Raw genomic sequence first — 72089 nt, 5'->3', positions numbered from 1 at the left:
TGTCCAAGTCCCGCTCCTGTGAAAGCCACTCATGATTCCTAACAAAGGACCCAAGAACTTACTTCCAATTTGGTGGAATTGGAAATTGCCCCAATAACGTGTGCAAAGAAAGGAGAACCCGCGAGTCTAAAAGAGAATGTTTCCTCTACCAAGACAATGAAGTTTAACATTCTTGGAGAGAAATAGAACAATGCAACACATAACAATGTAGTACAGAGCACTATAGAGCCATAGAGAGCTACAGAGACAGTTGTAGAGATAGGACCAAAGATTGAGAGATAGAGGATGCTGAAGTACCTCCTTAGGGAGAAGCAGCACGAATGTTACCACTCTTAGAAGAAAAAGGAACAATAAAAGTGGGTGTTGCCCCATTCCCTAGCCGATTGGAGAATCTTGTGGATCCTATCAAAGAATATGATTTGGTCAAAGACCTAGACACTTTTGAACCTAACCTAACATTCCGACAATTTCTAATGTTGTCTCCTAGTTGTCGAAAGAAATTCAAAAGCATACTGACGAGAAGAAGAGGCTTAAGGATTACTCCCTCAATAGCAACCAAGTCCAACAAAGCCCTAGAGCCTGTAAAAGAAGTGGATGTGGCTAATGCCTTTCTAGATCTTGGAACCCGAGAGATTGGCATATGGATTGAAGAATGCTTTATAGCAGACGCATTGATTGATGGAGGCTCATCAATAAACATAATGACAAATGTGACAATGAAGGATTTAGGCTTACAAGGAATATAGCCTACACAGTGGCTTATCCGATTAGCAGACCAGAGCAAAATTAAGCCTTTGGGCATTCTCCTGTATGTGAAGTCAACCCTCGTAGGAAGATATTATTGGATGATATATTTAGTGGTCAAACCAAATTTCTACGGGACCTCATACCCTCTACTCGCTGGGAAGACCTTGGCTTTTTGAAGCAAGAGCAGGGAAGGATTAGTTCAAAACCTAACCCTAGGTGGAGGATCCAACAAAGTGGTGTTGAAGTTGTATGGATCACAAAAAGGCAATGGATCCACTTCCATCAAAGTCATAATGGACTCTTCCAATGAAATAACAGATGGTACATCAAGAGACGAAGAAGCCGTCAAACAAATCTTTCCCAAGAAAACAAAAGCACAATCCTTGACAATGGGCACTATAAGCCAACTCCTGAAGAAGCAAAGTCTTTGTCAATGGGTGAATACCTCTTACTTGAACCCGAATTAACTTCTAAAATTACCTCTCACAGCAAGATAGAAGCATGGATGTATTGTTTCCCCTATTATATAGCAATATTAGAGACAAAGCTAGAAGCAGAGACTGAAGCAGAAGTAGAGGACATAACACAAAGTCTATTCTTCTCTTACAGAGCCTCCATAGAGGTAGAAACAGAATCTAAAGAGGATGAAGATGATAATGCATAAGAAGACTATGAAAGCGGGTTAGAAAAATCTATCCTAATTGCAGAAGGTAGAAATGAGGAAGAAGTTCCTGAAGCCTCAGAAGCAAAAGATCCCTTGTTGTTCAATAGAATGACTATGGTACCCTTTGGATTGATTAATGAGTCACGTTATAAGAAAAACTTCTATAAGAAATGGATTAAGCAAAATAAGCCTTCCTTGAGCAGTGGCTCTTACCACCCTAATCCACCCCTCTCACAAGAAGATGATGACAATGCACCTTGCCAACAGAACCCAGAAGGTTTCTATTATGTGATGTTCTTGGATGCATCCTCGGAAGGCAAGTCTCCAAGCCAAGAAGTAACTCATCCCCAAACCAAACCTGAAATAGCCATGATACCCTTTCAGCTTCCCAAAGAGCAAGCTATGCCTCCACTGAAAGGGGAAGTTGGTTCTAGTGAATCATCAAAAGAGGAGACCACTCCCTCAAAGGAGTCGAATCTATACCTAGAAGCAGTTCGTGGGACATTCATCCATGAAGTGGAAGGTTAAAAGCAATTAACATTCGTGGATGTAGAAGGTACTGAACGTCACCTAAAGGTGGGTATCAATCTTCCAAAAGAAGAACTACTAGTCTTGTGAGACCTATTAAAGGAGAACTTGGACGTGTTTGCATGGTCATACAAAGATCTGATGGGGATTGATCCCATAGTATGTCAACACCACATTGACCTAGAGCCTGACGCCAAGCCTATGAGGCAAAGACAGAGGCACGTGAATCCAAATTACTCTACCCTAGTGAAAGCTAAATTACTGAAGCTCCTTGAAGCTGAGTTTATCTATCCGGTGGCCAATAGTGAATGGGTTTTGCCCATTATGGTAGTACCCAAGAAGAATGGAAAGTTGCGAATATGTGTAGACTTTCGAAAGTTGAACTCCATGACCAAGAAGGATCATTTCCCTATCCCTTTCACCCACATACTAATTGTTGGACACAGCGGCAAGCCATGAGCTCTATTCCCTCTTGGATGGATTCACCGGATATAATCAAGTCCAAATCGCAAAAGAAGATCAATCCAAAATAACCTTCACAACAGAATGGGGAACCTATGCTTATAGAGTGATGCCATTTGGGCTCTCTAACACTCCTACTACATTCCAACGAGTGATGATGGCCACATTTCAAAACCATTTGCATGACTTCATTGAGGTATACCTAGATAAAATTGGGAACACCTAGAGCAGTACTTTGACAGATGTTGAGAGTATGGAATCTCTCTCAACCCCGACAAATGTTCCTTTGGAGTCTTTTCAGGAGTTCTTTTAGACCACATTGTCTTTGCACAAGGGATAGCAATAGATCCTGTAAAGATTGAGAAGATTGCCACCTTAACAACACCAACAACCTCAAACAATTGAGGGGATTCCTTAGCCATGTGGGCTATTACAGAAGATTCATTGTGCACTTTGCGACAAAGGCATCCCCCCACATAAACTCCTCAGAAAAGATGCAGAGCTCACATGAACCACTGATTGTGATGAGGCATTCAACACACTGAAACAGTGCCTGATTGAAGCACCCATCCTGTGGCCTCCTGATTGAATGAAAGAGTTTCATGTGCACACTGATATATCAGTTGAAGGCCTAGGTGAAATCTTATGCCAAAAGGGCCCCTCAAAGTTAGATCAACCTATCTATTGTGCAAGCCAAAAAGTAACGGAACTACACAGTGATGGAGCTTGATTGCCTAACAATGGTGTTTGCCTTGGAAAAGTTCCAACACTATCTGCTATCGATGCACTTCAAATTCTACATGGACCATGAATCCCTATCCTTTTCCTGATGAATAAGACCAATGTGAAGGGAAGAATCATAACCTGATATTGTTTTCGAATTGATAAGGACTGCAGCCACCCATCACAAAAGTTACAACATGAATGAGAGTTATGAGCCATATTAGTCATTAGTGTCAATGTGTATAGTATGGATGGTCCAAAAATATTAGATTTTTGGACAAGACTAGCATATTTTAGATGATTTATATATTATTTATTGTAAATATCCTAAAAAGATATGGAAATTTCCAGAACATGATGTCATGTAAAAAAGACAATTGATTTTTTTCAGTTAGTTTTGGAGATTTAATACAAAAAAAGAATGATAGGTGAAATCGCGCACATCGCGATCGCAGTTTACAAGCAACAACAGCACTTCGAACAAGGAGAAGAAGAAGGAGTGATCTGAAAGATTTCTAATCAAGTAACTTAGGGTTTTACCCCCTTTCAAAGCCAATGGAACCATTAGATTTGTGATTTGAGTATCAAATTGCATCTTAGAAGTTTCAAATTGTTGATTTTGCCAAGATCCCCTCCACAAAGAGCTCTCTTCTCAGCCACAACCCTCTTCTCTAATTCAACTATAAATATGAGGCATGGGAAGCAGTTTAGAGAAGCATAAGGAGACCTTAAGAGGCTGCGAGAGAGAGGTAGAGAGAGGGAGGTAAAGGGATACCCCTCCAAGAGGCTGTGAGAAGGAGCTTAAGAGAGAGAGAAAGAAACTACCCCGAGAGGTTGCAAGGGAGAGAGTTAGCTCAATCCCCCATGTCTCAGTCTTCGACTAAGCCATCTTCTCTTACACTCTCCCATCTTGAATTTGTTCCACCTTCCCTATCTCTCGAACACGCTCACGGACGATGGCTCCAAAGCGACGAGGTGGAAGGACCATGGGAACCACTGCAACCGCTCAAGGAACAAGTATTGCCAGAGATACGAGAGTGCCCAAGGTTGCTGAAGTTCCCACTACCAACGGAACATCAGGTGTGGCTAATGTAGGTGCAACTAAAGAAGAAATTCCTAATGTCGTCGTACCAAACCAGGTTATTCACTATTAGGTTATTATTTCATCACTTAAAATAATAAGGTTTATGGAAAAATTTTGCATAAAATATTAGCTTCCATATTTTTCACTTACACGAATTGACTTCATTTAGAAAGCATACTAGTGCATGCATAAATGATTAATCACTATGAATTGCAGCTAGATTAATTGAGATTCTAAAATGTAGAAACATGTTGGAAATAGTTGCCAGAGGTTATTGCACATATGTCTTTATGCGCACTTGATATACTGTCAACGTGACAAGGTTAAGTGTTGACTAATGCTTAAAAAGTGAAACTCTATTTAAAGGGATCTGTAAATCATCTCGTTAAGTTATTGGCACAATATATTTCTTTAAGGAATTTTGCTTATGTTGGGTAAGATAGCCCAAACGGAAAATTCATGCCTTGCTTAATATGTTATAAGAGATGTACTCAACACTTGTTTATGGGGAGGAGAATCCTTATTAGAATGTAAAGTTACCTTAGGATAAGGTCTACCTTGGCTATGTGAAGTTGTGAGTTGCATGATGGTGTGATTGTCATTGCATCATTTGATATACATTTAAAATGACTATTTGTGTTTGCTAGAATTTAGATCTCTGATTGAAAATATTGACAAATAGAATAAAAGGAAGGATTGCACTAGGCTACCTCCAAAGCTAGCTGTGAGACCCTACTCCAAGGGGGTCATGGTTATCACTACGAGATGCTTAGACTGGCTCCATAGGAAAAAGGTATGTCCGTAGGGATAGTCTCGAGTAGTAGGAAATGTGGGTACCAAGGGGGCTCTACCGTAAATCCTGCATTGTTTGTAGAATCTGAGGAGCCCCTTCATGACCTAGGATGGGATCCTAGAACCCTAAATACTAGTTACAAGGGTGGAATCTTGGTGGTCAGAATATCCTTGTGGAATTCTATATTTCTTTCGCAGGGTCAAAACGATAGAAATTGCAATAAACTTTCAATATAATAAATAAAATTGTTTTACTCAAGGGTTATTTGAATTGTATGCATGTCCATGAGATAAATTACATGAAGAAACCTGTGCTTTTATGGACTAATTAAGGAAGATAGTCGTATATGTTCCAATAAATGTGATGCAGATAATTAAAAAACTAAAGATGATTTCATCATCAAAGGAAAGTGGATGGACGTAACCCCCAACGGGTTCGTCCAACCATAGGGTGGTCTCGATTAGCTAGGAGCTTTTCTAAATTGGCAATAGAAATAAGAAGACGATAAATTGATGGAACTAGTCATTAGGTAGAACTGACTTGCATTGTTTTAGGGGGTCGGAATGGGATTTTGCCTTATGGGCAAGAGAGTTGACATACCAACTCCGCTCCATCTCCCATTCTGTTTGAACCAAGTGTAATGGCAAGTCCACTTCAGATTAAGTAATCCTGTAGAAGTGGGAACTCAAAATTACTGACGCTAGCTGGCTATTAGGAGACTCTCTGATTTTAGGAACCTGAAAATTCAAGTCGATCCTAGTGGGTTCAGCCGGAACACTTCCATTGCGATGTAGACTCAATGGGGTCTAAGTGACAAACTTTGTGATGTTCCAAGGGAGCGCCAGGTGGCGTCATTTAGAGAACCTACTAATGGACTACAACAAGGTGGCCTGGCAGACACCCCACATTGATGGTGGATGCAAAGGAGCAATGGTAACTAGCTTTTGTACTACAATGCAAAAAGGTAAGCTAGATGAGTTTACTACACCTCAAAACTAGTCTTGTATTCTTACTTTCCTCATTGGAAGAGGAGGATACATAGTTATTTAGAGTGGAATGTTGAGAGATAAGGTGAGAGATTATTACCAAAGTGAGTTATAGCTTCTAAAATAACATAAGTCTATTCAATATCCTGATTGTTATATATTTAGCCCAACATTTTGGTTCCGTTGCTAGGGAAATTGATGGTGTAACAGTGGAGATTCTCACACTCCTACTATATGATAGAGGTAGAATAGGAGGCTTTTCTACTCGTGTCGATGGGATTGATGGGATATTGATCATCCACACTTACAACTTGCATCCTCTAAAGCACATGTGGTAGTTTAGGAAGGTTGAATTGAGAGAAACCGATTTATTTGATTGAGATTGGAAAGATTACATTTGTTAGACTAGACAAGAACACAAAACTCAAACTCAAAAACACAATAAAACTCAAGAAATAACATAAAAATGCAAAAACTCAAAATGAAAAACTCAAAACTCAAACTTTTCTTGCTTAAACAAATTGTGTGACATTATTGTGGATTGAACATACATCATCCTTATCATGCTTGTCACAATCTTCATTGATAAACCATGAAGCTTGAAAATACATTCCATGAATTATTGAGCCACTTGCTTTGCTGTAAATTGGGCCTTTGTAGGGACGAAATGGGCTGATTTAGTCAACCGATCAACTACTACATAAATGCTATTCCACCCATGCTTAGTTGTAGGCAATCCCACAATGAAATCCATAGAGATATCAGTCCACTTGCCTTGAAGAATAGGAAGTGGCTGAAGTAAGCTACCAGGTAGAAGAGATGAGTCTTTATTTTGTTGACCCGAAAGACATTGCATTACATAATCCTTTACATCCCGCCAAATGCCCTTCCAATAGAAGCTCTCATGGATGTTGTCAAATGTTTTGAACATCCCATGATGACTCGCTAAAGGTGAAGAATGCATCTCATGCAAAATACGATCTTTGAAAGAGGATTGTGGTGTCGAGTAGACTCTACCATGATACCATAAAAGACCATTGTGCCAATTAAAATTGGGATACTCTTCTCCTTTTCCTTGCTGAAATTTATTCATCATATTTGATGCTTGCTCATCAAGCAAATATTATTCTTGGATGTCATGAATCCAATGTATGATTGAAATTGAGGATAAAGAACATGCCCACATACGTGATAAAGCATACACCATAACATTATCTTTTCCAGCCATGTAAGATATTTCAAAATCATAGCTTTGAAAAGTAGCTAACCACCTCCTTTGTTCAGGGGATGAATTTGGTTGGGAAAGGAAGTATTTCAGCACACGATGATCACTTTTCACCTTGATATGGCTGCCATATATATAATGATGCCACTTTTTGATAACATGCAAAATTGCCAACATTTCTTGTTCATGGACATGTAGTTGACGTTCCTTGTCATCAAGCTTGTGACTTTCATAGGCTATAACTCCATGGTCTTGATACAAAATAGCCCCAACTCCTCGTCCACTAGCATCCGCATATATAATGAATTCCTTAGAGAAATCCAAGCATACAAGAATAGGTGTTGAAACTAATAGAGATTTCAGCTCATTGAAACTCTTGTCGGCCTACGGAGTCCCAAAAAAAAGCTTCTTTCTTCAGCCTATCGATCAAAGGAGCCGCCACATGAGCATAATTTTTTATAAACCTCCTATAGAAGGAAGATAATCCAAGGAAACCCCTTAAGATAGTAGAATTCGTAGGAGTAGGCCACTCTTTGACACATTTCACCTTGTTAGGATCCACACGAATGCCTTACTCTCCCACAATGTGACCCAAGTATTCCACTTCATCTTCCATGAAAGAACACTTTGACATTTTTGCAAAGAGTGTATGTCTTCTTAATGTGTCAAAGACCTCTCGAACATACATCAAATGCTCAACCTTAGATTTACTATAAATGAGAATATCATCAAAGAATACAAGGACTGTTTTGAACAAGAAAGGTTGCAATATCTTATTCACGAATGCTTGAAAAGTAGTGGGCACATTTGAAAGCCCAAATGGCATAACCAAGAAGTGATATACTCATTTTGCAATCCTAAAGGTTGTTTTATATTCATCCCCTTCCTTCATTTGAATTTGATGATAACCTGAACGAAGATCAATCTTAATGAAGACCTTTGCATCTTTGAGCTCATCCAAAAGGTCATCAATGCAAGGAATCGGGTATCTATTCTTCAGCGTGGACTTGTTAAGCTATAATCAATGCACATACGAAAAGATCTATCTTTCTTCTTTACCAAGAGCACAGGAGGGGCAAATGGAGATTGACTTGGCTGAATTAAACCCATTTGCAGCAACTCTTTAACTTATCTTTCCACTTCTTCCCTTTCAAACTTTGGCAGGTGATAGGGAGATTTGTTGATGGGTTTTGTGTTGGGTAGCAAGTCAATAGGGTGGTCTACCTTTTTCTTTGGAGGCAAAGATGATGGTTGTTGAAATAAATCTTTATATTCTTCCAATAGCTTTTCCATTATTGGATCCTTTTGCTTTGAAGAAGATGATGGCTTATTTGGTGACTGCTCTTCATCCACTTTCGCAAGCAAAAGAGTGAATGTGCATGACTGTGCATTGATTTCTTTATGCATCTTCTTCCTAGAGATGAGTTCCATTTGCTTTTGCCCAATGCCCTTCAGTATCATAGGTTGTCCATTCCATTGGAATTCCATCAACATGTTTTGCAAATCCAAAGAAAACTTTCCAATGGTTTTCAACCAATCGCAACCAATGACAATATCTATGGGGCCCATTTCCAAAAGTGATCAAATCCACTTCCATAACACATGAATGAGATAGAGTAATAGGAGTATGTAGGCATACTTCATTACTTGATTCATAAGCTCCATTAGCAACTTGAATCTTCAACGCCACTTGCATTTGTTGAGGAAGCAATCTCAACCCATGCAAAGATTTGGTATTAATGAAGCTATGGGTGCTGCCCCTATCAATCAAAAGATGAACTTTTCTGCCATTGATTAGCCCTTCAAGTCTAAGGGTGTTTTCTCCTTTACAACCAGTCCAAGCATCATGAGAAATTGTACATAAAGAACCACCCGGATCAAAAGGAAAACTGTCCACAATATCATAAAATTCACCATTATTTCCTTCCTCTTCATCATGCATTTCTTCAACCATAGGGTTTGCTCGTACCTGAAATACATTCCCCTCTTCACTTTCATCATCATTCGTCTCATCAATGATGACAAAGTTAAGCTTGCTATTTTTGGATTTGCATTTTAGCCTATGGTCTTGTGTCCATTTTCTCCACACTTGAAGCATTACCCTTTTGCCCTCATGTCTCTAATTTGTTCATTTGAAATAACTTTGTTGTAAGTGCCGTTTTGAAATCCCTTTTGTGCATTTTCAACCCTTGCAAAGCTTTATTTTGCTTCAGCCATTGGTCTATAAACATTTCCTCCACTTGGTTTTGATCCATAAACCATTAGATATGGCGAGGAAAAAGTGTATAGTACATCTCCAATTTGTTTGCCCATTCTTCCCACTCCATTAGGGATGCATTATCCCCCTTGAAGTTGGAAATGGTAATATTTTCCTTGTACTCCCTTTCATTATAAGTTGGCTGAAAATTGTTGGAATGCTGCCCAAAAGATGATTGTTTAAAAAAATCTCTATTCATTTAATCTCTTCCAAAGGAATTTGGTCTACTCAGGGTAGGATTCACTAACAATATGGCGGAGTATAAAGCCTTGATTATGGGACTGCATACAAGGTGGTATTCGGTGGTTGTTAGTAAAAGGGGATTCCCAGTTGATCCTGAATCAGCTAGATGGGACATACACAGTGCGGAATCCCATCCTTTGTATGTATCATCGAACTGTGATGACCCTACTTGAGGAGTTTGAGAGAGTATCTTTTTAGTTGATTCCACGTTACTGGAATCAGTTTGTGGATTCACTGGCAAATCTTGCTTATGAAGAAGACCTTTTCTTTAACTGTGGTCCTAGTTTGGATATTGTTATCAATGATGAAACAGGACCCGGTCGCTTGTGGGGAATGTTATCAAAGCATGCGATATATGGCATGCAATGGTTGATATGGGTGATGCAAAGAGTAGCTGAGACCAATCTACCGGGGGTGATCAACTGATGCTTAATACCCCTCTCATCACATAGTTGTTCAAAGGCACATGACACATATTCTCCCCCATAGTCAGTCCTAAGGCATTTCAGCCTATGCCCAGTCTGGTTCTCAACCAATGTAAGTCATCTCTGAAACACAACCAAGACATCTGACTTAAGTTTACTAACTTAAGCTTAAAGGGGTAAGCCCAGACTTTACGCAAAAAATCGTTAATGAATGTCACAAAATACTTTGCACCACCCATAAATTGGCAAGGTGTGGGTCCACAAACATCCAAATGTACCAATGCTAGGGGCTCACTCATGCGTGTCCTATCAGACTTCTTATGCATATTCCTAGTCTATCTACCATAAAGACAATGCTCACATGAATCAAAACATGCATAGTCAAGGGGTGGTAAGTACTGTAAAACCAGAAAGCATTTTCATTCCCTTCAAGGACATATGGCCCAAACAGGCATGCCAAAGAGAGACATGTGGGATGGAACTGACTAACAAAACATAGTCAATAGAGGACCCATTAACTACAAGAGGGTAGAGGCTACCAGCCTTGGCACCTCTAGCAAGCACAAGTTTGCCATGGGTGATCTTCCAAGCAGAATCCCCAAATGAAACATGAAATCTAGTATCATCAAGCTTCCTTGCAGACATAATACTACGTGTAAGCGCAGGTACATGACATACATCCTGTAACAGAAAAGTACTGCCACTAGAGAACTGCAGCCATACACCCCCAATGCCAACAATAGCAAGTGACATGTCATCGCTCAAGCGAATTGAACCAGAGACAGTGCGGTAGGAATGGAACCACTCACGGCATGGTGTAACATGAAATGAAGCACCATACTCCAAAAGCCAGCACTGCGCATACATAGAGTGAACCTCGGTCAATGGCGTAGCATCACAAGAACTAGCTGTAAGTATGTACTCCCCATCGGAGTCATCAGTCTGCATGGCATTTATCTCCTCGATTTTCACACTGGATTTCACAGGCATAATGCTGCAATCAGAGGACTTTTCATGTACTTTGTCTTTCCCCTTCTCTTTGCACTTCTCATTATGCAACTCATGACACCGTGGGCTTATGTGACCCTTCTTGCCGCAATGATGACATGTCACATTAGCATTTCTTCCACACGACTTGCTGCCGACTTAGACCTAGACTTCTGCAAGTCTTTGCCACATCCATACCCATGATCATTCTTTCCATTACCATCTCTGCCTCTAACAGTCAAAGCATGCGACATACGAGAGGCATCCAAGTTCTTACAGTTGATCTCTTCCTACAGAAGAGCACTCTCTATATCAGGCAAGTTCAAAATAGTAGCAGGAGCACATAAGGCAATTCGGAATACATCCCATGACTCACCTAGAGTCCCAAGCAAAAACAATGGAGTAACCTCATCAGTAAAGGTAATGCCCTGCGAAGTCAAGTTCTTGAGAATAGCATGGAACTAGCTCAAATGAGTAGACATTGTCATATTCTCCTTCATGTGTAGGTCCATAAGCTGCTTCAGTCAATACATTTGACTTGCTGGACTTTTCTTGTCATAGAGGTTCTTAATTTCATCCCAATGCTGCAAAGCACTCTGTGCTTCCTCAACCTCATTGTAATGCACCTGTTTAGTGAGAGACAAGATGAGGGTGGACTTGCATAACTCATCAAGCTCACCCCATTCATCATCAATCATAGTTTCAGGCTACTCGCCATGCATCCTTAGTGGCTTGATCTGAGATTTCTACACCAATGCTTTAAAACTTGGCTCTTCCAATAGGCATAATTCGTACCATCAAGCTTAGTGATGTTGAAGATAACACTGTCTATGGAAGAAGATGCCATACTATAGTCCAAAATGGTGCAAACAGTTCAAAATTGCTTGGTGTTTTCTACTGTAAATAGCCAAAATACCACCAAAACCAAGGCAAAATGATCATAAAATGATAGCTAATGATGTTGCCCACCAAGTATTATCAAAAGTACATAAAATCAGGATGATTCAACATGAAAATTCCACATTAGTCCATGCATAACTACTTACAGTTGATCTCTTCCTACAGAAGAGCACTCTTTATATCAGGCAAGTTCAAAATAGTAGCAGGAGCACATAAGGCAATCCGGAATACATCCCATGACTCACCTAGAGTCCCAAGCAAAAAAAATGGAGTAACCTCATCAGTAAAGGTAATGCCCTGCGAAGTCAAGTTCTTGAGAATAGCATGGAACTAGCTCAAATGAGTAGACATTGTCATATTCTCCTTCATGTGTAGGTCCATAAGCTGCTTCAGTCAATACATTTGACTTGCTGGACTTTTCTTGTCATAGAGGTTCTTAATTTCATCCCAATGCTGCAAAGCACTCTGTGCTTTCTCAACCTCATTGTAATGCACCTGTTTAGTGAGAGACAAGATGAGGGTGGACTTGCATAACTCATCAAGCTCACCCCATTCATCATCAATCATAGTTTCAGGCTACTCGCCATGCATCCTTAGTGGCTTGATCTGAGATTTCTACACCAATGCAAAACTTGGCTCTTCCAATAGGCATAATTCGTACCATCAAGCTTAGTGATGTTGAAGATAACACTGTCTATGGAAGAAGATGCCATACTATAGTCCAAAATGGTGCAAACAGTTCAAAATTGCTTGGTGTTTTCTACTGTAAATAGCCAAAATACCACCAAAACCAAGGCAAAATGATCATAAAATGATAGCTAATGATATTGCCCACCAAGTATTATCAAAAGTACATAAAATCAGGATGATTCAACATGAAAATTCCACATTAGTCCATGCATAACTACTTGCTATAATAAATTACATCCAGGTACAATGAGAGCAAATTGTAGGCAAAATGAATGCACCAAGTCAGCCACTGATTGTCAAAGCATAACCAACATCAAGCAGGCATAAATCAGCATGTGACAGTCATATGGACATTGAGCAAACACCCAAGCATGTCAAATGAATCCTTCAGTAAGCCGACACACCCACTATGTAATAGGGCAAAGTGCACACAACACTGGCAAGACCTAACACAAAGAGGTGTATGCTTAGGGAGTTCAAAGCCCAAATCAGCCCAAGTACATCTGTGAGGACCATCGCATATATCAATGATGCAATATCCAAGTGAAGATCCCAATCTCAAGTATCTGAATGCTCAAGTAGTATAAACCGCATGCTCAATGTCTATCGAGTGTATCAAGACGCTCCCACTGGCACAAAGGATGTAAATATCAAGCAAAGAAGCTCAACAAGGGCATATGACAGCACCGGTGCCAGAAGATCCAAGATCAATCATCAATAAGACCTCATGAGCATGTAGGCCGTGTAGCATCCGTACATAGCATCCATAGACAACAAGTACATCCAATTTGTAACTTCGGCAAGCTGAGAAATAGCCAAAGTAAGCTCCGGGCAATCAAATGTCAAGCCAAAGCAAGGCTCAATAGCATCCAAATCCAAACAATGTAACAACATGTAGTAGTGGCATATGCCAAGCATGTCAAGATCAATCAGACATAAGCAAAGTACATGCCATAAGTACATCAGAGAGATAAAGATTCCAAATGCTATGCGAAGTGAACTTGAGCTCAACCAATGATTTGAGAGCAAATTCAAGCTCTATGTCGATCCCCAAGAGTCATTATATCAATGTATACATCCAAGACATAGCCGAAATGTAATAGTCATATCCAAACATAAGTAAAAGAGCTTCAGCCTTGAATATTCCAACATCATATAAATATCCAAAACTAAGTAAATAATGTCTCAATCCAAGCTCAAAACCATAAACAAACCATAGGTATACTTTCCCATATGTATAGGCACCAACTAGGCATAATCGGACATCAAATGACTATGTAGCATGAGCATAAAGTTTAATGACAAAGGGCTGCACTGTTTTGTCCTGCATGTGGACTATGTAAAATAGTCAATGACTGAGTAAATTTAGTCCAAATAAACATCCCAAAATGAGCAAATAGTGGCTCAATCCAAGCTCAAAACCATAGACAAACCATAGGCATACTTTCCTATATGTATATGCACCAACTGGGCATAATCGGTCATCAAATGACTATGTAGCATGAGCATAAAGTGTAATGACAAAGGGCTGTCCTATTTTGTCCTGCCTATGGACTATGTAAAATAGTCAATGACTGAGTAAATTCAGCCCCAAAAACATCTCGCATCATAGGTATACATTCCCCTAGCATTCGGGGCGCATTCGGGACCAACCGAGCAACCAATGTTAATGCCAACCAAGCATAAATATAAAGTGTTGATGTAATACTATTTGTGGCTTCCTGTGGACTGTGAAAAACAATCCTGGACTGAGATAAATCAATCCACAAATCAATGCTAATGATAACCACCAATGTCGAGCATCAAGGGGGTGTTCCCAAGTGCCAAATGAAGTGTTTTCAAGCTGCCAATGAGTGCCAAGGGAGGGCTGAAGTAAAAAATAATTTTTTTGTAGGTCTTCAAGCTGGCCCAAACTGATCTAAGGCTTGTGAAAGGGATGGGCAAGGTCAAGGCAAGATTGGGGGAGTAGTCAAGGATCCCCAGGAGCTCCCTCTTATGGCAAAGTCACTGGTAGAGAGTAGGCATCACAAGAAGCAAGAGAATATGGCTACCCTATTTCACAAAAACTATGGATTGAAGTAAAATAACAAAAGAGAGCTCCAACACCTTTGAAGGAATGCCTTGAGGGTGTCCAAATGGGCCGCGTAGGTGCTCGAGAAGTCGAGGAGTGACGGGAGCTCAAGAGAGTCAGCTATTACTACCGAGAGAGACCTAATGAGTGTAGGTAATAAATAGGAAGTTGAAGGAGTCACGAACCAAGCTCGAGTAGTCATGAATCCATGCTCTGATACCAATTGAAAAGTGAGAAGGATCAAAGCTTGCTTGGAAGAGCTATGGCGGGAGAGCAAGAGCAAGAAAGAGAGAGAGAGAGAGAGAGAGAGAGACCAAATGGGAACTCCAACAGTCACAATGTGTGACTGGGCCTTCCTTTATTCAAACTGTCACTAAAAGAATAAAGAATAAAGTGACAGTGATGGGCGCTCGCCACCTACAGTGTGCAGTGGTGGGTATTGTCAATGTACTAATACACGGGCGACTAGGTAGAGGGGCCTTTACCCCCAACATGTCTTGGTTCACTTGGGGTTTACTGAAGGCTTAGGTGGATGGTTCTTCTTGGCTCTAATGATGCTATACGCCCTCACATTCTCCTAGTCAAAAGGGGCAAGTATTAGGGTGGAGAGAGGGCATGTTGGTGCTCTTTCGTTTTATTAGTGGATTTGATGTGTGTCATCAAGTTCACATCTTTTAATGATCCAACCGTTATATCCTATGCCAGGTTCATCTTGGAATCTGTGACATGATGTGTTCATGTGGTCTCCACAAGGGGACCCAAAGTGTAACATGCCCGCCTGTTGGCTATCTAAGCACATTTTGGCAATCCATCAAGAAACGAATCTAAGTGTCACCGCCCGGCACTCCCATGGAATGTTCCGGGGTTTGTCGCCTGGGGTTTCCCGAGTCCGCTGCCTCGCAACGGAACGTTCGTGGCCAAAACCACTAGGATCGACCTGAAATCTAAGTTCCTAGAGCATTCTAGCATCGGGTTTTGGACATCCTACTTTACGCAAAGATACCCAATCCGAAGCAAATCCATATCGCACTTGGTTCAAAGAGAATGGGAAAAGAGAGGGATGCGCCACTCAACCTCTCTGCCCGTAGGGCATAGTCCCATTCCGATCCCCTAAAATGGCATGAATCAGGTTCTAACTTAACAATACCTAAAGTCAACTTGGCAATAAATCCTTGTGAGAAGCCTCCCAGTTCTCTGGGACCACCTTGCCATAGGACGGACTCATCGAGGATTCTATCTACCCGCTTCCCTTGATAGCTTTACTTTTCTAATTAGGTCCTATCACATTTATGTGCGACATTTAAAATCAACTTCATTAATTAATCCTTTTAGGGAACAAGGTTCATTCGCGTAATTTATAGCACATACATGAAAACAAAACAAGTAGTCATTTTGACAAACAAGTTCCTTAACTTATCTTCAAGTTAATCTTTGTCTCTTGCCCATACAGGAGAATTATGTATCCCTTCTATCCAACAGAAGTACCTGGTCCAAATCACATGGCACCGAAATTTTCATCCTTTATTTAGAATAGGATCTTCCAACGTCCCGGACATTGGGCTCACATGAATCTCCAACTCCATTCTGGACAAGCAAGGGGTAGAGCTCCACCTGACCCACAAGTAGTCTAGGAGTGAGATGCCATTTTCGTGGTTGGTCTTTTCACCACTTGACCATTGGCCTGTGAATCGAGCAGTGCCCTCTCGAGGTAATCCGTGGTGCGATCTTGGAGATGATCCACACATACAAAATATCATTCTTTAATTAATCCAATTAAGAATCAAGCACAATCAAGGCAATCAGCCCTAATATCATTCATCTTCTAGGAAAACATTCATTTATTCCCATGGCAACTTGTCATTACAGACCCCTGCCATGCAGTGGCCATCAACACAAGCCTTGGAATACTTATCCAAATCACAATGCCACAATCAGTTGATTGAAAAAAACCATTTAGGGTTCTTTTCAATCAACCAACAAAACTAATTGTATTTTTCCCAAACAATACAAAAATAGACGCGATAATAATTCCATCGCATATTCCTCTCCCCCTTGGGATCAAAGAGCGCTTCTATGCAAAATTTACTTAATACTTGTATGCACAATTTCTAATGTTATTCTTTTTATGGTTATGCTATTCATAACCCTTGATTGATTGCTCTATCAACGAATAAGCCATATGCAACTAAGTGCAATTAACTTTCCTTAATACATACACTTTGCAAACTCCATCTTTCAAATATGTGAGAAGAGGCCTATCCCTTTCCATGACCTATTCTTGTCCATCATAGTATGGAGCATAATGTATCTCATGCGAGAATTTAAACAAGCATCTATCAATTTGGAAATACATTACTTACGACCGGTACCGCAATTAGATTGACAATGATGCCTTCGCCCGAAGCTTTGTTTTGCTGATTGTAGGATTGCCATCCACATGCGACATTCTTCGCGTCGTTCGCAAAGTAGACTCAAGAGATTAAGAAGGCATAATAGATTCGAGGAGATGGGAGAGTGTAAGAGAAGATGGTTAAGTCGAGGATTGAGATAGAGGGACTTGTACAGGCTCTCGGGGTAAGTCTTCTCTCTCTCTCTCTTTCTCTCTCTCTCTCTCTATGTCTTTCTCTCTTTCAAGCTCTTCCTCACAATCTCTTGGAGGGGTATCCTTCTCTCTACCTCTCTCTCGTAGCCTCTCGGGGTCTCCTTATGCTCCCTTGTGCCTCCCCATGCCTCATATCTATAATGAATTAGAGAGGAGGGAATAAGGCTGGGAACAAGAGTGGAGGGGCTCTTGGAAGACTCAGTGATCTGATGCTCATATCATAAATCTAATGGTTGCATTGGCTCCAAAAGGGGGGTAAAACATCAAGACACTTGGTTAGAAAGCTCTCAGCTCACTCCTCCTTCTTTTCTCTATTCAAAGTGTTGTCTATTGCATGTAGACTACGATCGCAGCGTGTACGATTTTGCCATTCACTTTTCTTTATTTTTCTTTTTATAAAATCTCCAAAACTAACTAAAACATCACTTGTCTTTTCTTTTAAATGACTTTCAGTTCTATCTTTTTAGGATAATATCTAAAATATCTTTATTTTTCTTTTTCTAAAATCTCCAAAACTAACTAAAACATTACTTGTCGTTTCTTTTAAATGACTTTCAGTTCTATCTTTTTAGGATAATATCTAAAATATACTAGTTTTTTTGCCCAAAAATCAAATATTTTTGGACCATCCAAACTATACATATTAATACTAGTGATTAATATGGCTCATAAGTCTCGATCACGTTGTAACTTTCGTGAAGGGTGGCTACAGTCCTTGTCAATCCGAGAAAAATATTGGATTTACAACTCTCAATTTTTTAATATATTTTAATTAAATAAAAATTATTAGCTATTAATGTTAGTTAGTTTTTACTTTAGTTAGTTTTTATTAGTAATCTTACTAACTTATTAACTGAATGACTAACTTTCGAACTAACCGACTAACTTTTATTGCATGGAAATATTACACAAATGGCATATATAAGCTCTATTGGATGAATCTTGGTGTCACACACGGCAATTTATCCATGGAGCTTGTGTGGCTACAGGAGGTGCAAGGTGGCTAGCTGCTTTCTAATAAGGGTTATGGCATTTGGACTTCTTCTTCGAGATGTTTTCTTACCAAGGAAGATCCAACAAAGTGCACGTTGCAGGAGTATCCACCCGTGGTGCATCCTAGGTATTCTTATTCATTATTTGTTTACCTATGCTTTGAGAGAGGGTGCTAGAAGTGGTCATATCAGATATTCACAAGCATCCACAACCTAGTTTATGGGTACTCTCTTTCTTCTTTATTTGGTATTTGGCCAACCTATTTTGGGGTAGGACAATTCCTTTATTGTTGTTTGTAAAAAGAGGGAGTGTGGCCATAATCTATGATCACATTTGTACTTGTAGATGCTCAATGTGGAGAGAGGGAGCTTTCAAGAGTGTGTAAGTTGGCATTCAAACATTATAATGTTGTCATAGTGAATTCTTGTTCATGTTTACATGTTATGCATTGTCTCTATCATTGATCTTGTGTCTTTCATTATTATGCTACATGTTTTGCTCTTCTAACAAAGGTATCCCACAATGTTCCATGATCCTTTGTGTCTCTTTCCCTCCTTTGTTAAGAAAATCCCATGTTCTGACATGGGTCTATTGGATTGAAAAATTTTGCATCGTGGAATTCCCACTGGAATTCACAAGCTCAAAGTACTCTCGCTTCAAGCATATGCCATCACAATAGGTAGTAACATGGTTGCGAATATTCTTGCTATGATGAATGGAGGTTTCTCAACTTTCCACTCACCCTTTTCAAATGGCACAAAACCTTTTAATACCCATATCCTCTTCTAAGTCCACTAATGTGCTAATATGGGTAGAATTGTTAGAGATATCAAAGCCTTTATATTAATATCTCAATGCCATAGCTTCTCCCCTGGGTAAGAAGTTGGGATAGAGATAGATTGAGATAATGATGCTAGTAACACCTCAAAAGAGCATGTAGTCATAAGGAATGCAAAAGGATTTCCAATTTGCAAATGGAAATCCATATAAAAACTTATCTAATTCATGTTTGAAGTGTCAAAATTAGGACATTTCATAAAATACTCTCTAGAGTGGGACACACTTTGAAAAACAAAAGCTTGGGCCTTAGAGACACTCAAGGCAAACTCTTAGGTCTTTAGAAGGTCCAACCCAAGAAGACCAAAGCCAATAGCAACAAACAAAGTGGTCTTAGAAGAAAGGGAGTTAGTCCAAGAACAAGGACATTAGGAAAGTAAGGAACAGCAACATATTTTTCTATGTGAATCTCATGATTTAGAGGAATTAGAGGATGATAATTTTGTTAATGGTAGTCTTAATTCCTCGAACCCTTCTACCTTAATTAAATCCACTTTGAAACTAAGCCATAAAGGATCTAAGGTTGGCTAGCTCATAATTCTTAATTTTGGATACTTGACTTGAATGAGGAGATTGTATCTCTGCTAGGCATCCCATAATTGTCCAATTAGGGGGGAAGATTCTCCTTTGAGAATACTATACTATTGTATGGATTAGGAGATTTGTCCTTTTGAGGAAGGTAGAGACTCTTGATCCCCCTATGGGTTTTGAATGCTCACCAAACCAATGGTGGCAATGGTCTCAAGCAAGATGGGACCTAAATGAGAAATATAGATTCATCTCCAATAGAGATTTGTGGCAATAATGATTGTCTTAAACCATATAATCATTCCATGATGCATGTATCTGCTTGCTTGTTAGCATCCACCTAAGTCAAGCTTGTTGCACTAGAACCCTTGTTAGAAATTTTCTAGTTTAAAAAAAAAGGGGGGGGGGGGGGGGTCCAACAAATATAAAGTACCCAAAGCAACTTGGAAGGTCTACATAGTCAATAAAAACATAGAACATGCCTACTATTGTTGATCTAAACAATTTAGCTAATAAACTTGCTAAAAAATGCATTTGTTAGATGTCTAGAGCATCCATTGGAGGGTTGAATGATCTTATATTTTAATATCTCTCTCTTTCTCTTTTTAAATTGAACATACAATATGATTATGGAAAGGAAAAAGGCAAGTCTTTGAAAAATTACACACACACACACACACACACACACACACACACACACACACACAATGTAAAATAATATGGTTTTTTTTTGTTGAACATGTGTATGCAATGTGTACATACTTTAAAAACATTCACAAATGCATGTACACCATTAAAAAAGAGTAGATTTTTTTATAAAGTGAACATACATAATGGGATGCTAATTTTATTTATTGAATATGTTCGTGCAATGTATACATGCTCTAAAACCACACATAAATGCACATGCACTATAAAAACACATGAACAATAGATACACATGTACACCTGCACACATATATGCAAACACATATGCACATGTATGCATATATGTGTACATGCTCACACATACGTAAACACATATGAGAGAGAGCAGTGGAGAGAGAATGGAGATACACATATAAAACACACACTTACATGCATGGACATATGAATATATATAGACACACACATCCACACACAAATACACACTTGAGGTGAAGAAAGATGAGAGACATGAGGAAGAAAAAGAAATGAGAGAAAATAAAAATGATGAGAAGGAAAGAGAGGATACACATTTATAAGACCACACAAATAGACACACACATACTAAATACATATATAGACATTTACTGAGACCACACAAATAGACACACATGTATTAAACACACATATACATACATGCACACATACCTCCACACTAGATGTCCACATGTGAGAATAGGGCAATCATAAGGATTTTTACTTATGGCAGGCCTGCAAGGAATTCCTAACATTGTGCCCATCTCTCTATTTCTCTTATTTATAAACAATTACTCCTTGTTGAGAAACATGGATCTAGAGCTATGCTAGCTATGGTGGATGGAGATGATAAACATAAAACATGATTGAGCTAAATAATTGTAACTCAAGTGAATTAGGTTCCAAGATAGATTAACTTGGACTCATAAACACAATCTTGAGTGGCACAGAATGATAGTACCATTACATTGAAATGAGTGTCAACAAGTACATGCCTTTGTAGCTTTTGGATAGTACCATTGTACTCACTATGCATATGGGGGTTTGGACATCTATTCCTATAGTTTCTAGAGCATACATCTTTGTCACATCTCCTAGACTCTTCAAGGCATTGATTCAACCTCTATGGGCATTCATCTAGCCTCTATGGCCAAGCATCATTTGCTATTCTCAACACTCTTGATGTACTAACATAATGAAAATCTTTTTTGAAAGGAGGAGGGAGATGTTTTGCCCTCTCCATGTTTGAAAATTGAATAGGATCCCCTAAGTCAATTATGATAATTATATTCTTGAAGACATGATATCGTTTATGATTATGCTTGGTGTGCCTAAACACAATTTTAATATATTGGGAATCTCTCAAGCACCATAAACAAATTCTTTTTATAAAGGGCACCTCTAATAGTCTAAAGCTATTAATATCATATAATGGGGTAAGGGGGTTGGAATGAATAGAACTGGCATATATGCCTCTAAGTATGAAGCAATACCTTAGGCTAACAACTTGCAACCTATGACTAAGATTTCAGTAACAATTAAAACAAAGTACCAGGCTAGCATACTTAGTTAAGCTAATCCTATATTATATGCACTATGAGTATGGTTTATGAAAGTTAGGGAGATCATATGATAATAAGAGGATATGGGATGATATTGCATGTGATAAAATATATATGATAGGTCATTATACGATAGGAAAAGTGAGGTATGCTCAAAAAAATTTTATAATTGAAACATTATATACTATTTTATACACTATAACCCCCCTTTCAAAAGAAGGGACGACTTGTATAGTTGTCATTATGGCTTATAAGTCTGATGAATTAGGACTAGCACAAATGAACATTGGAACTTGGCAGTGTTGGATTCCTCTACTCCCACATTCTCGCCTATTTATTAATCCACCCCTCGTAAACCTTCCCTCATTTCCTCCCTCACTACAACTAATGAAAGGCCATCGTGTCTTGATGGTTGTGGTTATGGTTTTTGATGGCAACTACTCAAGCCTACATATCCGACCTCCCTGCTACACGGGCTTGGATCAAGGGCAAAAGCAAATAGATCTGGCTTCTTCATGGTAACTCTCAATACCGCCACTCTATCTCTCCATAATCGCCCTACCTTATGGTGTTGAAATGAGATATGGCATGATTTGTGCACTACAGTATCACTGTCAAAAGTGCATTAACCTCTTATGATGCTTGGGAGGCAAGGTACCATAGTTGATTAACTTCAAAATAATCATATCTTCATCATTGGTGCCTCTGCACACAATTGTTATGCATTAATGGTAGCTCATAGTACTGGCAATATAACTCTACATCACAAGTCCATGATTTCGATTGGTTTGATTAAGTTGCATGGCATGATGCTGCACTAGTAGAAGACTAATATCTGCACAACCAGATTGTCATAATATTGATCAATGTGCTAGTTCAGTATGTGGGCACTAGTGACCCTTTGTGATCATCAAGCTTAAAGGATATTATGCTCCCACCAACATTGGCTTATAATCCATTATTGCATCTCTTTGGACAAAGATACCCACCTCTTCTTGACCCATGCTGTGTGTATTTAGATACTTATTTAGTTATCCTATAAGCACATCTATGTTTGCACTATGTGTTGTATCTGGTTCATGTATGTAATTGGCCTTACCTGAGCCTAGGAATTTGTAAGGCATGCTCGTAACAAGGGATAGATAGCTGCTGCATTGGACACATGTTGCATAAGCCTAAATGCTTGAATATTAATCCATGTGAATCTAAGTGTCAGAGAGAGAACTAGGGAGAGAAGAAGAGGAGAGAGAAATACTGCAGTGGAGAGAGAAAGACTGTAGGAAGAGAGAGAAATAGAGTGACGAGGAGAGAGAAAGACTAGAATTGGAGAGAGAAAGACAGGAAAGATGAAGAAGCCATGGAAGCTTGGAGCAAGAAGGGAGAGAAAGATTGTAATTGTATTGATATGTCAAAAAGATGTGTAAAATTACAACTTCTCTCCTTATATACGAGTGTCAATGTGACATGGTATATTAATAGCATTCTAAGTATTCCCAGCTTCTTACAATCCATCCCTTCCCAAAAGTTTTTGTCCTCAAAAACAAACCTAGAAAGAACTAAAGAAAAGATGGACAGAATAGAGTACTACTCTGTTTTACAGCTTTACAAATAGGAAATGAGTGAAGAATTATCATTACAAGGGCTGAATATGATGAACGGAAAGAGAACTCCACTATATACATGATTTGAAAAACCTTAGAAGCCATTGGAGCCATAGAATCTTCAACAAATAGTTCCAGAAGAAAGTAGACAGCTTGCTGAAATAACAGTCCCTGCTGGACCAAATCAGCCATAACTTTTGATAGAAGTGTCCAAATGAGGTGTACCACATATCAAAACGAAGCTCTTGAAGAGTACTTTAAGCTCATGTAGATAGCTCAATTCTGAAAATGAAGTATGACAAAAACTGTTCTAAAACAGCGTGCTGTCCTGAACCAGTCTGCACCAATACTAGCTCCATAAGCAATAGGCTTCAGCCACCAATGTATCCTTCAAGTATGGATACTCATCCAATATTGAATCAGGTCTCCAAGAAGCCTCTTCAGAGGGTAAACCTCTCCATTTAATCAAATATTCCACAATAGAACGTGATCGAAGCTTCTTTTCACGCTGACCTATAACAGCCTCTGGGATGTACTGAACGATACCATCTTCATCAATAGGTGGCAACTCATCAACTAAATCCACTGGATCACCATAATAGGGCTTGAGCTGACTAACATGGAAGACGTTATGAATCTTTGTAGAAGAGGGAAGCTCTAGTCTGTATGCCAAATCTCCAATCCGCTTAAGGATCCTGTAAGGGCCATAGAATCTGTGGGCAAGCTTATTACTGGATCCATCTTTCAATGTAGAATACTTGGATTTGGGCACCTTCAACAAAACCAGCTCTTCTTCCTGGAACTCTAAAGGCCTCCTCTTCTTATCAGCATACATCTTCATCTGATCTTGAGCCTTCCTTAGATTCACCTTGCATTGCTGAAGAAGGGTCTGCATTCTATCCAACTCTTCCTTCCCATGAGGGTTGATCTTTTCGTTAAAAATGACTGTGGGTAGGGGCACCTTGTAACCATACAAAGCCTCAAAGGGTGAAACTCCTATGCTTGCATGAGTGGAATTATTATAAGCAAACTCTGCCAGGTGTAACCAAGAATCCCATGAGGTTTGGACATCATAGCAAAAATGGCGAAGATAAGTTTCCAACCATTTATTAACTCTCCCTGTCTGTCCATCAGTTTGGGGATGATAAGCCGTAGATGGAGCCAACTTGGTACCCATAGATGTAAATACCGCTTGCCAAAAGTTACTCATAAACTTTGAGTCCCTATCATGGACAATCACCTGCGGTAATCCATGTAATCTGAAAATATGCTCCATAAACTGGTTGGCCACCTGAGAAGCAGTAAACTGAATTTTTGTTGGAATAAAATGAGCTGCTTTGGTGAGTCTGTCAACCACCACATAAATACTATTCCACCCCTTCTTGGTAGTAGGTAAGCCAGTGATAAAGTCCATAGTAATATGAGTCCATTTACCCGTAGGAATAGGCAATGGCTGCAATAAACCCCCTGGCTTATGGGTGCTATCCTTATTTTGCTGACAAGGCATACACTTCATAACGAAGTCCTTGACATCTTTCCACAGTTCTTTCCAATAAAAGCTCTTGCTGATCCTGTCATAAGTCTTGAAAACTCCCAAGTGTCCAGCTAAAGGCGAAGAATGCATCTCCTCCATAATTTTTCGCTTGAAAGAAGAAGTAGAGGGAATAACAATCTTGCCCTTCCAGCAAATAAGACCATTTTTAAGCTGGTAATGTGAGTTTTCTTCCATAAGACCTTGCTGTAATTTCTGAAAGATTTGGCTGAATTCCTCATCTAAGAGATATGCCTCTTGTAGCTCTTCAATCCAATCACTATGTAATTCCGTCATGGCTGATACTTTGCAGGCCCACATACGAGAGAGAGAATCGGCCACTATGTTATCTTTGCCCCTTGTATGAGTGATGTCAAAGTCATAATTTTGTAATGTTGCTACCCATCGTCGTTGCTTTGGAGTAAGATTTGACTGAGTAAGGAAATACTTGAGTACGCGATGATCACTATGCACTCTGAATCGGCTGCCATATAAGTAATGGTGCCATTTCTTGATTGCATGCAGAATAGCCAACATTTCCTGATCATAAACATTCATGGCCATCTCCTTATCAGTAAGCTTACGGCTTTCAAATGCAATTACTCCATGCTCCTGAAGCAAAACAACCCCAATGCCACGGCCACTAGCATCACATTGTATAGTAAACTCTTTAGAGAAATCCGGGCATACAAGAATAGGAGCGGAGGTAAGTAATTCCTTTAACTGGTTGAAGCTGCTATCTGCAAGAGAATCCCAAAAGAAAGTCTCTTTCTTCAACCTGTCAGTTAAAGGGGCTGCAATTGCCGCATAATGCTTTATAAATCTGCGATAGAATGAAGATAGACCAAGAAATCCTCTAAGAGAGGTAGTAGTAGTAGGTGTTGGCCAATCTTTTATGCATTGCACCTTCTTGGGATCAGCCTGTATTCCTTTTTCACTGACTATATGTCCCAAGTATTCCACTTCAGTCTGCATGAAAGAACACTTCTTCTCCTTAGCAAAAAGCCTATGATGTCTCAACACATCAAAAACCTTCCTCATATGCGACAAATGATCCTGAAAAGTCTTGCTGTAGATCAAAATGTCGTCGAAGAATACCAAGACAAACTGAAAGAGGAAAGGTTGTAGAATCTTATTCATCAGGCTTTGAAAGGTAGCTGGAGCGTTTGTAAGACCGAATGGCATCACCAAGAAATGGTAGAGCCCATGATCAGTCCTAAAAGCAGTCTTGACCTCATCACCCTCTCTCATGCAAATCTGATGATACCCTGATCTCAAATCAATCTTCGTGAATAATCGAGCCCCCTTAAGCTCATCAAGCAAATCATCTATCCTGGGTATAGGATACCTGTTCTTCACTGTTATCTTATTGAGATCCCTGTAGTCAATGCACATTCTGAAAGATCCAACTTTCTTTTTAACTAACAGGACTGGGGATGCATACGGTGAAGAACTTGGTTCAATGAATCCCATTTCAAGAAGCTCTTTGATTTGCTTGGCTACTTCCTCTCATTCACATTTTGATAATATGTAAGGTGGCTTATTGATCGTCTTTGAGTTGGGTTCCAAATCAATGGGGTGATCCACCGCTCTCTTAGGAGGCAATGAAGTAGGTACTTCAAATAATTCTCTGTACTCCTCAAGAAGAGCTGTCAAGGCTGGATGGTTTGCTGAATTATTGGACTGATCCTGTGTTTCTTTGTTCAAATGCAATACAAATATCTGTGAGCGCTTCTTGTACTCTTTCTTGAGTTGTTGAATGGTGATAAGCTGAAAATCAGATTTACTAGGGATCCCCTGTAAACGGATGAGCTGCCCATTGGAGAAAAACTCCATATATAACTGTGAGAAATCCATAGTAATCCTGCCTAAGGCCATCAACCAGTCACAACCAAGTACAATATCTATGGGCCCCATTTCCAAAGTGATCAGGTTTACTTTGACTTCAAAATTTTCAGCCATCTGCAAAGAAACCTGTGGACAAATCTGTGTGCTGATTTTCTCTTCACCATTAGCCATTTGTACTCTAATGGGCTGCTGTAAGTCGGTGGGAACACAATTCAACTTGTACAAAATGGATTTATTGACAAAACTGTGGGTACTGCCACTATCTATCAGGATGAACACTGGCTTTCCACATATGCTTCCCTTCATACGAAGTGTATTAGGGTTCTTAGATCCCGTCCAAGAATCCATAGAGATAGAACAATTAGTGGCAGTAGGCAACTCATTACAAAATCCACCAGGATCAAATGGGATATCACCGCCTGGATCAAAAGGAAAAGAGTCAGATGGATCATAGAAGTACTCCTGTCCACCATCATCCTCGAAATCTTCATTTTCAGCATTGATTGGGACTGCATTAACTTCATCTATGTCATTTTCAAGGTCCTCAAGAACTAGCATACTCTGAATTTTTGGCTTGGCATTTTTGTATACACACTTTGAAGCATGGTCAGGAGTATACTTTTCTCCACACTTGAAGCATAAGCCTTTGTCCTTTCTTTCCTTGTAAAGATCCATGGGAATATTTCTGGAATTTGTATTGGCTGAAGTAGACTTAGGCTTATTGTCACCTTGCTTAAATTCAACCTTTGAACTGTTTGTTGTCCTGAAATTGCTTTGAATCCTAGAAGCATTAAATGGAGGATAAGTTGGTATCCGTAAGCTCCCACTAGGCATATGATTGCTGCCATAATTGTTACCAACTTGCCCTTGCTTTAAAACAGTCCTTGGCTGTCCATAACTTGGCTGAAATGAAGACTCTTTCCTATACTTCCTTCCAAAGCGCTCTGCAAGCTCAATAGCCTTGAAAAGTGAAGTAGGATTTTGCGCCATAACATCAGCTGACAAGGATGGTTCTAAACCATACATGAACTTGTGTAACTTGGCCTCATCACTGATGTTTTCCACATACATGGTCAAGTTGAGGAATATGTTTGTATATTCTCTTACACTTAGGCCCCTTTGTTCCAAAGCATACCATCTTCGTTCTAACTTCTCTTTTTCAAGAGGTGAAACAAAGACTTCAGCCATAAGTGCCTTGAACGCTTCCCAATTCTCAATAAGTACATTCTCTTTCTTGATATACCTCCACCAAGTGTGGGCAAATCCTTCTAAGTGCAAGGAGGCAAAGTGTATCTTCATATCATCAGTTTTAGGGAATATGTCAAAATAAGACTCCATCTTAGATGTCCATTTCTCTAATTCTGATGGTGAAGATGACTGGCCGTTGAATTTGGATAAAACAATTTTATCCTTGAATTCTCTATCATGGAAAGGTTGCTGTCCCAAAACTGGCTGATCGGAATTTCTAAGTACAGAACCCCCAAAATGAGATTGAAATCTTCCAACAGGTGGCTGAGAATTACCCTGTAATCTTCCTGTTGGTAAAGCACCCCTAGAATGCTGAGTATGCAGTCCAAAAGCTTGAGTATTGGCACCGTTCAAACTGCCCAAATAGTCATCATGCCTTTGTGAAGCTTCTCCCACTTCATATTGACTATTGGGTATGCCTCTTCTTCCTATGATCCCATCTCCATAACCATTTTGGTTGGATGGCTGAAGTGGAACTGAGGGGTCACTATTTGAACAAGCCTTCTCATTTGCTTCTTTTGATCCCTTTTGTGACTGCATGAGTTGAGAAAATTGTGCCATAAGTTGGGCATTAGATTCTACCAACTTATCAATGGAAGCATTGGTTCGGTTAGTTGATTCCATCATCTTCTCAACAGTAGACTTCGTTTGATCAAATGATAAAATCATATGCTCCATTGCTGACAAAATAGTCTCATGACGTTCTTTATGTCTTAGTTCATGGGCACACAAAGCGTCATTGAGAATACTAATCTCTCCTTGTTGAGGCTCTTCAGGGTTCTCTTGAAGTGTGCTTTCCATCATAGAATCCCTGATTTGCTGTGCATAGTCCTCCTGGACCTTATTTTTGCCTTTATGCCCTGCCATACTAGTGCAGTCCTGCAGTACCCCCTGTCAGTAAAACGGCTATAACTTTGGCTAGAAAACTCCGATTGCAAAACTTTTTTGTGCGAATCGAAGCTTACAATGCCCTCTTCGAGATGAGCTATAGAACGCTATAACAGGTTTAGGACAGAAAATTCTGTAACTGAATTTCAGAGTCTGAACTGTCCAGTCCTGCACCCTGTTTAGACCTGTAAGTGCCCTGTTTTGACCTTGTAATGCAAGAAAGTAACCTCCAATGGCTACCAAACCCTGCAAAGGGGTATATAGGACATGTGGGTACCCTGTAGTACCTGCACCTGTACTTCAGTATCAAAGGGTGTACCTGTATCCACCTGTAAATACCCTGTGGGTAACCTGAAAATGCCCTGTTTTACCCTGTTTTACTCCAGTAGGTACTTGAGTCGTTGGAAAGTCTTCAATCTTCAATTCTCCACTCGCTGTACCTGTGTGAGGGATAAAACGGCAGGACGGGCTCCCTACACGGGCTCCGAATCACCGGGAGGTGGGCAAAGTTCCCCCCGGGTCGGTTGGTTGCACCCCTTCGGGATCTTCGATAGTGAGGGAGGGTCACCTCTCTTTTGTCCCACTATCTCCCCCGGCATCCACCTTTTTCCTTGGTGGGAATATCAACATGGCAAAGGCTAGTGTGCTAAGCAATCAGCATGATATGCAATTGAAAAATAACCATTCAGCCTTTCATGAGATGCAATTGATTGAGATAAAAGAACTTGAGATGGGAGAAGGGTTTTACCTATGCAATTCAGTGACTCACTGATTGCTAGTACTTACCCTTTACAATTTTTCAATTTAGGCAAAAGAGAATCAACCAATCAATTGGATTAGAGTAAGCAAAGGAATCGATCAATGTATTCACTTCATAGGATTCAAATGTTATGCTGAAATCTCAGATTAAGGCCCTTTATTCACTGATTGAAGCTAATATGCATTAGGGAAGCATTGCATTCATGAATAGATGAATTCAAGCAAAGGTTGGCTGAGAATTTGATGAAAATGTTCAATTCTTTAATCTCTCAGTCAAATGGCTTAAGCTCAGCAATTGGATTAATGAGAGAGATTAAAAATTGAAGAGAAATACCTTGACATGGCTGAAAATAACTTGCCAAATGCTTGATAGGGCTCCCGGTTGTCCAATGTTAGCAAAATAATCCATGAAGCTTGCTTATTTGATGGTAGAGACCAATCTTGAAGCTTCAAATGCTTGAAATTGAAGCATTAAACCCGTTTCCCCCAAATTTTTGCTCCATAGAAGCTCTTGATCTTCAATCTTAAGCCATCCCGTGCTTAATCCTTGCAATTTGTTGAAGAATCCTTGCTGAAATGATTCCACGAGCCAAAAGGATGAAGAATCTTCAAGAAATTGTCAAGAAATAGAAGCTTGGGCTGAAGCTTTCATGGCTGCCCATGGACTGTTCATGTAGGGTTCAAGAGATGCTGAAGAATCATGAATGGAGCTGAATCCTCCCTTGTTTGCTGAAGATTTCTCTTGCCAAGGACCAAGGAGAGTGTCAGGAGCTGGAGGTGAGGCAGGCTGAGCAAGGGCAGGGCTGGAATCAGCCCGAAAATTGCGCCGCAATTTTCGGGGCTGTTCCTGGCCTGAATGCTTGCTCAATCTTGAGCAAGTAAGTGCTCAACTTGAAGCTCATGCTGAAAGGCTTCTATTCCAGGTGATTGTTGGTCAGGAAGATCAGAGGTAAGAGAGATATGAACAGATCTTGGGGCTGAACCTCCATGGAACCTGCAGGAATTTCCAGGAAAGGGGAAAGAGAAACCCCTCTTTTCAAAGTAACCACAGTTTGTTCTCAAACTAAGCCCAGTTAACCATTCTTTACCCTAGTTACCTCCATTTTTGCATAAAATTTGATGACGTCCAGCCATTTAAGCCTTTACCCGCCATATCTGACCTTGAATATCTCCAGATGTAGTCATTGCTAACTGTAGTTGTCCTGCAGCACTCCACTAGTCACTGTCTTGTACCATTTTTGTCTGAAATTGGTTTTGAAATAGGAAAATGAGAGTGAAAATGGAAGAAAATAATGGATCAAAGACTGAAGCTCTGATACCACTTGTCAGAGAGAAAACTAGGGAGAGAAGAAGAGGAGAGAGAAAGACTGCAGTGGAGAGAGAAAGACTGCAGGAAGAGAGAGAGAAATAGAGTGACGAGGGGAGAGAAAGACTAGAATTGGAGAGACAAAGACAGGAAAGATGAAGAAGCCATGGAAGCTTGGAGCAAGAAGGGAGAGAAAGATTGTAATTGTATTGATATGTCAAAAAGATGTGTAAAATTACAACTTCTCTCCTTATATACCAGTGTCAATGTGACATGGCATATTAATAGCATTCTAAGTATTCCTAGCTTCTTACACTAAGAAAGGACCACAATAAAATTGATTGTTACTCCCATGGGCATACAAGATAGATTCTGCCATTCCTATGACAACTGGACACTAGTATAGAAATGGCATAAATATCCCCTTAACGAATGAAACTACTCAGTGTTCACTAATCACTGACCAGTTATCCAATTCATTGCAATCAAGCTACTTAAACCACTTGGCTGCAACTCTACGAGCTAGTAACAATCATGGATTCTAACAAGGTAATCCATAATATAAGTGGATCTGGATAATAATTGTGGTAGGTCATTGACACTTGCAATATGCATCTATGTAGCTTGTTCTTACAGGGGATTATTGTTGTATGGATGTGGGTGACAAATCTACGACCTACCCCTATTGTGGCATATTATTGTTGAAACCTTGGATTATAACTTGCTCATTGAAAATACTCTATAATACTTATTGTTTGTTTTGTACTATGATTCCAATATAAAGGCATCACCACTTTGCCAATTAATTATACATGGATTCAAATCCTTTGTATGTTGTATCTTGTATGCTTAATTTGATGTAAACATATATGTGCAAGTGTCTTGGGAATACATAGTTATTGACTTATTAGCAATTGTTTTGTAGCAATATACGAAAAGCTTTGTCTTAACACACACATAAAGCATAGGAAAAACAAGAAAATACAAAAAAGGAAAAAATGTATGTGTGTGTATGTAGATACACATATATGTATACATATATGAGAGAGAGAGAGAGGAGAGTACACATACTTATAAGACTACACAAATGGACACACATGTATAAAATACACACACTTGCACACATCTTAACATATATATAGTGATAAAATTTGGAGAGAGAAATAACAAAGGAGAGAGCATAAATATACACTTACAAACATGCACACATTTGCATATGCAAACACACACATCTACATACAAATATACGCACATACATGTACATACAATGCATATATATATGTGTGTGCAAAGCACGCACACATATGAGATGAAGAAAGACGAGAGAAATGATGAAGAAAAATAAAAATAATGGGAGCGAGAGAGAGGACATACATTTATGAGGGCACACAAATAGATACATGTATTAAACAAACACACACACACACACACACACACGCACGCACATATGAATATGTATACTGCCAGATTATATTTATTAATAATTATATCAACCTCCCATAAATTCTCTTGCTTGCTAGGAGATCTCACTGATAATTGGATCTCACCCTATCACAGGCTACAGCATTTCATATCACAATTACAAGTTACCACATGATCAATTCAGATCCCAACACAGCGCTCCCTGCACGTGTCTACGTAGTTATATATCACCACCATCATCGCTAGTCTATTGTACGCCTTGTTGTTGGCCAAGAAATCTGTAGGCTCCATGGCCACTGCCCCGGCGGTCTGTTATCAGCCTTCGAGTATCAGCGTGCACTTGGAAGCTCCTTCCATCCTCCGAGCGTTTTCTTCCAGCAAAGTAAGGTATCTCGACGGAGGTTTTACTCTTCCAGGATTAGACCATGGTGCATCACTGCCTTTCTTTCGGACCCTCTCGAGTTCACGATCTGGTAGGAGAGTATTCAGCGCTTCTGGAGCAACCCCATTCCCATCGACTACAGGTTCTGATACTCCCGCTCCCAAGCCGGCTGTACCATGTGAGTTCCGTCGCTTCGCAGTATTCAATTTTGTTCCACATGCAACTTGTCGCCAACTAGAGTCGATTTCTCTGCATCTTTGAATTGCAGTGAAGAAGGGCCAGATTGTCAGAGTTGATAAGGAGGAATATTTGAACAGTGTTGAGGTAGCTGGCCATCTGCAATTGCTTATGGAAGGAACTAGGTAGTGGGAAGAATATAATCAGAAGAGTGAAAAGAATACTAGTTTATATGAATGAATACGTATTGCCATTTTCAGAGCAAGATTGGAACTGGCAAATAATAAGTTTTACTCATGACTGAAACAGTGCTCTGTATTGTTGTGGTTATGAACGTTTAAAGGGTTGATAATTAGACATCTTCTGTGTTCTCTGTTCGTTATGCTCAGGCTTGTTTAGCATTTTGCAGTACTTAGCTGTAGGACATCCTCTCAACTACAAGGGAATCGACTACATTTATGAGGATCGAGGGGAGGTCAGCTTTAAACCTTAGTTGATTAGGATAATAATAGTCAAAGTAATAAACAGTGCCAGCTGAGACGTTCTTTTACAATGTGTAGATTCTGGAAATCCGGCAGTTCGAAACCGGTGAATATGCTTTGGTAAAGTTTTCTTGTTCTTTTCTTGGTTTTTTGGATTCTTATAATGACCACTTAAATGGCATAGCGATGCTTGCTTCATTACTTGATGTTTGAAAGTAGTAGGTGAACGAAAGGCCAAACACTTTTTCTGGAATGTAGAGATTTTGAGTATGGCAAATGTTTTAAATACAAACAGGTTCTAGGTTTGGTACCTGTAGGTCTCTCTGTTTTCTCTCTTGCAATTGTCATGAAAACTTTTTTCAAGCAGCATGTGCAAACTCCTCATCCATTTTAGGTAGCCAGCTCTGCGTTTCTTTGTCTTGTCCTTTCCTCTCTTTTATGAACAAATGCATGGATTTCTTTTTGTTTGGGGGGTACTAGTGCATACCAAAAAGCTTAGCCGTGCAGGATTATCTATGTTTTTCCATGTATCAGAATTTTCCACTTACTTTACAGGACTTGCATTGTTGTCCTTGCTCTTTTAAGCAGATAAGCTGGGTTGGTGTTCCATCTTCACCTGCTTGGCTTCCAACTTACATGCTTATCAAGGTATGCTTCTCATATACCTCCATTTACCATGAAGAAATGTTCTTTGCATGAATTGCAAGCATGCATGCAGGTTTGCTGTAGTGAGTTGGTGTAGAAGTAACATCGCAAGCATTCATCTATTTCAATGCTGAGTTGCTACGACTTTCAAAATTTTCATATTTGCTATGTGAAAGTATGCTGTACTAGACTGAGAAGATGTTTTTACTGGATGCGTAGGTGTCTGTTTTGTTTGTGGTGTAGTAGGAAGCATGAACTTAGTAAGGGAGAAGTTGGTCTTTAAAACAAAAATAAATAACACGTGTGGAACAACTGCACAGTTTTAATTTGTCTATTAAGGGAATGCTTTTACTAACCAACTTGTTCAAGTTTGTGTGATTTTCTACAGCAGTACAATTCAACAACATAGTTTTAATTTGTCTATCAAGGGAATGTTTTTACTAACCAACTCGTTCAAGTTTGCTGTGATTTTCTACCATAGTAGAATTCAAACCAAACTGCAGCCTACTAAGTCACCCTAGGTCTTGAGTATTATAAAAGTTCTTTAGGTTTCTTCTCAACATGTCACTAATTCGGGGGAAAAACGCTAGTTAGGTGATGATTATTCTAATAATTGTAATCATCTTTGAGATTCTGCATTATGCTGGGAATGGACACTTTTACAAGTGTGAAACCGGGTTGGCCAATGTCTTAGCACATTCTCTTGCATTGTTTGACTTAATAACCTTCATGGCCTAACAATTAATGGCATTTATGATTTGCTGCAGCCTTTATCCATTCAACTTTAGCCTATTGTAATTGATTAGTGGGTTTCATGAACTTGCCCCTTGACGCTATCTTGCACTATTTATCATCTTTTATAGGCACTTGTGTCTTGTATGAGATTGGGTGTAGAAACTTCACATTCAAGTTCAATGTCTATGTTGCTTCTTATAGAGCGGATGATTTTTGGGTCTTAGATTCTTGTAGTGGCTAGATTGCATATGGAGTGAAACTGTTATGCAACCTTCATGGGTTAATGTTTAGTGGCATTTATAATTTGCTGCAGCCTTTATCCCTTCAACTTTAGTGTGTTGTTGAGTAGTGGGTTTCATGAACTTGTCCCCTTGATGCCATCTCATACATGCACTATTTATAATCTTTTATAGTCACTAGTGTCTTGTGTGAGATTGGGTGTAGAAACTTCACATTCTAGATCAACATCTATGTTGCTCCTTACAGAGCGGATGATTTTTGGGTCTTAGATTCTTGGTAGTTTGCTACATTGCATATGGAGTGAAAGGGTTATGTTTGTCGGATGTGGTCTTGATGGTTAGCCTTTCTTTCATTGTCCTACCATGTGACAGAGCTAGCCATTGTGTTGCAAACAATGTATCTCCAATTGCTTCCATTACGATTTTGAGATCTTTGCCCATACTTTTATGTTCATGATTATAATGCACGTATCTATGAAACACAATTTATGTTAAATATGGCTGGTTACACTCCCTTGCTAAGCACATAGTTGCCCAATCACATCACCTTTTGGTAAATTGCAACAGGGATAAGAGTCTCCTTAGTGAACTAGCTCTTGTTAGGGCCTTTGGGCCTTGTGAATCCACTAGATTTCAACAAGTATGGAAGTTGTGGCTCATGCTTATACACTTGCTTCGGTATTAAGTTTGTCGTGATTGATCACCTTTGGCTCTTTTCTTTGGTGTGGGAGGAGAAATAGGACCAAGTGCTGACAAGGAATAATAAACGTGTAACTATGCATAATGATTGGTAATCGATTTATTTTCATCATGAAGAGCCCCTTGTGTCAAGTGCTACAAGTTTGGGTGCAATATCTCCTTCATTGTTGGTCTGAACTTCAAAATCCTAGCCAATACGATATGTCCTCCTCTTGCACAGGCCTTATATTATGGCAATAAACTTGTGGCCATAGGTGGCATAAAAGGCATAGGATGCCCATTTTATTCTATAAATTCTCTAGTGCCCTTTCGACATGTAATTATCGAAAATGGATCATTAAGGTAAGGGAGACTAAGAATTGGGCGATTAGAATAAATGAGTGTTAGCTTCTTGAAGGTACAACCTTGAGTTGTTCACGGGACATTTCCTAGGTATTCTCAAGTCACCTTTGTGAGTGGATAGGTAACGAGCATGTAATGCTCCACAACTTTCAAAGTCCACATGAATAAAATCCTTCATAAGAACGTCTCCCAAGTGAGATCTCAAACTTGAAAAATTTGTTTGTCTTTAGATCAAGGAGTTGGCTTTTAAAACAAAAAAATCAATACAAAGATGTAACATTTCTCAAGCTCTTAGATTTGTGAATGTCATTAAGAGCAAGATCATTGTTTACAATGAATCATATAGAAATCCCTAGCATCATCCTAGAGAAAGCAATAGCTTCTCATGAAGCCAAATGGCAATACTAGAAACTTGAGTAACCCAATTGAAGTAATAGAATATTGTTTAGTTAAGGAGAATATGTGAAAGACAAATGTTAAATATAGCAAATTGAATGTGCGACAGATTTTGAAGTAAATTATGGCAATATGACAAGCATAGACTTATGGTCTTTAAACAAAAGAGAATTGTATTATTACTTTGGGTGGGCCATAATGTATATTGATAATCTAGAGAACAACATGGCTGGCCCAAAGGGATAGAATGTGGTACATGATCTCTTGAATGTTAGTTTGGCCTTGCTCATTATATTTTGGTATGAAGTTGAGAGCTTATCATCGTTGAGGAATTAATAGACTATGCATTATTGATGTTTTTGTTTCAATGTCGTGCAAAGTGTACTGAGTTTGTTACATCCAATAACTTATGAATACCAAGTAGTTGGGATTGTGTGGGAAGGTTTTTGAATTGAATGAAGTTGTCTCCTTCAACATATACTACTTGGATGCTGCATTATTGAAGCTAAGCTATTCAATGACGGTTTTGTATTGTGTAAGCTTGCTTAAAGAAGGGGTGTGGTTTTTAGAGATGGTATAACTATGGAGAATTGAGCTCCTATTGTATGGTGTGTGTTTAGTGCAACAACTCAAGCAAATCCCTCCACCATGTGATTTTTGACATGGTATTACAGTAGCACTATTGAGAGAGAGTGGTTTTGAAGGCCGAAGTGAAGGAGAAGCAGCAAGGATTTGAGTAAGCAAGCAACAGGTAAGAAGCTCTCTTATTCTTCCACTCTTTCTCTTGGATAGTGCTTGTGGAGGCACTAGAAGCAAGGCAAAGCAAAGATCTCAGATTGCAGTGAGATTTGGTGTGTGAGCAGAGCACTGTATATTCTGTAGATGAGCCCTTTAGGGCAACTTTGTTACTTTTTTGGGCATTTGAGGCCATTTCAAGCCTCGTTTTTAATATGCAAAGTTGTGGATAACAATTTCAAGGCATACTACAATTTTGATTGCGTCGATTGAAAGTGGGTGCACAGGTTACAAATCTCAAGTCTGTAAGTTTTGAGGTGTTTGTATGAAGCAAACACAAGTTTTATTTGCAAATAGATTGTAGATTGCATGTACTATTGAGCAGTTAGTGAAAAAGGCTGCACACACACACACACACACACACACACACACACACACACACAGAGTGAATGAGTGAACGATAAGAGAGGAGAGAGTTGTTGGAAGGTTACATACACTAATGTGACTAAAGTACCATACCTATTGATGGGTGTTTACATGGGGAAAAACCCTCCTCCAACTAGAAAGTAAAAAGTGCTCATGGATAAGGAAACATTCATACCAGAGCTATGGAGGAACACGACAAGTGTAACAAACTCCCCTTGAGCAATGATGTGAACGCATTCCATGTAGCTTCTGTCTCCAGGCTGTTCTTCCACTTGACCAGAATTACTTCGGGTTTGAGTGGAATATAATGAGTAGTGTCCTCAAGTCATAGGATTTCTTGAATTAAAACTATTAATTCACATAGTCTCAATCGTTCTTTCAAACAATTCACATGAAACACTAAGTGAACTTGAATATCTAGAGGTAACTTTAACTCTTAAGGCACACTAATTTTCTTCTTGGTAATTTGGAAAGGACCACCATATCTTGAAGATAATTTATAGCACTTGTTGGTAGTCATTGAATCAGAGTCATTTGGGACTTAAAGATAAACCCACATGTCCTCTTGGAGCTCTCAAGGAGTATGATTTTGGTTAGCGTCAAACATAGCACAATCTTGGATTGTTTTAATGCTTTTCCTCACAATCATCAACATCTCCATGTTATGCCAAAAGGCAATCACATACTGTATTTTTACTCGCTTGAGCTCAATGGAAATTAGTGGTTTCGACTCATAATCATACATTAGCATAAACGAGCTATATCCAGCAGTCGAATATGTGGTGTTGTTATAAGCAAACTCAATTTGAGGAAGATAATGCTTCCGATTAGATTGTCTATAGGAGACATATGTATGAAACATATCCTCCATAGTCTAATTTTGTTTTCTTGGCCTATCCAACAATTTCAAGATGTTTCAAGGACAACATGGACAATTGGGTCTTCAACTTTTGGAAGATTGTTTGCTAGAAATGGCCAGTGAATTTAGGATCATGGTCATTGACTATTTCTATCACGGGGACATGAAATTTTGAGATGCTTTAATCTTGCTAGTAACATTTGATTTGGTTACTAATCAAATGTGCAAAGTTGTTAAGGACGTGTTGCACATGCAGTTATTTCATGATGATAGGCCAAGGACCTTGAGAATACAATGGGTGTCAAAGGCAAAAGTTGTGATAAACTATGCGAGCTAGGCTTTCTTTGGTAGTCAGTTGGTGCTAGTTTGGACTCTAGGATGGTTGTTTTGCCATTAATGTTAGTGGTGGTGACACTAGGAAATAGACATTACTTAATTAATTAATGCTAGTCTAAGGGTCAATAGAGGTTAGGGACCACTTCGAATTGCAAATGGCCTAGTCAATTTAATTATGAATGGGCGCATTTAATTTTGGGTAGGCCCAAAAGGGCTGAAATTAATTTTCAGAATTAAATATTTTTGAAAATTAATTTGATGGTTGGATAATGTTGAAAATTGGGTTTAGAAGGTTGTCACTTGGCACAAATACCCATGCAAATTGAGTAAACGTTTTTTGGGCTTGGTCTCAGCCTTTTAGTGAGTTTTCATCTTGGGGGAGAGAGAGGAGCTGCTGGTTCATTTTTCTAACCAGAGAGCAGTAAATTGCTGTGGGTGACAGCCATCTCGGGGCCCCAAGAGGCAGGTGACAGCAAGAGAATCACCACTTAGAGCTGGTGACAACATCAACAGGCTGGTGATTATATTTATGGGCCTTCAGGCAGCTGGTTATTGCATTTAATGTAGTCTGGTATAGGCAGCACGCATAATTTAGCCATTTACCGTGTGGAAATCAGAAATTTCTCTCTCCTCTAGCATTCTCTCACCCTCTCTGGTCGATTGTCGGAAGATCTCATCATTTCCCAGCCATTTGCAGTAGATCTCAGTCAGATTTGGTGGATAGCAAGAGAAACTCTGTTGTAAATCCTAATTTACAGTAGTAATTAGGGTTTAGCAGTCACCTTGGGACCCATGCCATTAGTAGAAGGCATCATATACTGAAATTAGCACCTGCAATTTGTGATATTGTCAGGGATTTCAGATGCCAGCCCATCCATTGTGAATTTGAGGCAGCATTTGGCTAGTTGGGGTTCCATTGGAGCAAGGCCTGGGTGAAAATCAGGGGGCCATTTGCCCAATTTGTTTGTTGATTGTTTGTACAGCAAGGGGTTTTTGGATCAGCAAAGGAGATTGTGAAATCTTAGCTTGTACGCAATCCATTGGAATTTGGCAATACAAGTTAAAGCAATACCGCAAGGGGCACCAATTTTGGGGCTATTAGGGTGTCTATTGTCCAAGATTGTTAAGGTAAAGTGTGCATTTCAATTTATGTTCATTTATTGATTGCTGTAATTAAGTGCGTAATCAGGTATTACCACCCTATCCAAGAAGGAAGGTTGGTTTCAATTTTCTCTAGCAAACCATAAAGTTTATACAAATGCTCGACAAAGAGACTTGCCAATGCTTGACTTTGAATGATCGTCTTTATTAAAATAAATTGAGCTGTTTCGTCAGTTGGTCGACCATGATTCAAATTGCATTGGAACCTCGATTTATACGGGTTAATCCCACTACAAAATCCAAAGAATGCTAGTCCGCTTCTTTTCAGAAATTTGCAAAGGATGTAACATCATCATTTATTTGTGTTGTTTAGCTTTATTAAGTTAACAGTTGGGCACTCATGTATATAAGACTTAACAAAAGTCTTCATGTGTAGCCTATAAAAATATTGAGTAACCAAGATCAAAGTCCAGTAAAGTCCAGTGCATGCCAAGGTGTCCCGTGCTTGGTGCATCATGATCATTATATAAAATCTTTTTGCAGATATTCTCATTCTCGGGCACACACACTTTGCCTTGTTTGAATGGAAATCCATTATGAATATTCCATTTTTCCACCATCTTCATCTTAGTAGCGAGCTTTTGAGAGTTGAGATTGCTAAAGCGTCTAGAGCTACTAGGTCCACCCTTGAGTAATTGCTAAATTCTATTGAAGCAAGGATCCGTTTGGTAATGCCCTTTCAAAGAAAAATAGAAACCTATAATGTAATTTTGTGAAAGATAGAGCATTGACTTCAAGGATCTGACTAAGGCAATTAGTAACCATAATAGTTGCACCTTTTAGTAATGGATTTTGAAGTCAAACTCTTGCATAAGCTTCGTCCATCTCACGTTATGGCCATAGAGATTGAGTTGATCGCAAAGATACTTTAATGAATGGTGGTTAGTCCAGGTAATGAACCGGACGCTATACAAATAATTGTATAAAATTTTAAGTGCATTGATGATTGCCAATAACACCTTCTCTAAAGTTGTGTAACGTGTTAGGACATTTGTGAGTTTACGGCTTGAAATGCAATAGGTCAACTATCCTGATAAAGGAAAACACCTATAATATAATTACTCATATCTGTAGGAATTGTGAAAGGTTTATTTATAAAGATAATTTGCAACATCAGTACAGTAGTAACTAGATGTTTCAATGCTTGAAAACATTGAATGAGCTCACTAGTCCAAACAATGGGCAAACTAACGTGCTTCTTCTTGCTTTGGATACCCTTAAGTAAACAGGCTAAGGGTTCAACAATGTGAGCATAATTCTTAATGAACTTTTGAACGAAACCAATAAAACTTGAAAAAAGATATAACTTGCCTTAGGGTTCTCAAAATAGGCAAATTGAGCATTACTCGAGTCTTGAACCTTGTCGGGATCAATTCGGATGCTATCGACCAAGATGAGTGTCCAAGATACAAAAACTCCACGCGAAAAAATTTGCACTTCGATAGTTTTGCAAACAATTGTTCTTGCATACAAGAGATGTAAGATGATATGCAAATGGTTTGCATGTTTTTCCAACACCTTACTATAAACAAGTATGTCCTTGAAAAAGACAACTATCCACTTTTCGAGATATAAACAAAATAAATCGTTCATCATTAGCTAAGAGTAAACCACAAAGTCGATCTACAAGGTCATCCATTTGAGATAATTGATATTTATTCTTGATGGTCACTTTATTGAGAGCTTTATAGTCCACGTAGAAGTGCATTATGCCATCCTTCTTTTGTGCAAGAAGGATAGGACTCGGGTGCTTTAATCCTAAAGTGCCATTTGTGCATTCGCATCGAGTTAGTTCATGACCACTATGACAAATGCTACTAGTGCCTTCTGGAGGTCCAAGGATGAAACACAACAGAATCCTGACAGCAAGAGTACTTGTTAGTCGAAAAAGGTATGACTAAGAATTGATAGTATCTATACCATGTGTGAAACATAGTCTTCGGGACATCCTCAAGAGCTATTTACATCTAATCGTATCTAGATCTAAGATTAATCTTGGTGAAGTAATGTGAACCAGAAAGTCGATCTACAAGATCATCCATTCGAGATAATTGATATTTATTCTCGATGGTCACTTTATTGAGACCTTTATAGTCCATGCAAAAGCGCATCATGTCATCCTTCTTTTTTGCAAGAAGGATAGGACTCTGTTGCCTTAACCCTAAAGTGCCCTTAGTGCATTTGCACCAAGTTAGTTCATGACCACTATGACAAATGTTACTAGCGTCTTTTGAAGGTCCAAGGATGGAACACTAACAGAATCCTCATGGCTGGTGGAGGAGATTGGTTGTTGTCCCAACTCCATTCAAGTTGTCAGCACAATCTCCATGGCTGAAAATCAGAAAATCTGTAGTCAAACTAAATGGACAGCAAAAACTGGGCATGGGCTGCCATGAGGGAAGAGAGACAGCTGCAAATTGCAATACATGGCTTTCTAAATGCATTTTTCCTCTAGAATCCTGCTAAATCATGAGGAGAATGCTTTAGCATGTATTGGGTGCTCAATGGGTAAAAAGGTCCCAAACTTTCGATTTAATGAAAGTTTCACATTTAACCTTGTTTCTTTTGCCTGTCCTTGTGTCACATAGCCCATACACTTGTCCACTGCATGCCCATGGTCAAATCCTTCATTGTTGGGTATAATTGTTGTCCATGCCTAGAGCTAGGGATATTAGAATTATATTTCCTTTTAATTAAAAATCTTAGGTGAAATTTAATTAAATTATTAGTCCTTTCACATTTCTCATTCTAATGACGTTCATAGAGATTTATACACTAGTTGCAAGCCCAATCTTAGAGGTGTCCTTATCACCAAAGCCAACATTAGCCAATGCTTGAGAAACTCCATGTGAGCCTTGACCTTGCTCTTTCTCCTTCTCTTTCAGCATCAATATGATGGGGGGAGAGAATGCTTGCTTCTCCTCTTACCTTCAGAATAAACTTGATGGTGCAAGGGGTGCTTTCCCTTATGTACCTTTTGGTGAGTCCTTTTTGGGCTTGTCATTTCCACTTGGGCTCCCTATTTGGGCATGAGGGGATACGCAACAAAAAGTTAGGTCAAGGTTAATCCTCCATTATGAGTCAGCTTTGATATAGTGCCAAAAGGGATATACAATTAAATTTAATGGTATACCCAAAACCAAGAGTTTTGGGTAGGACAATGGCTTCAAAAGGTCATATGAAAAAGGACCAAGGTATATGCCTTTTTCATTCCACTTTTGCCAAACTTCCATCACCAAATTCGCCCCTGGAATCGCCAGCCTTCAATGCCTACCTACTAGACAAGTTTACTTTGATGAGCCCTGCTGCTTGCTGCCAGTGCTGCCTTGCTACCGCCATGTATCAAATGCTGATGTTCAATGTGGCCTCTGAACAAGTGAACAAGCACAGCTGATTCAGCCTGCCTCACTGCTGTGTTTGCTGTCCCAAGAGGACTCTATTGCTGCTTGGTCAAATGCACCTGTTTCAGCCTGCCACAGCGTCATCGTCGTGCTAGACTAAATACAAATCACCCTCAAAATTTTGGCCCCAACAGGTAGCTGGTTGCTCTCTCCAGTGTCCATGATCTATTCAAGTACAAGAAACTCGTCCTACTGATTTGTGCCACCATTGATGACTTCTTCTGCATCCCACAGCTGTAGACCCTGAGTCACAAAAGCTTTTTCTTCCTCTGTTTTGAGCCTTCGCTTTCACTGCAGGTATATTGCTGTCAGCCCCTCTGCTTCTTGAGCATCCATTCATTGTACCTTGCTTGTTCATATATTTCATTATCATTTTATTCCATTCTTCTGAGCATTACATGTTTTAGTTGTGTTGTTCCTATATTCCTGGTACTATGCTAGCCTCTTGGGCACTGACCAGACCAAACTGATTGTCAGCTGACCAAAGGTGGGCCAATTACATCAAGACCAATGGCACAAAGACTCAAGTGCACAAGTGTGCTTCACTGTCCAACAAGCAAAACTCTAACTTTGGTTAGTTCCATCTCAATAAATAGAGTATGTGCTAGATCACTTGCGTCCCTTTTGCCAGAGTCTGCCCATCATTACCAGCTGCTGCCATGACCATCTGCTGCTGCCACCCTGACGTTTGGTTCCAATTTCTGTCACAGTCACTCTAGGTTTTGTCACCACTGCTCCAGCGCCTGTCTGTCTAATTCAGCTGCTGTGTGATAAGTGCATCCTGGAGGATTCTAGCATTTTCGGTTTTACTTCTGCAGCCCACTTTGCTGCTATCAAGCATTTGGTGGTTCATTTCACTCCTATGTTTTTGAGTTTTCAGCATTTGTCCTCCTCTGGAAACTAGACCACCCTTAGAGACCTGCTATGTTTTGTTTTCCAACCTGCTACCTTGCCGTTCTCCACCCTTTTCCACCCTTAGAGACCTGCTGTGTTTTGGTTTCCAGCCTACTATCTTGCCCTTCACAACCTTATACATCAGTCTATTGCATCGATGAGCCGACAGCTGCTGCATTTGACCACCCTCAACTCCAGTATACTGCAGCCACTTCATTTTCTACCTCAAGATGGTGGTTGCTGCACTCTGGATCTATCACTTGAGGATGATGCTCTCCCGCAGCCCCCTCTCATGGGAGTCATCTGCTGTTGGACTGCTCTGCTTTTGAGCATTGTGTGCATACATTAATTCATTACTCATTCAGTTTTATCTTCATTGTTCAAATTTTTCTTTTTGCGTTATTGTCTTTGTTCAATAAGCTCCAGTCTGTACACTGTGTCTACCCTAGTGTATATCCACACGACCTATATTTGATAAGGTTCAAGGACATGGTGTTCACACCTACCTACAACTCATAAGGTTCAAAGACACATGTGAGTACTTTAACCTATATAAGGCCTTAACTTGTACTTTCAACATCTAAGCCTGCCTGTCCCGTCTAATCATTGCTTTTTGTGGGACACCACTTGACCATTGCCTTGTCTTGACAGACTGCACGTTTGAAGAGAGAGCTTGGGCCATGTTGACTTAGCCTCAAGTCTTCAATAGTAAAATATTACTACTCTTTGAACCTTAGTCAACATTATTTCCACAAAATAAACCCCTGTTCCTGTGCAGCCTTTTCACAGGCACAAAGTTTGGGAATTTTCACAGCAGATACCAATTTTCGCTCAAAAATTTTCAGAAAATTGGGGCTTTTGTTGAGAACATCTACATTTGATTGAAATTTTTGAGATTTCCTATTTGAAGCTGAAGATTGTTCAATTTTATGTCAAAAAATTGGGGCTTTTCACAATTGAGCCTAAATTTCATCAAAATTTGTCAAAAAGTTTTGGTTCTTTTCTGAAATTTGTTCTAATTCATCAAATTTGAGGCAAATCTCATCATCTTCATCAACTTTCGGGGATGTTGAAACTTTTTCAGTTGCAAAATCTTCTTCAATATCATCAATTGTGTGCAAAATTCAAGCAATGGCAGCCCAAAATGCCTCACTAAATATGTTTGGAGACTCAGACAAATTGAATGGCACAAATTATCCAATGTGGGTATACATTATGTGGCATGTTTTGGTTGTCAAGCAACTGTGGGGACATTGAAGCCTTTTCGGTTGTAAATTGTTCTTCAACATCATCAATCATGTGCAAATTTCAAGCAATGGCACCCCAAATGACTTGCTAAAGGCACTAATTATCCAATGTGGGCATGCATGATGAGACATGTTTTGGTTGCTAAGTAACTTTGGGCTTATGTGTCTGGTTTTGAGATTAGGCCTACAGGCCTTGTTAAACAAAATGTTATAGGCTCATCCAATTCCTCCATTGCCACAAGTGGATCTTCTACTCCAGCTCTTGCTGCACCTCCTACTGTTGATCATTCAAGATGGGATGAAAGAGACATGCTTTGATTCCACTCTCGTGAAAGAGATTGGTTATTCTGCATATTTAGCCATGCACAACTTGCTTCTTTGTATCATGTGCACAATGAGGCTTGTGTAACCTATTTGCACAAGCAGCTTGAGATAGAGCACATGATAGGAAGTGATCCAGTGGATACCTACATTACATGCATAAAGGATCTCACAAAGTAGCTTGGTAACATTAATAATATTATTTCTCATGCTCCTCTTGTTTCTCTTGTCTTGACTTGCCTACCTGAGTCATATCAAAGTTTTGCCACTGCACCATGAGATAAATCAGGAAGTACTTGCACTCTTTTAATCTCATCATTCTAAAGGTTAGTTGCTTTAGAATTGTTTACGAGATTGTGCAAGATGTCTACCAAACAGAAAGCATAAGTTGTTTTCTGCCACAAGGTTAGGATAGACACAATCGCTTCACAAAAGAGTGTCTTCATACTTTGTAGGGGGTTGCAAAGGCTTTTTTGATAAACTCAATGAGTGATACTAAGTGTTGTGCAATACATGCATAGTGTGTTATTGTAATCTCCAAGGACTTTCAACTTGTAAGTAATCTTCAAGTAGTGAAGGATGCATTCCTTCTTATGAAATCACTATTATTTGTAATTTTATCTTATTTAGACAAGTGTCCCCCATGTGTGTAGGACGTGTTGTTCAATTGCAAAACTTCTGTACTAGCTTAAAAGTTTAAATGGAGTTTTTGATTTCAAACTTTACTCTCAACTGTAATGTAAGTTTTTTTGCTATATTTTACTACTTTATTACAATTATGATTACAATATTTATTACGATTGTTGACGTCAATATGAAAATATGTGAAAAGTTGCCATATAATGTTATGTGCTTTCCTCTTGATGCCTTGTAGAGTCTACATGGTGTTAAATTTCTAAGGATCAGTAATTGCAACGTTAATTCCTTGATTATTGATCCATATATACATTTGAATAGGATAATTTTATAAATATCTATTTGTATTGAATGCAATAAAATTTAACATATGCACCTGCTAGGTAGCCAAGAGCGCATCATATTTTTTATGAGCCAAAAAAATGTCAAGATAGTTTGAAGTCTAGCATTTGGGGCTATTTTGTGTGTTCTTGGTTGACACAAAGTGATAAAAGACTATGTTTTTATAATAAGATGATGAACCATGCACGTGAAACTGCATTTAGGTGGTTTAGGGTTTTAAACGGCTAAAAGTGCAATCTTCTTATCATTTTCACCTATTACTTTTATTCTTTCCTTCTTAGCTTTCTTATCTTCTTATCCTTCTCTCGTTGAGCTTACATGATGTGCACCAAGTAGATCATTCATCATTTCCTTACAAAGATTGTGTACTTGATATTAATTGGGATAGAAGGTGCAACCTTCTTTAGGATAACACATACTTATTATGAAGACCATCACAAAAGAACCGAAGATGGAGATTGGGTATCATTGCCCTATGTGATTTTAGGCAAATTCAATGTAGATTTGAGCTATTGATACCAAAGGCATCCTTCCAAAAGGTGGTTTAGAAAGTATTGTAAGGCTTGCAGTGTTGACCAACCTGGGGAGGTATTGGGTGTGAGTGGTGGATGGCCCAATGTTGTGGAAATGAATTGTTGTAGCCATGAAGGCTCTACAAATAATGGCAAAGTGTTATCTCATTGACCTCTTCAATACAAAATAGATATCTCATGTGCGAGTTTATGCATTACAAATGACATTTATGTATTTTATTGCTAGTATATAGAGTGGTCGCTCATTTTATAGTTTTGGCCAACGTGTATTGTTGGGTTAGCTAACTTGTGTCAGAAGCGGATGCAACAATGGAAGCAGTAACACTTCGTTGTTACTATTCGCACAGTACTTGCAGTGGCTGCTCATAAGAAGTGACCGGTTTACTAAATAGATGTTAAATTAACATTCTTGAATAAGTTTGTTTGTTTTTAGTCCTTGCATTAAGTGCTTGAGCATATTTTTTTCTTAAATCTCAACAGAAAGTCCAAGTGCTATCTTTTAAGCCATTCAAAGCCTTGAAGAGAAGAATCAACATATTTATGAGCAACTTCTTCAACTAGAAAGAGTTGAGAAGCCCAAGGGATCCAAGGAAAGAAACCCATTTGCATCTAAGAGAGAAAGCCATACCGATGAAAGTAGTTAATAAGAAAGCCCAACTACTTTTCCAAAGTGTAGTGAAACAAAAGAAAAGTCCAGTTTTACTTCAAGATAAAGAAAGAGATCTCGTTGAAGCCCGTCCTCTTCTTCAAAGTCATATGGAGCCTTTTTCAATGGACACTCATCAAGCGATGAAGAGTCACACTCTTCTTGTGGAAGATCTCATAATTGAAAAAGACGTCAGTATTCTTTACCCTTACCTCTATCTTTATTCCCATCGATCACTTCACCATCTTTTGTCTTAAGATCCGGTCATGGACAAAGGTATAAGAGTTATTATCTCAACTTGAAAAGAAGATCAAACTCACTACGTATGATGGTTTTTGAATATTCCCAATCTTCTTCTTAAGTTGATTTGTCAATTTTAAATCTTATATTATTGTAACAAGTATAAAGAAAAAGAAAAGCTCTACATTTGACTGACCTAGCCTACACATCGTGGATGTGGTTGGAATATGATCATGTTGTTCCAAAATCTTGGTGAACCTTTGTTCACATGATACAAGGCCATCCCTTTTTGTTCATTTCAAAAGAGATGTAGAAATGGAATGGGATCGACTCTAACAAGGGAAAAATGAATCACTTGATGACTACACAGAGAGGTTTTGGGAGGTACTCTTGAAGATTCATCATTTTAAGAAAATTATCAGCTTTGAAAATCTTAGAAAGTTCCAAGGAGGTTTGCATTTTAAACTTTATGATTCTCTTAATCATTATCATTGTTCTAGTCTTAGGGAACTCATTGGCCATGTTGAGATATGGAAAATAGAGCATAATGGCAACAAATCATTTCAAAAGAATGATAAGAAGAGATTGGTTGGCCATGAATATTCAGTCCCAAAAGAATGACCAAAATAGCAACAAAAGCATATATCAAATGAAAAGAAGATGAAGCCCTATATAGCTTCAAATGCTTCTCAGCTCCGCTCCAATCTATATCCACAAGCTAAGCAACTTTTTGAAGAAGAAAAACAACACTTCATGAAAGAAGGGAAGTATTTTAAATGTGGACAAACATGCCATATAGCAAAGCAATATCCAAATAAAGAACAAAGCAAACTTTCCAACAATAGGTGCTGTTAGTGATGTAGTTGCAAATACAAACCACACCCTAGAGATGCACAAACTATTAAAAACTTGGGGATAGTTGCAAGGTAAGCAAGCACTATTCTTGATAGAACTTGGAGTGAATGAAAACTTCATTTTCTTGGAGTTGCCTAAAGAGATTGGGTTAAAAAATAAAAAGATGGAGACTCTGGCAGAAGTTCTCTAAGCTTTAAATATTGATAAAAGTGATAAGAGTGAAGATCATAATGCACTACAATGGTAAGCTCAAATTTGAAATCCAAGGCTACAACGACAAAGATGGGTTCTGTATTGTAGATCTTGATGGCTATGATGTGATTCTTGGCATGCCTTGGAATCGTAGGGTAGGCTCGATCATCTTCTCTCAAAGGAACAAGGTAGAACTCACCAACTGAAACCGGTCTATGACTCACATAAAGTGGTAGTCCCTTGAATTAATACCTAGTCTTTTCACATACACACACAAATAGAGACCTCACTCCCTCACTCAACACTAGATTGGCCCCGAAGTCTGGCGCCCCCTTTTGGTATTTCTTTATCAATTAAAAGATGGAAAGTTATAAAAAAAAGAAACGTTTCAAAGTACAAAACCCGTGAATAGTTGGCTTTCATAATTTCTGAGTAAATTTCAGCTGCATAAGGACAGTACAGTATATTCAAAACAACATCCCAAGTAGGGAAACACTTTCTGTGACCATAACTCAATAATTCAAGTGTAGAATTGCAATTTGCAGAACTCTGTATTTATTGGTATTCACCTGTTCCTTGACCTGTTCTCAGCCTTATTCCATTCCAGATTTGTTCCATACCAGTTGGACTACAAACCCTTTGACCCTGGTACCATTCCAATAGTAAAACAGTCCCACAAACAACACTAAATGAGAGCTGAAAAACCCTGTTCCTGTGTGGCATGGTCATCACTTTCTTTAGTTTCTACATTGGAGAAGCAATCAACTACTCTTGAACTTGGACAATGAGGCTCTTGCCTTAGCAGAAGAGCAAAGAAAACACATAACTATACATTTGATGGAATCAGCCCATCATGCAGAGCATTTCCTCTAAGAATAGAGAGAGAGTTGACTAGAGGGAGCAAGCTTTATCTCCGTACATGAGTCAAAGACAAAGAAGTACTCTCCATAGCTGATATACTTAGCAATCTGCCCTCAGCCCTTGAAAACTTCATGCTTAGATTTGCCCCTTCTACTTATTACGTTTTTTTAAAAAAAAGCTATCTTTTGGAAATTTGTGCCAAATTGTGACACATGGCATACACGTAACAATTTTCTTGTTTAAACCTTCCGGTCTAAAATTCTCCATGATCGGTGCAAAATTTGACCTTGGCATAGACTCAAGAATTAATCATCGTATAAAAACGAAGATAATGACGTGAACAGATTCTGGGGTCCAAAAATAGTTATTCCCTAAATTTTAGGGATGGTAACCCTTGCATTTCTCAAGTTGTTATGAGCAACTTTTATCATTGCAACCACATCAAAAAGTGTAATGCGACTCAGTTACGACGAATTTTATTTCGTGGGCATTCTCACACGTGCATCTTCTGTCTTGGCCAGGCTCATTGTCCTACACCATCTCTAGTGGTTAAGCACATAGTCTCAAACCGCTGGCATTCTATTCTTCAGTGCCCGTTCAATCCGGTCCCAAGGCTTAGACAAACCATTAGTCCAATTTGTTCCCATGGTTGCCTCTTCTGGCCATGCAAAGACCCCGGCTTAATCCAAGAGACTTCGGGGGGTAAAAAGCAACAGCAACTAAAGAAAAGAAAAATAAAATATGTATATAAGTAAATAAGGAAAGCAACTACAAAAAGTATCACCACCTGGTGACACCAACAAAGGTAAGAATTACAAGATTCACGTTGCAGTCATTAGAGATAACATACCTATGGTAAGCCATATGCAAGTCTCTAGAGTGATTAAGGATTGTATTCAATGTTTTTTACTTTATGTTAATGATATAAAAGATGACATGAATGATGAAAACTAAGAGTAACTTAAGGTCTTAGAAAAGTGTAAAGATTGTGTTAGGTTAGGATTCAGTAGCGTGCGCGCACACACACAGTGAATAACTGAACATGAAGAGAAAAGAGAGTGTTGAAAGGTCACATCCACTACGTGAGAATAATATGAAAGTACAATTTCAAAGGTACTAAATGCCAAACCCATTGATGGGTATTCATACGAGAGAAAAATCCTTCTCTAGCTAGAAGGTAAAAAGTGTCTGTGGATAAGGGAGCGTGCTTACACCAGAACTTAGGAGAAACACAATAAGTGTAACAACCCCCCCTTGAGTGAATGATTTGAACGCATATATGGAATAGGCAGATCAATTTCCAAATGGTATCAAGCCTAGAGCCTTGTGAAAGGCTTCAAACTTCTTTTTAGAGAGAGCTTTGCTAAATATATATACTAAGTTGTCTCGTGTAGGGACATAAACCAATTCAATCTCCCTTGCATGGAGCCTCTCTTTGATGTCATGATAATGCATCTCAATGTGCTTAGTGCGAGTATGAAAAATTGAATTTTTCATAATTACCACGGCACTCTATATGTCAATATAGATAGTAGTGGGTGATTGCGAAGCTATACTAAGATCTACCAAAAGACGTCTGAGCCGTACACATTTCAATGTAGTTGTAAATGTTGCCTTCTATTCAGTCTCACAACAAGATGTGGTCACTGTAGATTGTTTCTCGCTCAGCTTAGAAATACATGAATCACCAAGTATGAAACAATTACCACTAATGGACACTTGTGTATCAAAACAACCAGTCCAATCATTGTGTGTGAATGCATGCAAGTAGGGAGAAGTGCCTTTAGGATAAAAAGGCTTGATGTATGAGTGTCTTTGAGATAAGAAAAGACATGTTTAAATTGCTTGCCAATGTGTAATACCATGGCTGTGTATAACGTGTGCCAATTGAGAAACTCCAAATTGAATATCCGGCCGTGTATTACACAAATACAGTAGATAGTCAATAGTATGTTGATAAAGAGAAGCATCGAATAGATCTCGTGTCCTCATGTGTAAACAAGTGGCTTGTTATCATAGGGACGTGAAATTTTAAGATGCTTTAATCTTGTTGATACATTTGATTAAGTTATTAATCAAATGTGCAAGGTTGTTTAGCACATGTGATGCACATGGCAATTATTTCATGATAACAAGCCAAGAACCTCGAGGATGTAGTTGTAATAAGTTATGCTTGACAGGTACTAGGTGGTACTTAGTGTTAGATTTTGGCCTAGACTAATTTATTTGCCACTAATGTCGATGGTAACATTAGAGATTGAGCATTAATTAATTAATTAATGTCGGTCTAAGGGCTAATAATTGCTCTGGGATACTCGAAAGACAAATTGGTCTAGTTAATTTAATTATTGACGGTGGAATTAATTTTTTAAACACTAGAATAATTATTAAATTAATTTTTAGAATAAATAAGTTGAATAATGTTTAAAAATGAGATTAGAAGGTTGCTACTTGGCAGAAATTGCCCATGCAAGTGGAAAAAAGGTTTTTAGGGATTGGTAAAAGTCTATTCTAGCCATTATGAGAGAGGAGGTTGTGAGAGAGCAAGGAGAGGTTGCTGATGTGATTTATAGCCACTAGGAATCAATCCTATAGCACGTGACAGTAGTTTGGAGCCCTCCAAGAGCAAATGAGAGTAGCTTAAGGTTCCTTTGGTGGAGATGACAACATACAAGAGGGGGTAGTAGTCTTTTTGGTGGTCCTGAGCTGTAAGTGATAGCTTTCATGGTTGTTTGAGCAGGGCAGCAATAGCTTTTCAGTGTTTCTCACGATGAAACTTTGAAATTTCTCTCTACAACATTTTCTCTCATCCCCTAGCCATCTCTCAAGTTATCTCAGTATTTTTCAGTAGTTTGAGCCATCAGAGGAAAAGATTTTAGTTAATCTTTATTGTAAACCCTAATTTATAGCAAAAATTAGGGTTTTGACAGTGCCTCGGGATTTGTGCTTAAAATTGAGGGCCTAGGACTTGAATTGGAGAATTTGAAATTGAGGAATTTTAGGGAGATTCAAGAGGTTGGTTAACCGATATTAGATTTGGGGTTAAATTTGTCTTTCAAGGAGTAGAGTGAAGACCAATTCCCAAGCAAACCAAGGGGTAAATTAGTTTAGAGGCTTGCTGGTCAATTTTAACAGCAAGAGGCACTTGGATTAGCAGAGGAGATTAGAGGATCTCACTTGTACTCCTTCCATTTGCAATATATCATAAAGAAATATCGCAAGGGGTACCAGCTTTGGGGTCAAGTGGGTGCCTACTGTCTAAGATTAAAGTGGTAAAGTGTGCATTTTCAGTTTGTGTGAATTTTATACTTTGTTGTAATTCGTGCTTAATCAAGTTATTTATCACCCTATCCGAGGAGGAAGGTTGGTTTCACGTGTCTAAAGAATCGATTTTCTATTTATAGAATTGGTGACATTTTGGATTGTTCAGGAGACACAAGGGTGTTTAGCTGCATTGATTTGAACAATCGTTATCACTAGATTAGTGAAATACTACAAGATGTAAACAAAATTGCTTTTTGTACTTCCTTTGGTTTAAATGAATTCTTGGTGGCTCCTTTTGGATTAACCAATACACCAACCTCCTTCAATTGAATGATAGAGCATACGTTTAGATATCACAGACAATATGCTGATACTTTCTTTGATGATATTCTTGTTTTTAGCCAGAATAAAGAGAACGACTATTAGCAATTGGAGATTGTTTTATGATTGCTTTGACAAAATGAACTCTTGATAAATGGTAAAAAGAGTGAAATTTTCATGTATAAAATAAGTTAGGCATGTTATCTCTTCTGAAGATTTAAATGTATAGTGAGAAAATCCAAGTATTTAACAACTTCCATATAGTTTCTAATATTGCCAAGAAGAGATCTCTTAAGCAAAATGAGATAAAGATCGCGAGGATACCACTACAAATGTAGACAGAGAGTTAGCATAATGTCGGGATGGATACCCAGAGTATTGTTATGCACTTAAGGATATTACTCAAAAAATTGATGGATTTGGTTACCCAAACCCATGTGTCACCACCTCTGTCAGCCAATGCCTAGATCTCACCTAATGCAAGGAAACATAAGAGAAGACCCAAACAAGGCTCTAGATCTAGGATAAAAACGACAAGAGAGATTGAACCAACTAATATAGAAACCAAGAAACCAGACTATACCTATTAGAAAAAGGAAACTCTGCTCAAGTTAACTCTAGCGCAGTCGCTTGATGCTGTTGCTAAATTTAAGAAAAGATTGATAATAGCTAACAAACCATCAACTTCAAAAGAGAAAGCAAGGTGCCATTTACATGCCACTCCAGTTGAGAAGGAATGCTTAAAGGAGAAATTAGAGCCATCTAAGGAAGACAAGCAACCACTATAAGCTATGGCTAGCCCGCTTAGGAGTCCAAAATCTCCTAAATCATCTTTACATGATTTTCGTGATGTATATGAGGTGCGATCTTTCTTGGCTTATTCTTCTATTACTATATCTTCATAAAGCATTTTGCACATATTGCTTTTTCTCTTTATGACCTTACAAAGAAGAAGAGCTACTTTCAATGGAGGAAGAAAGAGAATATCTTTACAAAGCTAAAAATTTTCCCTACTTCTGAACTTGTTTTTATCGTTTTAGATTTGATGAAATTATTTATGCTGTAAGTGGATGCTTGTAGTGATTGTATTGATACAATTTTAAATCAAGGTGGCCATGTCGTAGCTTTTGAAAGTTGTTTTTTAAATGGTATGGAGAAAATGTATGATATTTATGAAAAAAAGCTCGTAGTTGTGGTTCATGCTTCAAAGATATGGAAGCGTTATCTTTTAGACAATGAATTTTTTAAAAAAATTGATCATCAAAGCTTGAAGTATTTCAAGAATCAAAAGCATTTGTAAGAGAAATATATAATGTAGATTTTTTTTTTTGTTTATGTTTCATTTTCAAATTGCGTACACTCTAGGGAAACATAATGTAGTTGCTGATGCACTTTCTAGAGTGCCTTGCATTGCAACTATTATAGTGGTCCATCATGAAGATTTCCAAGTGATGAATAATACTTTTGACCAAGATGTTAAATTTTAATATTGTGATAGTTTGGAAAAATTTACAGTAAGGAGATTCTCATTCAGATTATTCCATTCAAGATGGTTACCTTTTCATGAATAATTGCTTTATATTATTGTTTTTTTTCAATAGAAAGTGCTTAAAGTAAGTCATGAATCTTCTTATGTAGGACATAAAGGAATGACAAGTACTTTACGTGCAATTGAATGTTTCTTTTATTGGCCAACAATACAAAGAGATATATATAATTTCATCAAGGCTTATTTAGCATGTCTAAAAGCCAAGTATAATAGGAAGGAGGCTCCAGGATTACTATACTTTCTTGTAGTGTTACTTGATGCTCTATAAAAATCTATTACAATGGATTTGATCTCAGCTATTCCAAGGACATCTCTTTTTGTGTGTCTTATTTGAAAACTTGAATACCACTTTAATTCTCCTCATCTTTTTATCCTCAAACTGACGGTTAAATAGAGGTAATCTTACTCTTTTGAATATGTTAAAAGATTATATTAGTGAAAAACAAGTCACAATGGAAAAAATATTTTCAATTGTTGAAGTTTACTTATAAGAATAGAGTACACCATCCATATGGAAAGCTTCAAATGGGATAATACATGGTAAAATGATTCTTTCTTCAATCATTTAAACTAAAGATAAGATATTTGTTGTTGATGAGTTTGCTTCGGATTTGAAAACAACAATGTATCAAGTTTGAGCAACTATCAAAGGCGTCTAAGAGTATTAAAAGAAGCGAGTAGATAAATGAAAAAACTTTTGACTTTTGAAATCGGTCAGTATGTCTTGTTGAAATTTGATAAAATAGGCTAAAACAAAATTTCAACCAAAATGCATCTTTTTCAAAGCTTTGGATACTTTAACGTCATTGACAAAATAAATGAAAATTTATACCGACCTAAGCTTCTTGGGGATTGAAAAATACACAGTGTTTTTCATGTAAGTGTGTTAAAGCCTTACATAGGACTTGAACTAAAGGAATCCATTAGTTAAGATTCCCCCATAAGTCAAAAATATAGAATGACTCTTAAAACTTGAATAGATTGTGTTTCACAAGGATTGAACCATAAGCAGTGGCCTTGTGATGTGGAAATTCTTGCTAAAATTTAAAAATTTACCTGTAATAGATGCGCAACGAGGAGATGAAAAATTTATAGAAGATTATTTAAATGTTTTTCTGTCATATAAAAAAACTTTTCAATTGAGAACAACTAAATAAAAACCGGTGTTGTCATAATACAACAGAAAAAAAAATTGTATCCTTTTTTTTGTTTGTACATTTCATTGTCTATTAAATAGATTTTCTTTGCACTTACTAGATATAAAGAAAAGTGCACTGACGAGTGGCTATAGGTTATAGTGGACCTATGTGGTGGGTTAAAAAAAGATAGTACACATTGCCACCTATATGATTCAATTGGGCATTTGACTGGAACTCGAGCACATCAGGGTCAAGCTCGCATACAGAAAGAAGTAATGCTTTGAAGTTTGGGTTAGATTTGCCAAAACAAATACTTACAATCAACAAGATGGCACGACTATGAAATGTTTATACTTTGTGTGTATGTAACTTGAAAGCTTAAAATGCACATATCTTTGTATGGAAAACTCATATGAAGTTTTCAGCACTATTTTTGTAATGTACACGTAAAGAGCTTTCACATGACAGTGCTAAAATTGTTAGCCCTAAAAATAGAAATGGCGTTCTAAAAATAGCAAGTTTTGTATCTTGATAGTGCTTAATTTTATTCTTGACAGCACTTAGCTAAAAAAGGAAGGCTATAGAGAAGAGACTAGTGTTAATCCAAGCTTCTAAGCGTCTTCTACTTGTCATACTTGACATGTGGTTGGATACTTCTCTTGTGCTACTCCACTTTCCTTTTTTGCAATAGCTTCCCTTTTTTATGTACATAATAATCATCCTCTACTCCACCATCAAATATCTCCATATTCCCTCTTTTTTGGCTGCTGTTTTATAGGATAACAAATCTGTAAATTCGTTATAGATCTTCTTCCATTTGAAAAACAAGAACCAAGCCATATCAATGTATTGTAGATGAATGATGGAGAAAGATCGATTTTTCCTCTTTCTACTCACATCTTATAAAGAAACCTCTTGTTTTAATTGCATAGCAAGTCCTGTATATCTTTTTATGATCTTATGAGAGTGAGAACTTCTTCTCACTCTTTGGTTGATTATAACTGAGCTCTTCTTTAAAAGACTTGAGTTGAGCAATAATACATTTGTTCAAGGAGGAATGCCCATCTTGAACTCGCAATCTTGTCTTTGTTACTTTTACATTTCCATGGTTGTAAATTGTCGTATTCAGCTTTAAGTATTTATTCTCTCCATTTTTTAAAATATTAAATTTTCAAAATAAACGAATATTATAATTGTCAAGCATATTATGTTGTTTAGGGCATTTACATACCATTTGTCTAGAGTTCCTGGCTTCATAAAATAACTTTGCATATACCATTAGAGAGGGGGGCGACTTCTTCTCTTAGAGATTACAAGGTTTTGATTACATTTTGTTTCATGGACGTTATTATTGTACTATATATCATTATTTGTATCATTAGGATAATCGTGATTGTAAAAGGGTGCTTGGGCAAGTAAACAATATCCCTATGAGGACATTGTTGAAGTGGTACTGTTGCATAGCATCTTGCATGAATATGACATCTTGCATGGTCCTTTGCACTATCTAATACGTTGGCATTTTGTTCTTATAAACATGCATTTGTGTGCATTTATTCCTTTTTGGTTAAAGAGTGATCGACTCAGATCCACCATATTCATGGCAGCCTCCATGGTAGTCTCCTAGGACAATCTTCTTACTTGCTTACCTTTTATCCCTTGGTTGCATTGCCCATATATTCCCCATACTCTTTTCTTCATCATTGACACGAATATATGGACAATGTAACCAAGCTGTGAAGGGTAAGGAAGCAAGGAATATATGGATAATGCAACCAAGGTTAGTAAACTCTTAGCCTTACCTACACTCTTACCCTTCACAATGCAACCAAGGTGGTGTGAAGGCTAAGTGGTGATCGAATATACAGGGCTAAGTTCTAGAGACACGGGAGAGTTCAAGGGTTAATATTCACTTCGCAAAGTTTATTTGCTACATTGAGCATTACATATATTCATTTATTTATTATTCATGTTCAGTGTTCATTGTCTCTAAGTTATCCTAGGCCCTGAACTGTGTTATTTATTAGTCTATGCTTTGTCGTATGATTGTGGTGTTACCTGTAGACGAGTATTTTTTTACAAGGCCTTGTGATTTTTTCGACACTTTCATCATGGACAAAGTGTATTTCAAACAATTTTGTCATGAGAAAACATACTGTTTGTGAGAGGAACAATGTGGCTTGCATGAAAACTGTTAGGTGAAATGTCCCCCTAGGATTGAACTTGCGTTTGTGCTTGATTTGTTGTCACCAGCTTGCCATGTCATCGGCTATACCCAAGCAATCCTATTGTAAAATCCATAGAAATGTTGCTTCACTTTATATTAGGAATTATAAAGGATGCAACATCCTTGCTTGTTTGTGCCGTTCAGCTTTATAAAGTTGACCATGTGAGCACTCACACACATAAGACTCAACCATAGTCTTAATATGTGGCCAATAAAAGTAGGGAGTAACCAAGGTTGAAGTTCGGTGTATGCTAGGGTATCCAGTGCTTAATGCATTGACACTTGTATAAAACTTTTTTACGTGTGTATTCTACAATGCTTCGGTGTATTTCTAAAGAAGTTATACCGGTGGTTACCTCCTATAAGACATCTCTCGAAGTATGGTTGAAGCTTCGGATGTCGTAAGAGGCACATTCCTCCATGCGTGCAATGACGCTTTATGGATAGCTTCAGCAGATGAAGTTTAAGCTGAAGGACGCCTTTCAGTTATCTTTGCTTCATGTTACATAAGTATAAGACTAGCTTTGATACATGCAGTTTGCTCTTCCAGAGGCACATCTAGTGGGAATGGTACTCTACAAGCTTCCCTTGAAGTTTGATAGTGGCCAATGCTTTGCAAGCGCAGATGTCATCTATGCTTGTGAGCTTTACACATACGTCCTCAATGCTACTTGAGTATGAGGCATCTTTGCATTTGCAAGAGAGGCTTCTATCTCATTGTGGCAGTTCCAGTGAGGCCTTTATAGCTTCCGGGAGGAGTGATAGGAAGAAGAAGTCGAAGGCTCAACGTTATGACTATGGTAAGAAGGGATACTTGCGGAAGGACATCAAGGAGTTAGCAGCCTCATAGAAGTAGAGGGAGAAAAAGAAGCGGGATGCGGACACCCCCAACGAGTCATCCTTTTCCTCAGACTTCGACTATGATCCTCTAGCCAAGGGGAAGTCCAAGGCACGACAGGGATCCACTTCTTTAGACCAAGGGAAGGGCTTGACTGCCCCTTCCTTTGCTACTTTCTAGTCTAGGTGATGCGGTTATCCCTCACAACTCTCTAGTGCCAAAGAGGGAGTGTGAGTGAGTTGTGATTTTAGAGAGTGTTAGTAGTTTACACAGCTCATGTAGGAGTTGCGGGCATGACTAGGTTATTTAGGTGTTTTATTATGGTTATTATGATGCTTATTTGAGGTATTTTATGCTAATCAGTCAACATTAAATGTTGGCCAACCTGCTTTCCTTTAATTGAAAAAAAGAGAGATAATAAGGTTTTGACCCTTATGTAGCTTTGATTCAATTTAGCAATGTTGATATCTAATTCAAATGAGGATCAAGCCAACACTCAGGACACATGCATGAATCAAAGAATACCTTGCCCGTGAAATGCTATAGACAACAATTGGTTGCACCACCTTAGTGACTGGGTGGATGGAGGTTGAAGACTCGTGAACTTGGGGTGAGTAAAGAAACCGTGCTAGTTGCCATTCATTTGCGGTGAAGCCCAGAGAGGGTGAGGGACATGTTTTGGTAAACTCGTGGATTTGGGGGGAGTATAAAGATACCGGGTGTCTGCCATGGCCACCATGGTGAAGCTGAGAGAGGGCGAGGGACCGGGTGGATGGAGGGTGAAGACTCGTGGACCTAGGGCAAGGATAAAGAAACCAGGCGGATGGGAATGAAAAGGGTGGACACTCGCAGAGCAGTGAGTATAAGGATGGGCCGTATGAAGAGAAGGGTGGGGGACTAGGACTCGTAGAGTGCCGAGAGCTGGCGAGCGATACAAAGGATTGGGCAAAATTTGGATCCAGGGACGAAGGAACAGGATCGAGACGGGGCATAGTGAGATGCGCGGGAAGACTTGTGGAGCCACGAGAATAAACGAATGGCCAAGGGATGTGGAAAGAAGGGAGAAGAGAAGTGGACCGATGAAGGCCCATGAGAAGGCCGGAAGAGTGGATGCTCGTGTACCTGGGGCGAGCTTAAAGAAACTAGGCCCAGGACTCAGCCCGACTACGTGGAAGCCAAGGTGTTTCGGACCCAAGGTGGAAACTAGGAGGGTGCAACATGTACAGGTTTGGACGCAACGCAGCGGGGTATGGGACTTGATGTGAAGTTGAAGGATTTGTTTCGTGACGGAGATGGGGATGGAGCTGTGACTAGTATTGGGACCCAGGAGCATATTTCAAACTTGTCTCCTTGAAAAACAAGGGTAAAGATGCTTGTGCGGGAGAATTGGACTCCGTATGCTTGTGCGGAAGCATATTCGTGACGGAGATGGGGATGGAGCTGTGACTGGTATTGGGACCCAGGAGCATATTTCAAACTTGTCTCCTTGAAAAACAAGGGTAAAGATGCTTGTGCGGGAGAATTGGACTCCGTATGAGTGGATGCATTTCCTGGGCGGAGCCCTTCATGAGGCAAGGGCAGTTGATCTCGGCCTCGGAGTACGAGCAGGGGATAGAGCGACTACAGGAACCAACCAAGGCGAATTGCAATGTGTTGGGAAACACTTGTGGTCTATTGTGGGAGGCTTCTATAGGAGTTCTGCTAAGCAGAGCCATCCATGAGGCGATGGCGTTGATCTCTCGTTCCCGTGGAGTCTTTGCAATGGGACAGCTAGTCTCGCCGTGAGAGGCTTGGAGCCGTCTGTGCATTCGATGCATAGGCGGTTTGCCCTAGGTTGTTGAGGGAAAAGCAACCCTTCTTGGGTACGGTGCGAGGTGTACAATGGGATGTGGCTCAGGCCCTAGTCAAAGCAACACCAAGTCTACTTGCCTAGGAACAAAGGGGGGAGATAACTTCGATTCAAGTTCACAAAACAACTCAAGGATGCAAGTGGCAGTTGTGTCTTTGACGCGGAAGTAGGAGCAGGTGGTAGCGCCTTAGCTATTTGAAGGAGGAGAGAAGCATACGAGGGCAAGTGATCGTCTTTGGTCTTTGAATCAATTTCGGACTAGTGGCCAGTGGGTAGAGATCTGGCCATCAAGGCGAGCTCTTCCCCATGCAAGGCAGTTGGGGAATCTTGCGAGGGTGTTGGGCCGTATTACAAACGGTCCGAAGAAATCGCTGCCTCGGCTCTAGAGCAATTTGCGCCAAAGGCATCCGTATGGTTGATGAATCCTCATGCTACCCCTTTTCAAGGTGATTAACCTCGGTCTTTTTCGTAGGGAACCAACTCAATTTGAGTGGACTCAAATTTGATCGAGGGGGGGTAGGTATGAGGGGAGGGAGTGTGAGGCTGGGGCAACCCCATGTCTCCCCCCCTCCTCCATGGTGGTTGTGCCTCATGGAGCAACCATCATTTTTGTCTCCCAACGTGTAGGGCTCTCATTTTGAGCAAGGCAGCTCGGCCCTCTGCTCCGAGTTCAAGTTGACATGACTTGTAGGAGTTGAGACTTATGAGGAGAGGTGGGATTGACCCATGTCGCCCTTGTGGCACCATGGTCCAAGATGGTTGAAAGTGGATCTTTGTGAGCCTGAAACTCTTTCGTGACGCAATCCGGCGACTTTAAGCACTAAGTTACCCCAATGCCAGTTAGACAAATGCGTTACGCATGTTGTGAGCAAGCCGTGATGTAGGAGGGATATCAACGGCGTGACGGCCTGTGATGCGACACAAGGCGGAGGGTGCATGCTGTGACGCGAAATTGCATCTTCTTGGCATATCTTGCAAGGTGGCTTCTGCTGCGTGTTCAAGACGCGACATGGTGCTGTGTGCCCACGAACCATGTTACTTGTGCGGATTTATGTCACAGACCCGTGGGACCAGGATAGCACTATCACAGGGTGTAGCCTCGCCCACTAACAAGCATACGCCTTCGTGTGTAATATGATTTGTATCTACCCAATATGTTGGGCATCATCAAGTTGATATAAATCAAAATTTGTTGTCCATTTAACCAGCCATGAATGAGTGCTCGTCTCATCAAATTCATTTTTCTTCCCTTAAGGGATAAAGTAGAGGAACTGAAGAGGCAATGTCCCCACGGCTATGGGCACAAATGAAAAATGGGGAGTGCGTAGCTCATCCAACTGGTTGCACGTTCTTGACTTGATCTTGAAGAATCACCACAAGCGACCAATCTCCATCAGATTTGAAGAAGAATATGCTTCATGATGCTGCTCGTGGTTAGGGTTCAAGAGAAGCTGGATGGGCATGCTCCATGTGTTTAGGTTTGGTAGGAACAAGTACATCGAAAGGAGATACACTGCTGGAATCCATGATGGCGATAGAGAATGTATAAACAGAGAGCAAAGAAGAAGATAGAGAGAGCGAGAGAGCATGAGAGAATATGTGCTGATAGAATTGAGAGAGAGGCCAGATGCTGATGGGAACAGGATTGTAGATAGGCTGCAGGTAGGGTGCTGATGGTAACAGGATTGTAAACAGGCTGCATTAAATGCAAACCTGTCCAGTTCAAAAAAAAAAGGAGCAAGGGGGCAGCTTAGTGAGCTTGCTTCTTTTCAATATTAAACCTTACAGGAAAAATGAAAAGAATTATGAAGTGAAGAAAGAGAAATAACTCGGGTGAGATTGACTCCAGTGTGAAATGAAGAATTGGAGAGATTAAAGTCTTTGTGCCTATCATAGCCTCGTAGCCCCCAAATCACCAATCTCCAGGCCACATAGGCTGAACATGTTAGCCCCCCCTTCTTTCCACATGGAAGGGCCCGATTGACAAACAGTCGTATAGCCTTCGTCAGAGTTGCCCCTACCATGTCGGCCAACATCTAGGTCGGAGTCGTCGTCCTGTAGTCAATGCCATGGGCATCGCCCAAGGATGGATACTTAGTAGGCAATGCCTCTCTCTCTCTCTCTCTTTGGCCACCTTGGCGTGTTAGGAGTTGGCCCATCAACATCATGATTGCTAGTCAACAACACCACACACACACACACACACACACTCTCTCTCTCTCTCTCTCTCCATTAGTCTCTCTCCCTGATTGATTCCGAGTCTTTCTCTCTCCACAATGAGATTCTGGGTGTTTTCCTTTTCTTGACATAATAATAATGGTGAAATCTTGTCCTAATATTAAACACTATGTCAAGCTTAAAACTAATAGCAAATATCAAATGTTAAAATCATAGTAACATTTAATGCCACAATAACATTAAAATTAATGGCAACAATAACATTAATATTAAATCGACAAAAATTACTACCAATCAATATTTTGATGCTTATTCGGGCTACAAAGTTTTAGCTTTCAACGATGGTTTGCCATAGCTTTGGAGTGACAGTTCCTCGGACTCCAATAGTTAGAACCACTAAAAATCCTTGTGCACAAACATCGCTCTAACACAAAACCCGAGCATGAGTACTGGACAAGAAACATACCTTGCCATCATACTCACCACCCGCAACATGTGCCCCCTATGCACGCTGCTGTCGGTGGTGGAGTCCCATACCACCTTTAACAAGATAAAGGTGTACTTGTCAAGCATGAACCATCACGGTTCCATGAGCAAAAGTGTTTTTTTGTAGATCATTGGATCTTGCGTCTAATTGCAGGTGGCTCTTTGATACCAATAAAACATTCCCCTAGGATCCAACATGCACACGAGACAAGCCATATCCACAAATAAAAGAGACTGGACATTAGGCTCACCTCCTAGCCATAGAGCCAAGGAGCTCACCCCCAAACTTGGGAGCTAGTAGCACTCTGGGTCATGACCACATTCCAAGGGTTGGTGTTCAATATCGCTAGCCCACACCATCCCCATGTATGGATGTGTTAACCAATGGGCCAAGAGTCCAAGAGTGGTGATCACACAATGAATGTGCACAATAGGGCCTTGATTCCTATAAATAGGACTTGGCTGCCCTAACCCTAAAGTGCCCTTAGTGCATCCACAGTAAGTCACTTGACCATTGTGACCAGCGCCCATTCGGATGTCGAGGGACGTAACAACAGGTTAACCTTAGGAATGCTTTAGGAATTTGAGTTTGATTGCTGGATGTACTTTCTAATATTTGGTAGGCTGAAGTATTCAGGTGGAATAGTCTAGAGTTGGTTAGAATCCAACAATGAAGGGGTAAAGAGCACCTGTGGATCGGTTGTGTTATGAGGAATTGGTGGAAATCCAGCCTTATGCATTTGATTTGGATTTTTTTCCAGTAATAATTAAGAAATACTACAAGGGGCCCCGGAGCTTTGGGGCTGACAACTGTCAATGTGAAAATTTCACATAATAGTGGTACAATGAGTGAGCAACAAGAATCCCCTGTTGATAGGGACCCATCGCATGCTTTTGAGTCGTCAAGTGCAGGGAATGCTATGGGACATCATACAATCAATGGGAATAATGAGCATGCAGCCCATTCACATGCACTGAAGCAAGGGCCACATATTTGGGATGATAATGCAATGTTAAGGGCACAATTGGTAAGGGCTATCATGACATTGTAACAGTGAATTCAGCAACATAGTGTGCTGAATCTATGGAGTTAGTTCCCAATGTTAAAGGGGAAAAGGTCGTTTGGTGTTCTAAACAGCCTAGTGAGGCTCATGGGGGATCTTCCCAATCAAAGGCATTGCATGCATTGGCACCAGTAATGCTGAATGTATAGGGACCTTCAATTCAGCAATATATTTGCCTACAAGGGATGTTTCTCAAGGACATACTACAGGTATGCCAAATATATATAGAATCCATTCCAACAATCGAATTTTGTGCAAGTGCTGAGTTGCATGGTAATAGCAAAAGTTTTCAGCATGCACAACTTGGACAGCTGATTATTCCACATCCTTTGGCACTTTCAGGGTACTTTGGCAAGGGTGCAGCTTTTCAGGTTATAGTCGGTAGTACCTTGGGTAACTCTTAAAATGCAAGGGGGATCAATCTGTTTGCTTTCAGCCTGTTGCACAAGGTTTGCCAGGGAATATGCTTGGGGTGTAACGCAGACTGGGTAATTCCAGGCATGGTAACACTTCTGTGCAGCAGGGAAGGCAAATTGGTATGTCTGGATAGTTAGGAGTCACTGCAACACACTTTGGTATGCAAGTTACTGGGGTTGGTCCTGTATGATAATGGGTTTTGTAAATTCTGGTTTGGTACTATCTGGGGCACCATGTCAGATGTTTAAGAGCATGCATGAAGTTTCCCATCAATTTTTGTCACGCGAATCCATGGTTGATTGGAGCAACTGATGGCAAATGTATTAAGGTTAAAAAGGAACTAACTGATCAGAGGATAATTGAATCGTATTGTGGTGTAAAGAGTAATTATTTGTGTGAGAAACAGCAAAAGCATGGGGAACAAAGTGGGACTGTTTGGGTGTCCATTAGTTTTATCGTAAGAAAGGTCATTGTTTATGTGTTGAGCAGCTAGTAAATGGATGAGACAAAGAGGGATTGATTTAGAAGATGATGACTTCACAGATTCACCTTAGCTGTTGCACATTTCAGCTGGAACCCACCTTTCTTGGGGCTGAAAGAAGTTCAGTTAAGCTGCCCTAGTTGGGGCTGAAATAGGTACAACACAGTGTAGTTTTGAAGAATTGCTCGATGCTCAAGGGAAGAGGGCGGTGTTTCTACTTGGTGCAAATTTGCTCAGATATGCAGAGGTTGCTTGGAGATCTTTCAGATTCCCTACACCATGTTGTGTGACAATATTTGAGTTTTGAGACTTCTATGCTTAGTGTTGTGGACGCTTGTGTTTGTACAATTGTGCTTGGTTGTTTATTAGTTTAGTGACTACCATTTTGATAATTGGATATTGGCAGTACATGTAGTGTTGCTTAGTTGCTTGTCCATACGTATTTGTCAATTGGTATGCTATCTTGGATCTTAATTACATGCAACCGGGGTTGCTTCCAATGTTTCAAGAGGGGTATGTCAGTGGAATGAGAAATGTGAAAGGACTTTTATTGCAATGGATAGGCGTATAAGCTACTGTATGGGTGGGTCATTTCCCCCCCTGGCTGACCTGCATGTTTGGCCCTTTCAGTTGTTGGTTGACCTAATTCTCTTGTGGCTCCTTCTCAGCCTTTTTATAGACTTTATCTCCTCTGTGTACTTGGAGTCATTCATGCACACAACATCCTGCTAGAGAGAGGAATTCTGGGAGCACTCGGCTGGTCGCCCACAACCTGTGGTTGTGCGCATTCTCATGCTTTGGTATATGGGTTCTATTTCTGGAGTTCATGCATTTTTGTTCTTTTGTTCAGTTCACTGTCTATACAGCAGCTTCAGCATTTTCTTTTGTTGCTCCATGTCTGTCTGACATGGTATAAGAGCCCAAGCATCTTGATTTTGCTTCCTTCTGCTGTTGTTGACTGCTGTTTCAGGTCTACTACACCTTGCTCATCTGTTCAAACCTTGTGTTTTACTCTTGCTACTATTCGGCTGCCTGGGTGCATCATTTCCTGGTTGCCTGACATCTGTCAGCTGCTGTTTGACTGATTTCTGCCCTGCTGTATCCTGGTCCCTGCATTTTACAGTTATACCTTGGGATTTGATCAGCCCTGCCATGGTCGGACTCAGCACTTGACGTTCCGTATTTTATGTAGCTGTTTTTCACCTTTGTGTAGACCACTTTTGTTTGCCATTAATTACTTGTCTTTTATGATTTTTTAAATTGTGGTTTTCTGACCTACTTAACACACCTGAGGAAAGGTTCATGGATGCTAGTTTTGGTGCCTCCATTAGCTACACTCACTTCACATACTGTTCCTCTCTCTCGATTTGAACTAGTATCTCTTGTTTGAACTGTTGAACCTGCATTTTTGGGTTTAGTAACCCACTTATTCTCTCTAAAACCGTTGTCTATCAGTGGCTCCTCCATGCTGTAACACAGATGAGAAGCTTCAAAGGCCCTGACCATCTAACTTGGAGTGCAGTGAAAGCTTGGCTTGTGCAGAAGTACCTCTGTTATATTGTTTCAAGTTCTAACTCTCGTCCTTGATGACCCATCTTTTCCATTCGATTGGGGTGGAGAGAACTTTGAGGAAGCAGTCCTAGACTGGGATAGAAATGATACCAAAGCATACTTACTGCTTCTTTAGTGTCTCTGGAAGGAAGTCCTACGGGAGGTCACCTCTTGTGGGACATCTTCTGAGGTGTGGGAGAAAATCTAGCTCATATATGAGGCTCCGTCAAACATGAGGGCTGTTACTCTCTACAGCCAATTGCAGACTACTTGGTTTGAGTCCACAAATATGATCCAGTCATTCATCAGCAGCTCTCATATGCTCAAGTCATGAGAATGTTTTTGAGTAATATGGGTTCTTAGAAGTGGCAAAAATTGTGTATGGCTCATGCACCAAGTCTAGTAACATGAGGTTTGTTCTATAAGACAGAATGCCGCAAATGTCCTAAGTCAAGGTGATTGACCATATATGTGGCAAGAGTTGTGCATGGCTTGGCTCATTCTCCAAGTGGCAAGCCTAGTAACATGAGGTTTGTTCTGTAAGACAGAATGCCAAAAATGCCCGAGTCCAGGCGATTTGTCATATATACACATTTGAAAAATTTTCAGCTTCAAAACCTCGATCAATGGATTGCAATGGTTGAAGATATAAGCTGTAGTATTTGTTTGTATTCAGAAATGTGAGAAATATAGTGGTCAAGTTGCTGTGGTTATATGTAGTGGGTGACAGCCTAATAAGTCATGAGTATAAGCCTACTTGGAGAAACGTATTTTTGAAGCTGTGTCACAAAGCTCGATTTGTTTAGTGTTGTTCGGCAAGATTTGTGTTCTGCATGTTTCTTAGGAAGGCTTATTTCTGGCCTTTGAGGGTCACTTTATTGCAATGTCAGTGGGGTCCTCCAGCTTGTTTTATTTTTACTTTTGTAGGGATAGAGTGGCAGTGAGTATTTGCTCGAAGTTTGGCTAAGGACTTCTCTTTGCTTGCTTGTACTTTCATGGCCAAATTTCATGTCCCTCCATGGTATCAGTGCTGAACACAGAACTTACTAGCATAAACATTTTTACTGGATTTGTGCAGTCACAGAAGCTTTCTTACAGGAGGACTTGAAGGTGATAGATCTGTAGCTTGGAGATCACACAGATAAGCTCTTCAAGTGGACAACTCAATCTTAGTTCCATTCTGTTGTGAGGTGACTTAATGTTATCAGTTCTGGAACCTTCAATAGGTGTTTCCTGTGACCACTTTTTAGAAGTAAGTGGATTATTCCCTTCATAATAGAATGTATGGTTTGATAGTCCAGTCTACCTTGTAAACTTGCATGTAACATTATATTAATGGTTGCAATGCTCCTCAGCCATTTGCTAGAGAGGAAAATTAAGTGGCAGTGGAATTTATTGTATCATATGGTCACTTAAAAGTGAACACTGGATAATTCGTTCCCTTGATTGCATCCAAAGATCTGTGTATTTTCTAATAGATGTGAAAGTAGCAAATAAATGCAGTTGCTCTGTGCTTGAAGTATTGCATGAAGAATAATTAATTTTCCATGTATGGATACTGTTTTGAAAAATTTCAATTCAAAATTGTTGACCTTTAGTATCCCATATCTTGGACAGCTTGGCGTCTTTATCGTAGTCTCTTTGTCTTGCTCTTAGCTAGGCTTGCTGTTCTTCTACCATGTTGTGAGTGAGTTAGGTCTTACCTCTGGACGACGTATTGACTGTGATAATTCGTCATTGTCCAAAAAAAGCTTGAAGCTTATATATGAATACTATGTTCTAATAATCAGCGTTTAGTTTGAAAAATGGAGTCATCATGTGTCATGTAGTAATTGAGGATATGCCTCTGAATTTTGTAACAGTGCAGCATCCACCATTGCAAGGGCCTTATAAGGCCAAGGTAATGCAAAGCCCTTGTCATTGAGCCAATAAAGTGGCTAGTGTTCCAAATGGTTGCCTTTGTACCATGAGTGTCATTGACATTAATTTTAGGGTATGTATAATATTTTTAGGTGCACCTAATTAGTACAATAGAAGAACAAAACGACTGCAATTCAGGATTGAGAGAAAGAGGAGAACAAATGACAATGCTAATTAAAAAGATCAGCAGTGCTTGAGAGGGGCCAAGGAAGATTGCAGTTATTTCAAGAGAGGGAAAGGAACCGAGGAGAGAAGATAAAAGGAAGAGAGAGGTTGTGACCAACTCAATAACCCACCACCTCAAATTCCACAGCACAAAACCACATTTTTCCTCTTCTGACATTATGATATTGAAAATTCAGACTTTAGACAAGTTTTGAAAACCCTTTAATTTATGGAATGAAACAAAAGGTCTTAACCTTCATTTTCGTATCACAATATTTTATGACATTTGGGTCCATGCTTTCACATTGCTTCATATATTATTTTGACAAGAATTACAATTGCAATGAGTCACTATACAAAGAATGTTTCTACTATGAGTAATTTTTGATGCCTTCATTTTTGCACATACTTGGTGGTTGTCATTCCTTTGGCACTCAAGTGTAAAGTGGCCCCACGAACAAAGTGAGGAAGAATGATGATTAGCTCGAGCAAGTCTTTATCTTCACCTTCTTTGGTATTCGTCTTCCAATCTAAATTGCCTTTATTTTGCTTGGAGAGAAAGGAAACCAAAACACATCTCACCAAAACAAATAGCACAATCAGGTCATGTAGCCTAAGTAAAGTACATGATATAAAAACATATCACAAAAACACAAAAGGTAGGGTTTTCCATGAATTTGGACACAAGGAGGGATATCACACTTAATATGAGTTCAAAAGAAACTGTGTTGTGGAGCATTAAAATAGAATTCGAAAACATATAAAAAATAAAGTACAGCCTTGCAAAGGGTATTACATTGGAGATCTCCCACTCAGAAAAATGTATATTGAAAAGGGAAAGGAAGGTAGTTTTATTAGTGGCAAAAGAATGGAAATTGAAAAGATGACATTTATGGAATGGGTTGTGTGTGTGTGAGGATGGTCTTAGTGAAAGAAGAATTGAATTTAGAATAAGAGGAAGATATGCTTATAAATCACCGACAATGTATTTGTTAGAAAGGTTAATAATCAAGGCTCTTTAAATAAAAGAAGATGGTTTTCTTGGGTATGGATAAAGGAGAGGCATGTAAGTGTCACATGATGGTGAGAGGATGAGGTGAGTAGAGTAGCAAGGGATTGAGAAAACACTAAATTGATGCCATGTGGCAAGGCATCAAGGCATTTTTGATTGAACTTCATTACCATCACGAACATCTAGGGAACGTGTGCCACAAATATGGTCAAGAGGAGCAATGGGCGAAGCATTGGTGATAGTGTTGTAGACAAGGGTAGAGGGCATAGAAAGTGTGGGTTGGCTAGGGGCAATGGAATGATTGGTGTTTGATGGATTGGATGTGACTTGGTTGGCGAGGGAAATATGAGGTGAAAAGAATACATCCATGGAAAGGAGGAGCAGGAGTGATGAGAAGCAACAACAGTTGACAAAAGAGATCACCCCTACTTGGAGTTGCTATCATTGTTTGATCAAGAGGCACAAGGGTTAGAGTGTCCCAATGTCTCTAGTGCCCCATAACCTTGGGATATTTCTAGTTAACAATGCATCAACCATGGTGAACATGGGCAATATGTAGCAAGAGCTTGAACAACTTCAAGAAGACCTCGCCTCTCCGTAAGTCCTTTCATCTTTTTCATCATCTTTATGTATTGAACTCATAGTTGAATCAAGCCCCTTCTAGATTCTTGAAAACCTCTTCTTCTTGAGGTTGCAAACCAACTTGAAGATCTTCTCTTTGATGGATGCAATTTTTTTTTCTTGCAAATCTTGTGGTTACCTCTTTCTTGACTAGTGCACCAATGAAGATCACCTTGCCATGGCACCAAAATGAACCTCAAATTGACATAGAAGAGATTGTAAGTACACTCGTTGGCCACAACACATGTAAGAAAACACACCCATCTCACAAAGAAACCATCACTCAAAACACACGAGAGAAAGGCACACAAGAGTTATAGCAATGTCATATCCTCACTCTCTTACTCTTTTCCACTCTCCAATTAGATATTGCAATGGGACAATAGATAAAGAAACAAGAACAGGAAGTGAGAGTTATACCAAAGTGGGAGAGAGGGAAAGTAATCACGAGGAGAGAAGATAAAGGAAGAGAGAGCTTGTAACCAACTCAATAACCCACCTCCTCAACTCCCATCACACAAAACCATCTTTTCCTTTTCTTACATCATGATATTGAAAATGCATACATTGGACTAAGGTCTTGGAGACCCTTCAATTTGTGGAATCAAACAAAAGGTATTGATCTTCCTTTTCCTATCACAATATTTAATGAGCT

The 72089-nt window shown here is 39.3% G+C and overlaps 1 protein-coding gene across 1 annotated transcript; it reads left to right on the top strand.

The window, feature by feature from the left end:
• Positions 1-32688: 32688 nt before the first annotated feature.
• On the top strand, positions 32689-69095 carry NDHO (NAD(P)H:plastoquinone dehydrogenase complex subunit O). Its single transcript, XM_087664553.1, has 6 exons — positions 32689-33130; positions 33221-33276; positions 33539-33604; positions 33690-33731; positions 34200-34259; positions 68795-69095. Exons 1-6 carry the CDS (start codon positions 32860-32862, stop codon positions 68822-68824), a joined length of 525 nt encoding a protein of 174 aa, XP_087520679.1. The 5' UTR covers positions 32689-32859; the 3' UTR covers positions 68825-69095.
• Positions 69096-72089: the final 2994 nt, after the last annotated feature.

The sequence above is a fragment of the Lygodium microphyllum genome, chromosome 23, assembly GCF_053477565.2.
Source record: "Lygodium microphyllum isolate KBCC chromosome 23, Lygodium_microphyllum_v1.1.10, whole genome shotgun sequence".
NCBI classification, from domain to species: Eukaryota; Viridiplantae; Streptophyta; class Polypodiopsida; order Schizaeales; family Lygodiaceae; genus Lygodium; species Lygodium microphyllum.
Note: the sequence above shows the minus strand (reverse complement) of the source record. Positions and strands in the feature narration are given on the sequence as shown.

Bases quoted from the DNA above. Each gene is read 5' to 3' on its own strand.
- NDHO (XM_087664553.1), top strand. From the start codon at position 32,860: ATGGCCACTGCCCCGGCGGTCTGTTATCAGCCTTCGAGTATCAGCGTG. The intron at 33,131-33,220 runs GTGAGTTCCGTC...TTTGAATTGCAG, and splicing joins TCCCAAGCCGGCTGTACCAT to TGAAGAAGGGCCAGATTGTC. The intron at 34,260-68,794 runs GTATGCTTCTCA...GGATTTGTGCAG, and splicing joins CAACTTACATGCTTATCAAG to TCACAGAAGCTTTCTTACAG.